Raw genomic sequence first — 71,244 nt, forward strand, 5'->3', positions numbered from 1 at the left:
GCCACTTCCATGCTACAATGGCAGAGTTCAGCAGTTGCGACAACTACGTATACAATGTCATATGGCCCGTGAAGCCTCAAATATTTACTATCTGACCCTTACAGAAAAAAATTGGCAATTTCAATACAGATTTTTAAAAAATAGCAAAGTAAACTGACATTAAAAAAATAAAAGATGCTTCAAGGGGCGCCTGGGTGGTTCAGTCGGTTATGTGTCCAACTTTGGCTCAGGTTATGGTCTTGCAGTTCATGGGTTCCAGTCCCACATCGGGCTCTCTGCTGTCAGCACAGAGCCTGCTTTGGATCCTCTGTCTCCGTCTCTCTCTGCTCCTCCCCCGCTCAAGCTCTGTCTCTCAATAAGACATTTTAAATAAGTAAATAATCAAATATGCCCCAAGAGAATTAAAAAACATATACATGAATGTTTACATCAGAACTGGCCTGGGAGTTGGCATCCCAATTGTCCCAAACATCCATGTGATGTTAGGTCAGTTTCTTTCCTTATCTGGTCCTTAATTTCCTTCTCTATAATACAGGTATATTTGGACATGAAGGGGAAGGCTGGTACAAGGTGTGAGGGGTTATCTGAAGGCCCTGACTTCCCAGAATCCTTTATTCTTTCCCCAAGCTTTATTGTCACAGAGCCTAATAATCAGTGTCCTCCTCATCATTGCTTTCCACTCTCAAAGCACTTTTGCATACATGTCATATACTTTAGGGTAGATAGGTATCATCCCCATTTTCAGATGAAGAAATTGAGCCTCAGAGTGGACTTAAGCTGGGACTCAACCCTAGATCTTCTGATTCTAGAACTGGGTTCAACCCACACTACCACACTGTTTTTGCATGTTTGGCCTCTCTCTGGAAACTCAAGAGAACAACTTCTAGCAGCCTCACCACAAGCACTGCACACCTTTGTTTAGACAAAGCAAGGAAGGAGAGGCACAGGGACCTGGGGTTTTGATCTTTCCTTATGAACCTGTCTATATTGGCACAGCAGCTGTCTATGCATAGGACTATGCCTGTACATGGATCTAGACACCATGCCCATTACATCACAAAGATATTCATACAGGTACACTTGACCTCTGCAACAGGTGATATGGGTCACTCTTTGTTACCAGGATGGTAGGGAAGCTGTACCTTTAGTTCAGGGGAGGCCTAAGAGGTCAGGACTCTGGGATTCTGTTTTTTCTCCTAAGTCCAGAAGACTTACTAGGTGAGACCTCAAGGAGGGAGGGGCAGCTCCTCAATCTTTAGTATATGGGAGGAGCGAGAAGGGAGGGTAGTGAACACATGCTTTCATTCTTCCATAGCTGGCAGAAACAAAGGGCTGAAGCTTGAGCACACTTGGGGAGGGACACACTCACTCCTCTCCAGGCAGCAGGACGATGCACAGGTTGGGCAGCAAGAGGGCATGAAGCCAGACAAAAGTCTCTTCAGGAAAGGCCGGGCTGTCCTAGGGCAGGGGAGCTGCCCTAAGGCTCGCTTACACTCTTCATTTTTCATGTGAACCACCACCATTTATCAAGCATTTACTCCAGGACAAGTGCTGTTGTGTGTGCTTGAAGAAGGCAGTGAAGAAAAGGGAAAACGGCTCTTCTGTCAGAGTTTATATTCTAGTTGTGGGAGACCAACAAGTAAACAGCATGCATGTCAAGCATTGGCAGGTTCTGTGCTGAATTAAACTGGGTAATAAGGTTAGTAGTGAAGTGCGGGGTGGGGGGGTGGAGAATGCAATTTCATATAGGATGTCAGAAGGCCCTTCTGATGGGTAACAGGATGTCTGAGTAAAGACATGAAGGAAGTGAGGGGAGAGTTAAGGGGACAGCCACCTCTTAGGCCTAGGCCTGTGGACACTAGAGTTCTAGAGACAGACACACATATCCATGGCAACAGAGACAGCTCCCTACGATGTTGGTTTGGTTTGTCCCCCTTCGATTTATTCTCCATTCTGTTCCCTGAGAGGGGGCTGACCCTTACAGATTGCTCAGCCTTGCCATCTGCCTTTCAGTTAGGTCCAGCCAAAGGCCCCAGAGATTGCACAGGATAAAAGAGGTAGAAGAAGATGGACAATCCCACTCTTTGCCTGGCCCCAGTTCTGACAGTGGCTGCTTTCCTCTACGCCACAATGTCCATCTGCCTTCCACAGTTCCCTCTGTAACCCATCCTCCCATCCTGCCCTTCCTGTGCCCCACAGGGTCATCCTCACCACAAAGCGTTGCAGGATTAGCCTTCCAGATGCACAGTGTACCTACCTGTGCAGGGATGTGTTGTCCACAGATGCCAGCTGGACTGCCTCTCCCACCAGGGCAGGAAGGGGGTGGGGTTTGGGCCCTAGAGACACCCATCACAGACAAAATGTGGACCACGGCCTCGCTCATCCCTCAGTGCTCCAGCTGTCAAATTATTCATCACACCAAAGGCCAGAACAGAATTTGGGGTTTGACAGCCCCTTAGGACCTCACTGCCCCCAGAGCCCGAGCCTTGTCCAAGATCCAGCCCACCAACTTCCTAGCTGAGGGAATTCAATCTACCTATCTCTAATAATTAATAGCTCATTACCCAGTTTATTTCCTTGATTGTACATTTATCACCATTGGAAAAAGCTTTTCAATGTGTAGACCTGCTTTGATTAGAAGGTTGTACGCCTTGGAAACACAGAACTCGTGTTGTTCTGTGTGACAGCATCCTAGGCGCACATACACAAAAACTCAGGGCATGTTTTTGAGTAAGAAGCAACGGAAAAGAGTACGAAGCACTTCTGTTCCCTGATACTTCCATGAGGATTGTTAATAATTGCTTGGCATTCGGGGTGGGCAGATCCTTTCAGAAGTATTGATTTCTTCAGGTGTGTGGGAGGAGACCCCATGTGGAACAACCAGGACAACCTAGGAGTTAGGGAATCACTCACGTTCCCCCAAAAGTGTTTCCACTTTTCTAAAGATCCCCTACTTTTCCATTTCTAAGTAGCTAAAGCAGCATTTAGCTAACAGACAGTGTCCAGGTCTCAGGGAAGCATAGAATAAGGAGTAGGAGGGCTATGAGCTTTGGCCAAGAGTTCTAAGAAGCTAAGAAGCTCCTCAGGTCTAAGACAGCAGCTGGAAACCGCCATCTGGACCTGGGGCTGGAAACTGGGAGGCAACATCTACTACACCAAAGACCCAAAAAGTGGCTCATCTGGCCATCTCCACCAAGATACCTAGAAAGCCCTGTGGGTAAGTACTACTGGTTAGTCCTCTCCCCGCCCTGCCCCATGCCATTAAGGGGCCACAGACTAGACCCTACAACTAAGACCTAATTCGGGCCAATCAGTCTCTCTGCCTGGTCTTAACTCTTCAGCCCCAATTCTATTCCACCCTAGATACCCTCTACCCCCACCCATGTGGCATCACTGCCACCAGGGCAACCCTTTTACCCACCATCCCCCCCCCCCCAAAAAAAAAACCCCAAACAGCTCAGAAGTGCATCAATCGACCTTTAATGTCCAAAAGAGGCATGGATGCAGAGCATAGAAGATGTGGTGGGGTCTCAGCCCCTGCTCCAGAAATGAGGGAGAGATGAACACAAACCAGACATTTCCAACTGGCCACACAAGTCTGGGAAGGCAGGGGGAAACACAGATCTGGACAATCATAAAAAAACAAAACCTAAAACCAAGCACTCAATCTTGTGCCCACCGAAGGGTTTGATATAGGGAACTCACTCACCATCCCCGTACCCACCCTCCCCTGTCAGCATCAAAAAGAAAACTCGGCACACACTAAAAGCTTAGGGAGGGGGCATTCTCCTGCCTCCCCACCAGCCCCAAGGATGGACTTAGAAAAACAAAGAAAAAAGAATGAGCTGGATCCCAACCACCCCCCTCCCATAGTGTCAACCCTACACATGAGAGTTTTAAATGCGATTTACAAGAATCAGCAGCTCAGTCAGCAATGACTGCCCTCCCTCCACCATCCCTGTTTGATCAACAGACAAGATTTCCCCCCACACTCTCCTTGGAATCTCCTGCCACTAGCGGCCCTGCTCCATCGCCTGATACCCAGCTTCACCACTGCAAGACTAATCCCCTCCAAAGTTCCCCCAAAGGTCCTCACAGCCCTTTATCACTTCTATCCCTACCTCCCACAAGAGGCTGCAACCACCCACAACGTCACTTTCCCTCTCCATGGAGAACCAGTTCCAGGGCAGATGGCATCATAGCCATCTCCTCATGGATAATCCTCCCAAAGCCTTCTGGGGAGCAGATAGCCATAGAGCAAGCAGTGTCTGGGCCAGATGGCCTGGGGAGTTGACAACTATCTTCAGCCCCAGAGATTTTTTAACATAAAGGCCCAATTAGAACTAACTGTGCAGCCTATCTACCCATACACCCTAGAGATTCCACACTGTCCTGCCCCTCCCTCCCCTCTACCCCAAACCAAGACACACACACACATACATACATATACACAGAGGAGAATCAAGGGAGACATTGATTTGGTTTGATTGCTAAGACTTAACTAAGGTACTACAGTCACCAGAAATTCCCTTGCCAGCCAACTAACAGGGGCTGCTCTAAGAGAACTCCAGAGGAATGAGAAAACCAAGGGCTAAGCAGGGAGCAGACAGAAGGAGAGAAGAATGAATCGGAAAAAAAATCAAGCTAATCCTACCTCCAACATCCTCCTAGCAGGAGCTCCAGCAGGAAGAATAAAAGAAGGTAATCCACAAAGACACAGCCCTTACTTAGAAACTCTTCTGACAAAGACAGCAAGACAAGTCTGCTCCCCACTCCCACACACCACAGACAAACACGTCTCAGGGCCCCTTAAAGAATCCACCCCCCACCCCACCCTTTGCCCCAAGCCGTGAAATCACAGTTCAGTGGAATATTCTCCCTGGTACTAGATCAATCCCCCTACCTCCTTCCTATCCCTCTCTCCCTGCCAATCTTAATGCCGCCCCCCCTGCAGCCCCCCTGGCCCTCCCAAAGCAGCATCCGCTGCCAGGAGGAGGCTGCTACATTTACTTCCACCTCCAGAAACCAATTTCCTTCCCCAGCCCTCCTAGGCTTACAGACTTTGTGGAGGGCTTTTTATTTTATATAGGGAGAGAAAGAGAAGAGGGAGGAGTGGGAGAGACTTTCTAGTGCAATACAACCAAAGAAAAAAATTTTAAGTCTTGAAAAATAAACATAAAGCAGCCTTCTTCCCCAGGCAACTAAACAGAAAGAAGTTTGGTTTTGTTTACTGCGACATACACATGAAATCGAGTATACAGTCCATGCAGTAGCACAGCCATTGGAGAGGACATCCTGATGCTGGCCCCAGTGCAAAACAGTCCCAGCAACGCCGCCTGCTTGCCATCGCTGCCGCCGCCACTGACACCTTCACTGTGGCCACCTAGCCTGACTTGAAGAGGAGGATTGCAACTTGACCCAAGTAAAAATAGATGAAGTGCTTTGTCTCGTGTGTAACATAGCTGCCAAAATTTCGGCCCACGATACAATGCCAGGTAGGGTTATATTTCTTGTCAAATTCCTAAAAGAAGAATAAAAGGGAGAGAAGAAAGGTGATTAGGACAGCTGGAAGATGAGAAATCAGAATAGGAATCTGATTAATTTAGTTATCATCCCCCACCTACCCCTAGCCCATGGCCTCAGCTCCCCAAACCTCAGGAGCTCAGGTTAAGGCTGGCTAGGACACTCCTTCCTTCATTAATAATGGAACACCGCAAAGGCTCTGTTATTTCTCTCTAGCACTTTACACCCCGATCATCTCCCCTCCTCCTAGCTACCCTACTCCATAGCCCACCCTGTGATTCTTTAGCAAAGGAGTCAGGGAAGCCAGAGGCATAAACGACCACTCCAGAGTCACGCAGCATGTGGAAAACAGAAGAGCCTCCCTGACTGGACACCCATTGCCTCCCACATTATTAAACCAGCATTTCCAAATGCCAAGAAGCAAGACCCTACAGCCAAAGTCAGGAGTACCAGGAAGCAGTTCTTTGTAAGTCAACATTAAACCCATTCCTATGTGCCAGACACCATGTGGGCTGTAAGATGCAGAACAAGGACATCGGCCAGGAGATCAAGGCAATTTCCTTCACTTCTCTCAAGGGCACAAGTTCAGCACCAAAGCAACCTAGGAAATCCTTATGACCTAATCAGACAGGCAATTCCCGGTCACTCCATGCATGCAGCAGGAAACAGATGGCTGAGTAGATGCACCCTGCCATGCAGCAGCCCTCCACCATGGGCCTAGCAAAGCTGCCAACCCTGGGACTGTCCCCTAGGTGCTCAACATTCAACTTGTTTGGACTCCTCACAGCCCCTATACCACAGGACTCCAAGAGGTATTAGGGAACAGTAGAAAGGGCATGGATCACCAAATCTAGACTTAATGCTGACTCTTACTCTGTGTAAGATAGGAGAGCCATAGTCACTTCCCTGGGTCTTATTTTCTCAGTCAGCAAAACAAGGAACCTGGGACAGATATAATCTAAGGATTCTCCTGACCCTCAAAGTCCATAATTCCAGATTCCCTGTACAGGACAGATAAGGCCATCACTCAGCAAGGAGCTAGCACCCCCAGCAGCCTTGCTGGGTCTGCACCCATTGGCTCCTTACACAGAAAGTCTCTCAGGACTCCAGAGTTTCCTCTTTACCTGCATAGAGAAGCAAAACTCTGGAAAACTTAAGGATACCCTACCACCTCTATGGACCAGAATACCACTGTACTTAGACATCCTTTTTGGGATATAAGAGTTGAAAATATCAAAGACTGGATTACGTCACCAATGGACATAGATTCGAAACAAAATCAGAGACCCTGGGTACCACTTCTCACCTCTAGCTCAGCTGCTTCTTCACCATGTTAACCATATCCATTCACTCATTCACTCAGGAATTTTTCAGGGACTAAACCTATTGCCCATATTGCTCATCCAATATTATATATTCAAGCCCACCCTTTTCTTAAGAAGGTGAGGAGAAAGAGATGATATAGTACCTGTGTCCTTTTTAAAAGAAAAAGAAACCACCACATGATAGGGATTATTATAGGGATAGCTCACTTTAAATGATGCAGTTCCCTGAAAATTTGTGTATGATCTTATATTATCTGTTCAAATATCCTTATCTACATTTTGAATACTTCTGAATTAATGTGGTCATATTTGATCCCAAGTTTCTCTCCCCAATGCCTTGCAATAATTATCTATAAATTATCTATTATCACATAACTATCTACACACACACACACACACACGCACACTTTGGCAGAGTTCCTGTTAAGAATTCCTAAGGTGAAGGCTTTGGTAAGAATCATTCCCTAATTTGTCTGCTTTGCAATCTCCTGGGTTTTGTTGACATGGGTTATACCTGCTTTCCTAAGTCCCAGCTCAGCTGCCCATCCCCATCCCTGGCTAAAAGGCACAGCTCTCTGGGCGCACCTTCTTGATATAGGCAGCAATGTCCTTCTCTATGTTGTACTTCTCCATAGCCTGCGTGGCGCAGTCAACGGCATCCTGTTGCATGTCCTCAGACATGTCTGCATTCTTGATCACTGCCTTCCGGTCAGACATCGTGACACTGCAGAAGAAGCAGAGAGGTGAAGCTGACAGCCCCATGCGCTAAGCAATGAGCATTAGCAGCTGAATGTGGAGCCTCAGTGGGAGAGCTGAGTACAGAGAGTGAGGGCAACAGAAAACAAAGACATGAGGTATTAATTAGGAGGAGGTCCTAAGCTTTAAGCAAAGACATGGTTCCCAAGCCTGAGAAATACAAGGTAGATAGTAAAAAAGACATAATTAGCCATCAGTTTTTAATCATTTGTAAAATGAGGTGTTTCCAACTTATTTATTTCTGATATTTTCAAAAGCATCAATTGCCAAGACATTACAACGTATCTATAACCTACTAGTTGTGTCCTTGGGCAAGTTACTTAACCTCTGTGCTTTCATACCATCATCTTAAAATGGAGACTCAGGGTTATCAAGGGTAAACTAGGTGGCATTAACACCTGAACACAATAAATCCTTAATTTAATGACCATTATTGCATCATTGGTATCATAGTGGAAACAAGATGGGACTAGGAATCAGTAGGCCTGACTTCTGGTCCTGACTATGAAGTCTTGTAGTCTAAGGGCAAGTCACTTAGCCTTACTGCATTCATTACTTCCATTTTAGCAATGAGGATAGCTCTCTATCCTCTATAAGGATTAATTAAGGTTAATATGAGAACATCTGCAAACAAGGACAGTCTACACTGGGGTCTGTCGGCCAGATTCAGCCCACCATCTGTTTCTGTAAATAAAGTTTTACAGAAACAGGCTACAATGGCAGAATGGAGTAGTTAGTTGCAAAGAGAATGCATGGCCTATAAAGCCTAAAATATTTGCTATCTGGTCTTTCACAGAAAAAGGTTGTCAATGCCCAGTGATAGTGATAGAGCTAACAAAAGGCAAGAAATTATTAACAGTCTTTTTTCATATCTCTGCTATCTAAGCCATGGCATTCATCCTACAGCAACCAGAGTTCTGGGATACACCTTGCATGGTCCATTCCTAGAATGACAGGAACCCCAATAAAACTAGTCAGGATCCACCTGGCAGTCTATAGCATGTGAGGTGAGATGCAAGAACAGAGATGAGCTGCAAAATCCAATCTTGTCCTTGACCACAGTCCCATCACACTGACCCCCCCCCCCCAAAGAGGAATTTTGTCATCCAACCCAGTGGACAAAAGATGTCGTCATTCCAGCCCTGTCTGATATTAAGGCGGGGGTGGGGGGAGCTGCCCACTCAAAGAGAGACCCCTGGGAATGATACCTTGATATGGGAATGATACCCTGATATGGTATCAGGCCACCCTGATCTCTGAGTCCACACTAGCCTGTGAGCTGGGTGAACTGAAAGGGAAAGCAGAACTCATGATTACTCCTTCAGCCTGCACCAGATGCAAAGAAAGTATACATGCCAGCTGCCAGCCACACAGCCCTTGACCGCACCCAAGGCCACCTCTGTCTGGCACTTTCAAACTAAGCAGGGCTGGTTCCACTTCAGCAGAGACTGGCAGAGCAAAGGGTTAGTGGACCAGCATCCTCTGCCCCACACCCGAAAGAAAAAGAGCCTCAAGGAGTCTGTGTGCACCACCTGGTGCTGAGGAAAGGTCCGGAGAACCCTGTTCGAGGCCTGACGAGCTACATGACCTTGGGCAAAACAACATCTTCATTTTAAAAACCAATGGTTGAAATATGATATGGGGCAACTTCAAGGAGTTTGAGCAGATATACAACAGCAGCAGAGGAAGAATGTTCTGATACTATAAGGCTCTTTATATTTGAAGAAAACTAGTATCACCTGGTACCCTATGCCAGGTTACCACTCAGAAGGGGGCACTGTTTACAAACGCTAGGGTGGGGGTGGGGCCTGGTTAGAGACTGCGAAGTTAAAGCATGAAATTGGCACCGGTTTTCCCAGCAAACTCACCTGCTCCAGTGCCTCACCACCAAAGTCCAAAGGAACAACTTTGTCACAATAATTAAAAGCCACCTTACTCTCTAGTAGGAGAGAGCCTGCAGTTACATAACGTTGGGTCTTGTGACTACAATGCTACGATTCTTCACCCCTGGCCCCCCAGGCGTCTGAGAGGGGAGGCCTAGCCCCAACCTGCCCTGTCCAAGGTGCCAATGAGAAAAGGACAGGGAGGTGCCCTGCCTAACCCCTCCCTCCTGAGAAAAAAAAAGGGGGACTTGGGCCTTCAGACAGAAGAATGACCAGAAGGCCCCAGGCCAGCTGCCTCAGTCAAGAGCCAGGGGATCCTGTGAAAAGCGAAGAGGGCACTCCAGGACAGCTCCCCATCCTCTAACCCCGGTTTTGCAACAGAAAAGGCTAAGCCTCCGAAAAACGGACCACCCTACCCTCCCCAGCCCCCAACACACACAAACGCTTGTATTTCCTCCCTTGAGATCTCCAAGGGGGCTTATCCCTCCACCGTGCCATCCTCCAGAGAGCGGCGGTCCCCAAAGGCCAGCACCTGGGGAAGGAGAAAGCATCCTCCCCCCACCTCCGCCCCGGCCGGTCAGCCGCCCTCCCCCGCCCGGCCTGGAGCAGCGCCGGAGTGACTGGGCGTCCTCGCTGCAGGAAGGACGCCCCAGAGGGTGGCGGCGGCGGCGGCAGGAGGCGCCGCGTCACGCCCGAGCCCTCTCCACCCCCTCTCCCTCGGCCCCAAACACCAGGGGCCTCCACGCAGCGCAGAGACTGTAGGGGTGGGGGGCGGGGAGGAGGCGGGGAGCCGCACCTCCGCAGCCCAGGGCCTCCAGCCGCGCCCAGGGGTCGCCAGGACACGGGGTGGCGCAGCCCCGGGAAGGAGGGGCGCCGGGGGCGTCACGCCGAGGCCAGCCCTGCTCCGGGCGTCGGGGCTGGGCCCGGCGCGTGGGCCTACACGCGACAGGTGCGGGCCGCCGCCCCGGGGACGCCCCCACCCACCGCTCACCTTCACGGAGGCTAGTCTGCGCGGGGCCCCGGGAGAGCAGCGATGGCCTGAGGCTGGGCGCGGGCAGGGGCGGTGTCCCCTCGGCTCCTCCGGCAGCAGCCGCCGCCGCCGCGGTCTCCGGTTCCCGCAGCCCCGGGCCGAGCGCTCGCCGTCGCCGTCGGCCCTTCGAGCTTCCCCGGCCGCCCGCGCTCCGCCTCTCGCCCGCCGACCCGCCCGCCTGCTCCGCGCTGGCGCCTCACAGCTCCGCTCCGCTCTGCCGCTGAGCGCGGCCGACGCGCGGCCCCCACTGAAATAGCGCCCCGCCCCCGCCCCCCCGCCGCGCGCGCCGCCGTCCGCCCTCCCCATTGGCTGCGCCCGCCCGGCCCCGCACTGCGGGCTTCTCCCCGCGCCTCTCTCGCCCCACATCTTGTTTCCTCCCACAATGCCTCGGGGCGGAGGGAGGGGGAGCTGGAAAGGGTTGGGGGAGGGAATGTGGCCTTAAGAAGAGAAAGAAGGAGAAGAATGCAGACCCTTCTACCAGGGCTAGGAGGCCAGGCCTAAAAAGGAATAAAGAGGCAAGGCTTAGACAGAGGGAGGGGTATAAAGACCCCAATCCCAAGAAGAATAAAGGAAGAGAGAGGGAAGGAGATTCAGACCCGGGGAGCAGCTGGGGAAGGGGTAGAGATCCTAACCTGAGGAAGAAGCAGGGAAGGAGGTGAAGTCATCAGCCTCAGAGGAAAAGACAGGACCCCTTTCCTCCCCCCAGATCTGTAGGAAGAAGAGGAACAGCCTGCTCCACAGAGAGGTATAGGCACAAACAGCCCCAAGGGCTCCCCCTCCCCTTACATTCAGGAAAAGTCCCTTCCCCACGCAGCTCAGCCTTTGTTCCCGAGTCTCAAGGCCACAGGACCTAAACTCCCAGCTGGAGCTCCAGCTGCTCTTTATCACCAAGAGCAATGGAGGCCGACCCTAAGCACAGTTGTGAGAAGGGAGGTTGGTCTTTGGCACGCAGGCTCCTGGGATAGAGGTGAGAATAGGCCATTTCTAGTCAGTCTAGACTGGAGGGGGAGTGAATAGAACCCCCTAGACGTGCGAACCAAAGTATGGCAGAGATGTGAGGGGCTTAAAATTCAGGCCATCCATATTTCTCACCTTACAGAGGAGAGAACCAAAGCCCTCACCAGATCACTGGCAAGTCAGGCCTGGTCTTAGCTTCTAGGCAGCAGCCCCTCTGGTGGCTGAAGGGGCTATTTGTGGGAGTGAGCCTTAATGCATGTGCCCATTGGGAGGGTGCCTGCCTTCCACTCTACCCCACCCACCTCCAGAGAACAGGAAATGTCTGCATTTTTCTTCCCTTCTGTTTCACAAAGGAAGTATCTACCTAAAGGGGTGGTGAGAATCTGTATAGGGAGCTATGCATTTGGGCCACACAGTGAGGATTAAGAAGCTCCCATTCCCATTTTCCCTTCACTGTCCCAAACCATGGTCAGGAAGTCAGACTTGCTCTGGCCCTGGTCTTCTCTGGTGAGGAGCATCATAATTTAATGTTCATTATGTGTTAGGGAAAACCTAGAAATCACGCCCTCCCATTCTGCTGGCCACAGTTCTATCATCTCCCAAACTCGGTATTTCAGAGAAATAGACGAGGCCTGCTGTATCCCCTCACACCCAGGGTATTCTGATGTCAGCCTCTGTGTGAATGAATGGGGGGCGGGGCACATGTGGGGAGAGAGGGAGGAGATGAAGAAGGATGCTTTATCACCTCAAGGTTTGTGGAGAGCTAATCTCATGGATTACTGGGAGGAGAACTCTTACCCTCCTTCTCCAATGGTCATTAGCTTCCAGCCCCTTCTATGGTCTAAAGATCAGAACAGCCATGTATGGTTGTGCAGGTTGTTCATTGTACAATGACATTCAGGCTAAAAGGCAAGTGAGAGCTAAAATATAGCCTACACTTCACTTGCTAAACTGCGTGCCCTGGTACAGGACAACGTTCACCCAAAAGATGCGTACTTTTTTTTCAAGTGGGCACAGAGGAAACTGAACTAGTGGTGGCCCTGCCAAGGCCATACTGCTGATGTATATATAAATCCTCCCTCTCCCTGGCCTCAATGCTTAGAGTAGAGTAGGCAAGCATTTGGTCATTCCCGGTCCTGGGCTGTGGTGGGGTGGAGGTAAGGGCACAGAGTTAGAACCAGTGCTTTGCTGTTAAGAAATATGAATGTCAGTGTGTGTGTGAAATACGTGTGAGAAAGACTGACTCTGTGGGATATCATGGAGACTTGCTAATAATAGTATGGTTTATAGACAATAATTAATATTTATAGAGCCCTCACTCTGCGCCAGGCTCTATTCTAAGTGTTTTAAATGTGTTGTTGCATTTAAATCTGAAACAATTACAGTGAATATGTATTACCATCTTTCTGCACAGACGCAGAAACTACCCCTTAGAGAAGTTCAGTAACTTGCCCAAGGTTACCCAGCTTTTGTCAGTGCAGGATTCAGCCCCAGGCTGTCTGTTCCCAGGGCCTATACTCTTAGCCTTCCGCTATCCTGCCTCCTAACCGAGAAAAGAAAAAACTGTAAACCAAGGGTTTGGTTTTCTATCTGAATTATACCAGCATTTCGTAAACTTGCCTTACTCCTAAGCCCTTTTTCATCCAAACGTTTATTAACGTCTCCAGGAACTACTATTCCACAGGACACAGTTTGGGAAACTTGTGCTATACTAATTACTGCTATTTATGTGAAATGCGTACTGTTTAGGGTAATTACTATGCAACACAGGAACTGCTGTAATTAATACGTCAGCTTAACTTGGTGGATCTTTTTATTTGATGCCACTACACATTCGTGATTGCCCAGTTATCTGTTGCCCGGATGACATAACCGTGTCTTCAAATGTAAAAATCACAGGGGACTTTCATTCTTGCCTTATCTGTGGGCCCCCTATCCCTTGCTCCCTTCTTTAACCTAAGGGTCCCCTAGGGCCCTGATGGTCCCCCCCCCCAAATCTCAGATCTCCCCACTGTGGGTGTCCCACGGGCTCCTCAGACTCTTCACATACACACATACAAAGCCTGGTCATTAGAAGCATTGGCCCTGGTGCCAGAATGCCTGGATTCGAAATTCTTTCCACCAGTCTACCAGCTGTGCAGATCTAGTCAAACTATTCATCATCTCAGATTTTCATTTTCCTCCTCTGTAAATCAAGAACAGTATCTACTTCATAGTTAGGAGAAAATACTGGAAAAACTCTTGGCATGATGCCTGGTCCATATAAGTGATTAATAAATGTTAGCCATCATCCACATTTCTTTTCCAGACTTGTTTCCCTTCCCTGTATTTCTTACCTCAGTTCACGGCCCTATTATCTACCCAGGCACCAAGTCAGAAACCTGCGAACCATGAATGTGGATGAAACTACTCCATGGCTGAGAAATATGGATTAGAAAGACACTCCATCCCTTCCTCCACCCAAAGAACTGTGTTCGGGATCTTCTCTTTCCCTAGAACCCACCATAGGTCTGTCATCACCCACCTCTTGGCTATTTCTCCAGTCCGTGCCCCCTCTCATCATGAATACCCTGCATGGGGCACTCATCATCTCTTCTAGTTGGTTCCCTGCCTTCAATCCTGGCTCCTCCTCCCCAAATCCACACTGAAGTGTTCTGTCTAAAATGCAAATCTCCTAGGCACATCCTGCGTCCCTGCTCAGAAAAAAAGACTGCTCTTTCCCATAACTTACCTCCCCCATCTCACACCCCTACCTTATCTCCCCACACTTTCCATCTCCCTCTTCGTGCTCTACTAACACTGTCTACTGCCTGTGGTTTTCCTCACACCCAGATTCCACACCTTTTTTCATGTGGTTCCCTTGCCTGTGAGGTTTGTGGCTTTCATTGCTGGCTAACTCGTCGGTATGAGTGTCCTCTATGAAGCCTTCCTGAATCCCAGATGCTTTGACAACATCCAGGGCTTATCACTGACCACATTCTATTAAACTTGTGAGGCTTAAATTTGTCTGTAGTTCTTTGCAGACAGGGATTACATCTTATTTATGTATGGGCTGTAGAATCTAGCACAGTTCTTGTTACGTGGGAAGTTCTCTAGAAGTATTGGTTACATTGATCATTTCTATTAGGGTAGGGCCTGCGGGACTCCCACAGTGGAGAGGTCAGGACTTAGGGGGCCATCAGGGCCCACATCATGATAAAAACCATGAATGTGGATGAAACTACTCCATGGCTGAAAAACATGGATTAGAAGGACACTCCATCCCTTCCTCCACCCAAAGAACCGTATTTGGGTTTTCTCTTTCCCTAGAACTAGCAAAGCATGCTATTTACACTGGGGCCCTTCCTGCCCAGAACAAGTTGCTGGCTAAGGTAAACCATTGTCAGCACTGGGGAACACCCAGGCCTGATGTCTGAATTGATTTCCTCCTCATACTCCCTGTTGGGTATTTGGCTGATATCCTGACCCTTATAGGTAAAATAACCAAAGGTTCTTCCACCCCAGCTGACCAGGTCACTGAGAAGAAATAGAGCATGGCAATGACAAAAGTCGTTTCACCAAGCCCTTGAGTTGTTGACTTGCTTCAAGGATTTCAGGAGGATGGAGAAGGGTGGGAACATACACCCTCAAACTCAGTACAGTGCAGACCCTGGTGCCAGTTCCCTCTGCCAAGTCCCCATTTTGGGGGGGGGGAACCTAAGGAAGAAAGCAATGTGACAAGAACGACTGGAATCTGCCCCAATTCCCCACTGATTTCTTGAGTGGCCTTGGAAAACATGTTTCCCTAGGCAACCATTTACCAAGTCCTAAATATTGCCTTTCCTCCTCCCCAAGTCCCCCAAAACCTGGAGGAGCCAGCCAAGGTCAACCATGTGCCCAAGGACTAGTGAGATGAGACTAGAATAGGAGTCAGAGGAGAAGTCCTAAGCCCAAATTGGCTCAGTCAAATCATTTTATTCCTCAGAATATGGATTTCTTCATCTAGAAAATGTAGGACTGGATAATCTATAAGGTCCCTGTCAGCCCCCAGATTTCACAGGTCTATGATTCTCTGATTTCAATACCCCATCATAAAGGATACTTGCCCTGTGGGTTAGAGAAATTTCTCTACCTGTAGCCAAGCTTAAATACCCTCTTTTCTGATCTCTCTGATCCTCTTAGAATTCAGAGAGCATTCCTCTATACTCCCACCACCCAACAGAGTTGGGATATCATTCTGTTCATCTTTGTATTCTCTCAACTAACAAAGTGCCTTGACATAGTTAAAGTTCAATTAATGTTTGAGCTTCAATTAAAATATTAAAGCAAGTGGTCATCAAGAAAGAACCAGAAAAAAGATGTTCCAATGCAAGTAGTGGTTTCTAGATCACAACTCCTCATAATTTAGGAGTCTTCCTCCGTCATTGTCTGCACAATCCTGAGGAACCCTGCCCCTGCCATGGGAGAACCAAAAGAGTAATATGGAATTTGTCAGTCCTTGTGCAAAAGATCAAGTTAGGGTTCTTGAGTGCACGAAACATCTGAAGAAAAAAGCAGGACCAGAGTAGACCCCTGACTCCAGGGAGTAGGAACCATGGAATAGTTTCCCAGGGCATCTCAGTGGGGCAAATCACTGGCATTTTCCTTGAGTCAGACCAACTGTCGATTCAATTCCCAAAGAAGGGCATCTCATTGGACAGATTGGCTCACAGGTCCACTTTTTGGCCCTGGAAGTGAAGGCAGCCTGAAAGACCTTCTGAGATCGAGGGGGGAATATCTGACAGAAGGAAAATCCACATGAAGTTGCAAGAAGCAAGAGAGTGGGTGCTGGGCAGGCAGAAACACAGATGTCTACTCTTGGAGAGCCTCCAGAGTGGGAGGCAAGATTATTTATGAGGGAGAACCTTGTTCCCACTGTCATAAAAACAAACACTAAGCTCTCACACCCTCAGTCCCATAGAGTGAGGTGGGGAATGGTGAGTGGAGTCCTAAAAAATGAGGTCTGTACAACTTTGCCTTCCTCTCTGAGAACAATTTTGAAGAAAAACTTTGCCTTGCTAGGCATATTGAAGTATATTCCAGTTGGCAAAAACTTTTTAAAAAAATCTTCTCACTAGGATATGGAGGCCCACCTTACATTTCAACGTAATAAGCTAATTCTGTTTTTACATATATAGCAGCTTTAGTGCACGATTCAATGGTTTTTAGTATTCACAGAGCTGTGCAACCATCACCACTACCTAACTTTAGAACATTTTCACCACCCAAAAAAGAAACCCTATACTCATTGGCAGTCACTCCTCCATTTGTCCCCAGTTCCCATTAATGTACTTTCTGTCTCTATAGATTTGCCTAATGTGGACATTTCCTACAAATTGAGTCATAAAATACATGGTCTTGGGTCGCCTGAGTGGCTTAGTCAATTAAGCATCTGACTTCAACTCAGGTCATGATCTCATGTCTCGTGGGTTCGAGCCCTGCATTGGGCTCTGTGCTGACAGCTCAGAGCCTGGAGCCTGCTTCAGATTCTGTATCTCCTCTCTCTGCCCCTCACCTGCTTGCATTCTATCTCTCTCTCTCAAAAATAAATATTTTAAAAAAATTTTTTAAATAATAAAATACCTGGTCTTTTAGGACTGTCTTAGTTCACTTAGTATAATGTTGTCTAGGTTCATCCATGTTATAGCATGAATCTGTACTTCATTCCTTTTTATGACTGGTTAATATTCCATCATATAAACATACCGTATTTTGTTTATCCCTTCATTAGTTGATGGACATTTGGGTTGTTTCCACTTTTTAGCTGTTATGGGCAATGCCTCTATAAGCATTCTTACACAAGTTTTGGGGTGGATATATGACTTCAATTCTCTTGACTATACACCCCGGTGTAGAATTGCTGGGTTTCATAGCAATGCTATGCTTAACCTTTTGAGGAATGGTCAGACTATTTTCCAAAGCAATTGCTTCATTTTACATTCCTACCAGCAGTGTATGAGAGTTGCAATTTCTCCACATTCTCACCCCACACCTATTATTGTCTTCTATAGTATAGCCATCCTAGAGGGTATGAAGCCAACTGTAGTTTTCATTCACATTTCCTTGGTGTTTAATGATCTTGAGCATCTTTTCATGTAATTGGCAGTGTGTATATTTCTTTGGAAAAATATGTTCAGATACTTTGCCCATTTTTATATTTTATATTAGGTTTGTATTGTCTTTATATTATTGAATTGTAAGAGTTCTTTATACATTCTAGATACTAGACCCTCACCAGAGATATGATTTACAAATATTTTCTCCCATTCTGTGGATTGTATTTTGATTTTCTTTTTTTTCCCTCGGTTGTATTTTCATTTTCTTGATGGTGACCTTTGAAGCACAAAAGTTGTGAATTTTGATGAAGACAAATTTGTCAAATTTTTTGTCCCTTGTGCTTTTGATGTCATTCCAAGAAATCATTGCCTAATCCAAGGTCACAAAGATCTACTTCTACATTTTCTTTTAAGAGTTTTAGCTCTTTCTAAATGAACCTATTTGAGTTAATTTTTGTATGGTGTGAGATGGGGTTTAACTTCATTGTTTTGCTTGTGGATATCCAATTGTGCCACATCTTTAGTTGAAAAGACTATCCTTTCACTACTAAATTGTCTTGACACCCTTATCAAAGATCAATTGACCATAAATGTGTTTCTTTTTTAGACTGCCAATTGTATTCCATTGATCTACCTATCCTTATGCCAGTATGATACTGTATTCTCACTATAGCTTAGTAAGTTATGAAATCTGGAAATGTCCTCCAAATTTGCTCTTCTTTTTCAAGATTCTTTGTCTAATTTGGATCCCCGGCATTTCCATATTACCTTAAGGACCAGCTTACCAATTTCTGTAAAAAAGCCAGCTGGACTTTCAATAGAGATTATGTTAAGTCATAGATCAAGTTGGGGAGTATTGCTATCTTAACAATATTAAGATAATTAAGATAATATTAACATGTTCTGATCCATGAACATGGGATTTCTTTCCATTTATTTAGGTCTTCTTTAATTTCTTTTAATAATGTGTTATAATTTTCAGTTGTGTTATAATTTGTTATAATTTTCACTTTTTTGGTAAATATATTCCTAAGTATTTCATTCTTTATTGTATTTTATTAAATGTTTTATTTTATTTATTTATTTTGAGAGAGAGAGAAAGTATGAGTGGAGGAGGGGCAGAGAGAGGGAGAGAGACAGAATCCTAAGCAGGCTCCCCACCATCAGTGCAGAGCCTGATGCGGGGCCTGAACTCACAAACCATGAGATCATGACCTGAGCCAAAATCAAGAACCAGATGTTTAACCAACTGAGCCACCCAGGTGCCCCTCATTCTTTTTTTTTAATGTTATTATGGGGTGCCTGGGTGGCTTAATTGGTTAAGCGCCGACTTTGGCTCAGGTACTGATCTAGCCCCATATCAGGCTCTGTGCTGACAGAGGATTTTTGTATCTATATACATAAGCAATATTGATGTATAGTTTTCTTGTGATGTCTTTGTCTTGTTTGGGCATCTGGATAATACTGGACTGCATTGGAAAGTGTTCCCTACTATTCTTTCTTTCTTTTTCTTTTTCTTTTCTTTTTTTTTTTTTTTTTGGAAGAGTGTGGAGGATGGATATTATTCTTTAAACATTTGGTAGAATTCAGTAAAGCCATTTAGGCTTGGAATTTTCTTTGTGGGAAGTTTTAAAAATACCAAAGCAATCTACTTCTTTTAGGTCTATTCATATTATCTATCTATTTCATGAAGTAGTTTCAGTAGTTTGTGTCTTTCAAGAATTTGTCCATTTTATCTAGGGTCACCTAATTTGATAGCATATAGTTGTTCATAGTGTTACTTTATAATCTTTTTTATTTCTTTAAGATCTGTAGAAATGTCCCTTCTTTCATTCCTGACTTTAGTAACTGAGTCTTCTCTTTTCTCTTGGTCTAGCTAGAGATTTGTCACCTTTGTTCACCTCTTCAAGGTACCAACTTTTATTGCATTAATTTTTCTCTTGCTTTCCTATGAATAAGGTGGTTCTCCAGCACTCAGATGATAAAAGCTCCTGGGTCAGGAGAAGCTCAGACTGGAACTATTTCTTTGAGCAGCTGGATTTAAACTCAGTTCCTTGTCTATTTTCCTCTAAATCAGAGTTCTCTCTATTTTAGTGTCTCCCTTGCCCCCCCAATCCCTGAAGTGATATGAAAAAAAAAAAAAACAAAACCAGAAACCACACTATTAATTGAGGGCTGTGAGGGACAAAATTTCATTAAATCCATAAACATTTCTTAAACATTTGTAACAAGCTCTGTGGAAACGGGACATGGATGAGTATCCAGAAGTAGCCTCAGACTTCTTCTCCACCCTCACAGCCTTTTAGCTGGGGAGACACACATGTACGCAACCAACTTGACCCCAGGCTAGACTATGATGAGAACTGTGATCAAGAGTGAACAAATGCTCATGGGGGACACAGGGTTGGGTGGTAATCAATCTTTCTGGAAGAATCAGGGAACAGAAGAGTTGACATTTGAGGTAAGTCTTGAAGCATGGTAGGTTTTGAAGGAAAAAAAAGAAAAGGGAGGAAGTACGTTTCTTTAGTTAGAGAGAAGCTCACTGGCTAAGATAGAGAATTGTAGGAAGTCAGGCCTTGCAGGAGAGCAGTGTTCTGGAGAAGGAAACAGGGTGGACAGAAAAGTTAAGGCCAGACTTTGGAGGTGGCTAAAGGATATGCTGTGGAGCTAGAACTTTATCCTTAAGAAACCCAGAGCCCACTGAAGGGCACTGAGCAGGAGGATGATGTGACCAGCCTTTGTTGGAACTCGGGCTGCAACAGAAACCGGAGTTGGTTTACTCAGACTCTCTGGTGCCATCCACACCTACAGAAGCAAGCAGTGACAGCTGCCATTACCACTGTTGGTCACACCCTCCTTGGGACTCTCTCCTCCTTAAGCTCCATGGCACAGCACTTCCCTGATGCCTTCCTACCTCTCTGGCTGCTCCTTCTCAGTCTCCTTAGCAGGCTCTTCTTCTTCTGCCCATCCTAAGTGCTGGTGTTCCTCAGAGTTCTGTTCTAGATTCTTTTCTCTTCTCACTGGACCACTTTCCCTTGGAGATCTTCTATGTTACCATGGCTTCATGACCAACTATGGACTGGAAATTCCAATCTATGTGTAGCTTTCTCAGACCTGTCTACTTATTTAGACCCATCAGATCTAACTATCCATTAGAGATCTCCATTGAGGTGCTATATTCTTTAAAATTAGGTCCAGGGGTGCCTGGGTGGCTCATTCAGTTGAGCGTCTGACTCTTAATATCAGCTCAGGTCATGATCTCGCTGTTGTGAGGCTGAGCCCTATGCTGGGGCAGAACCTGCTTGGGATTCTCTCTCTCCCTCTCTCTCTGCCCCTCCCCTGTTCTTGTGCGTGTGTGCGTGTGTGCATGTGTGCACTCTGCCTCTCTCTCTCTCTCAAAATAAATAAATAAACATTAAAATATAAATAAATAAAATAAAATTAGGTCCAGATGTGACTAGCAGGGAAGTCCCAAGTAAAATGGCCCAAATGAGATAGAAGTTTATTTCTCTTTCAGATAAAAGGAGTCTATAGGTATTAAGTTCTGGCCTGGTATGGCAGCCTGGGAGTCATCTCTCTGAGATCTGTCCCTTTGTCTCTGTCCCCAAGCCACTATCCTCCTCCAGGTCCACTGCAACAGCTCTGCCATTCTTGCTCCTCTCAAGCACACTCTCTGCATCTACACGGTAGCCACCAAACATATGTAGCTATTGAGCACTCAAAACGTGGCTAGTCCAAATTGAGATGCATTATCAGTGTCAAATACACACTGGATTTTGAAGGCTTAATATGAAAAAAAAGTAAAATATCTTATTAAGATTTCTCTATTGATTATCTGTTAAATGATAGTATTTTGATATATTGGATTAAATAGCATCTATTATTTTTAAAAATTTCACCTATTTCTTTTTACATCCTTTTACATTTTTAAGGTGACGACTAGAAAATTTTAAATTACACATGTGGCTCACATTTGTGGCTCTTGTCACATTTCCAGTGAACAGCACCTCTCCACACAAAACCAAAATAGATCTTTCTAAAACACAAATCTGAACACGTCACGATCTTCTTAAATCCTGTCCGTGGCTTAGCCATTATCTTTAGGGTAAAGTTCATTCCACTCAGTACGGTTTTCAAGGCTTCGTGACCCAGCCCCAGCCTCACCTTTCAGCCTCATCTTTTATTACTTACCTCCTCCCCCTGCCTCTTGCCTCTTGTCTCTAGGTTCCAGGCCTTCACACATGCTATTCTGTGTCCGGAACACTCTTTATACTCTTGGGTGCTTAAAGTGCCACTCATCTTTCCATCCTCCTTAGAGGTCTCTTCCCCAGGAGGCTTTCCCTGCTACCCTGTTTCTCTGAGCTCCCTTTACATCTCTACCTTGACCCCACTCTACCCCACCCCCAACTAACAGTTTTGCCAACTAGCTGTGTCCTTTTCCAGACTGATTAGAATCTTGCCTGTTGCATTCACTGTGGTATCCAGAGGAAAGACTACTGACATGTGGCCAGTAGTCAACAAGCATTTGCTGAACCAATGAACAAGTCAATGAATGACTCACCCCAAAGCCAAATAAACAAAATTTCAGGTAGGGTAACACCAGACCTCATGACTTCTAAGCCTCAAAGAAATGGCCAGGTGACCATTAGGTTCCCAGTCTGGGAAGTGAGGCAAAGGGAAATTTGCAACACATTGCCAGTCTCCAGTCCTGCTCCAGGCCCACATATGTTCATTTATAGAGACCCAAGCCACCACTGTCTCTTCCCCTTTCCCAAGAAGGGCAAACAATACTGGCTCTCCTCCCAAGGAAGCTCTCTGGCATGTGCCCCCAACATTTTCAGAAAGAGCTATATTGAGGATACTTACCAAAAATGAGCTTCCTCCTGGGTGGGGTGGAGTGGGGTGGGTCAGAATGAGGGAAGGAGGTGAGAAGGGTGCCCATTTTGAGTTGCTGTCTACCCAGCACCAGGAGAATTGATGTGCATGTTTCTTATAAAGTGTGAGCCTCTCTGTGAAGATTTCCTTTGAGGAGACAGGAGGTGGAGGAGATGGGGAGATGGGGACCCAGAACTGAAGATAGGAAAGAAATTGGAGTCAAGAAGCCAGAGAGGGAGTGCCTGGGGTTCCATTGTTAATTTACTGTGTGCCCCAAAACAAGCCCATATAGCTGCTCTGGGCTTTAATTCCTCATCTATAATCAAAAGAGGGGCACCTTGGTGGCTCAGTCATTAAAACATCCAGCTCTTGATTTCGGTTCAGGTCATGATCTCATGGTTATGAGATAAAGCCCTTTGTCCGGCTCTGAGCTGACAATGCGAGCCTGCTTGGGATTCTGTCTCTCTCCCTCTCTCTCTGCGCCCCCCCCCCCCACTTTTGCTTGCTCTCTCTTTCTCTCTCTCTCTCTCAAAATAAATAAATAAATAAATAAATAAATAAACAAACAAACATTTATAATAAAAAAAATCAGCTTTTGGGCCACCTGGGTGGCTCAGTCGGTTAAGAATCCAACTCTTAATTTTGGCTCAGGTCGTGATCTCACAGTTCATGAGTTCGAGCCCCACATTGGGCTCTATGCTTGTTAGTGCAGAGCCTGCTTGGGATTCTCTCTCTCTCTCTCTCTCTGCCCCCTTCCCACTTACACATGCATGCGCCCTCTCTCTCTCTCTCTTTCTCAACATAAATAAATAAACATTAAAACAAAGTCAAAAAAAAGAATCAGCTTTCTGCACCTCTGGAGGGGTTGTTGTAAGAATGAAAGGTGATAATGGATGTAAATGGGCTTTGAAAAGACAAGTATCAAAGTAAAACTACCATGCACAGGCAAAGTTTTTAGGCTGTGGTTCTGTTTGGGCAGGAGATTCCCACAGTTGTGGGAATGAGGCTGGGAGTGCTGGCTAGGAACCTACATTCTCTCAACAAAAGTGAGAGCAGAAGGCAAAGCCGGAAACCATTCTTTCAGCCATGATCCTCCCAGGAGTCTGATCAGCCTATCTGCCTATTTTGCCTTGGAGCAGAAAAACTGAATCTTTTATTTTTTATTCTTTTTTTTTTTTTTTAAGTAAGCTTCATGCCCAGCATGGAGCCCAATGCAGGGCTCAAACTCACAATCGTGAGATCAAGACCTGACTCCAGATCAAGAATCAGAGGCTCAACCTACTGAACCACCCAGACACGCCCCGAAAAGCTGAATCTTGAACAGAGCCTTGAAGAAAGTGTACCCAGCAGCTATCCTCAAGGCCTTGCAGAAAGCACAGTCCCACTTTAGGGCCCCCTCACTGCTTCTGACACATTCAGGTGAGCATGAGCACACACAAACACCCATATGTGCACACACACACAAATACACACCCTTTGTAGATGATACACACACTCCAGGTCCTCTGCCCAGTGCCTTGAACCTCAGAGCTTCCTGTTACTCCTTCTCAACTTGGAAGGACTCCCAGTGGATTGACCCTGCCCTTAACCCAGCTAGAGACCATGAGCTGCTCCATGCGGAGTCCCTGATCCCCCAAAGAGGCCAGCCAGCACAGAAAGGGTTGCTGGAGACCCCTCTGAGCTAATGAAGTGGGTCTTGAAGGTGGGGTGCATGCTGGAGGCCCTTGCTCTATGGGCAGACCCTATACTTGACAAAGCGATCACTCACAAGTTTTATCAGCCTCTTCTCTCTTTTCCTTTCAGAGCTGTGTGAGATCACACAAAGCCATCAAGAATACCTGCAGTTCCCAACCTGGAGAACTGAAAACATTCCCCAGCATGCTGCCAGCGTGAAGAAGCTCTGTAATTACAGACATGCAGGGGTTTGTGTTCCTGACCTCACTCATCAATGAAACACTTCCATCCCCTTCACTTCCCACGGTGTCTTTATCAAGGAAGCGGGAAGCTGGGCCCATCAGAAAAGTGAGTTCTGACTCCCTGCTCCACCATGGGCAAACACTAGACCTCACTACGATTCAAATCCATTCAATCGTGTATTCATTCCCTCATCCAACACACATTTAATGGCCCCCTGCCATGTGCTAGCACAGGGCCTGGTGCTGGGGACACACCAAATGTGACCCAATCCCTACTGTTGAGGAGATCATAGTCTAGTAAGGAAGGTAAGGTATATGATATAAATAGTTACAATAAAAAAATCAAAAAGTGATGTGTGATAAGGAAAGCACAGGTAAGGGGGCTCCTGGGTGGCTCAGTCGGTTAAGCATCCAACTTCCACTCAGGTCATGGTCTCATGGTTGGTGAGTTCAAGCCCTGTGTAGGGGGTCTCCACTGACAGTGCAGAGCCTGCTGCTTCATATCCTCTGACTCTCTCTTTCTGCTCCTCTCCAGCTTGCACTCTCTCTCTCTCAAAAATAAATAAACAGGGGCGCCTGGGTGCGCAGTCGGTTAAGCGTCCGACTTCAGCCAGGTCACGATCTCGCGGTCCGTGAGTTCGAGCCCTGCGTCAGGCTCTGGGCTGATGGCTCTGAGCCTGGAGCCTGTTTCCGATTCTGTGTCTCCCTCTCTCTCTGCCCCTCCCCCATTCATGCTCTGTCTCTCTCTGTCCCAAAAATAAATTAAAAAAATGTTGGGAAAAAATAAATAAATAAATAAATAAATAAATAAACATGGGGCGGGGGGAGGAAAGTGCAGGTAAAATCCTAGATGAGAGAAAGATAATTTTGGGAAGGGTGGCTGTTTCTTGATGGTCAATATAGTGCAATGGCTGAGAGTACAGACTCTGGAACAACAGACCTGGTTCAAATCCTTACTTTCTCACCTACTAACTATGTAACCCCATGGAAAAATGAGAATTTTCAGGGGTCCACCCGCTATGGATGTCAGCTGGAAAGTGGCATAGAATATGGTTTTTCTGCATGTGTAGAGCAGGAGGGAAAGGCAGTCTAGAATGATAGGGGCACAGGGAGAGAGTGTGGTGCTTGGAAGGATTTCCTTTTTGCTACAGCATAGCCTCTGAAAAGGGAAGAAAAAGAGTTGAAGTCGGTGAATTCAGTTGGGGGTAAACTTTGGAACACAGGATGCCAAAACGCACGTGTGAAGTATAATGACATAGGGCAGAGTGCCCACCTAGCCCCAAGCAATTGTCCTCATCTTTAGAGCCAAGTTCAACTGGGCCAAAGTGGGGAGGGTCCCCAAAGTGGGGAGCCAGCCCTTGGGGCTTGGTGCAGTGTTGGCCTGCGTCCTGGATTCTGCCCACCGAGGGAGGCCTGTTCCTGCCTCTCTGGCAAATTGAGCCCGAGAAACAGGGCTGAGGGAGAGCCCTGGTTTTCTTTCACAAGGACAAGCAGACATGGGTAGCTGTGCCAATCTGAAGGCCAGTGATGGAGCACAGAGGCTGGGAGAGGCCTCTGGAAAGGTGGCTGATGGGGAGGGAGGGAGGACTGGAGGGTGGATTCAGCCGGAAGAGGCTGAGCTGGTTCATTATCATTGTCACTGGCTTCCGTCTTCCTCTGGGGTTATACACAAACCCTTCGATCCCAGGTCGGAGTGGGGGAGACTGAGAGCGAGATTTCACCGAGCTCAAAACAAACTAAGGAGCGGCTGCAAAAGGGGCCACCTTCCCAGAGAGGGATTCCTAGCTCAGTGCCATCCCCAACCCGGGGTTGAGGGGCCAGATTGGGAGGCCACGTGGTAAGGCGCTAAGTGTCCTCACCTGGGGGGTATCAGGAGGCCTCCATTCTTGTCCACCTTGTGCGTCTCTCTTTGTGAGACTTTGGGGAAATCACTTCCCCTTGGCCTCTGTTCCTTCTCAGTAAAACAAAAGGGTTTTGCTGGAAGGATCTCAGAGGTCTTTCACAGCTCAGAAATCGAACGCCTGTACCTGAGTTAAGCAACTCCCTGCTGTTAAGATTTGGGGTGTGTATCCTAAATATTGGAAGAAACCCAGAACATTCAGATATGAGAAAAGAGGAAACTAGGGAGGCTGTCCGGAGCCCCCAACCCTCAGTGTGCTCAGGTGTGAGGGCCGCAGAAGGGGTGGGAAAAGGAGGAAGAACAAGGAGAGGGAGGAGCAGCCTATCTGAGCACCTGACATCTCAGGGCAAAGGAAGCTAAATGATAAGAGGATTCTTCCCCCAACTCCAGCCCAGGATCCTGTGGAAAAGCTGCATTATAATCGATAGCCTCGTAAATAAATAAATAGTCAACGCATCCTGTCTCCAGCTCAGAGCTTCTTCAGGAAAATCGAACCTCGACCCACTTCTGCTCGCTCATTCTGGATTTCTACGGAGGCCTCCAGAGGGAAGGAACACTTACAGGTCATCTTGGGCATCCCCCTGCCTCTGGGCCGGCCTGCCATCAGTCATGACCTGAAGGAAATGATTAGGAGGGTAAATCTGTAGCTAAGATACCCACAATGTTCCCCCCTCCCTGCGCCCCGCCGCCCCACATAACATAACAGTGTTGTTTTCAGATTATCTACACTGCAGTTCCTTTCCCCGAGCACTGATAATTGGGGTTTCATTGTCTCAGGGAGGAATTCAGGCCTCAGAAGCAGTCGGTAATCCAGACTCCTGGCTCTGATGTGGCTATCTCACACAGCTGACAGAGGTAGCTCTGGCTGCCCGGAACGTGGCAAAGGACTCATTCCCTGGTACCTTCTAAGAGGCAAAGGTAGCCAGTAGCACAGCGTAATGGGCTCGTAGAGCTGGTTACTAATTTGTAAGGCTGCATGAATGAACTGCCCCAAAATACGAGGAACACATTTATGCAATGGACTTCCTACACTAGGGAAGAGACTATGAATGCAGTACACCAGCCTTCAGTCAGTTTGTAGAGCCAAGAGGGTCTTCAAGAAATTATTTGGCCCGGCCCTCTCCCCATGAGCAGCCCCCAAGGTCCAGCCCTGAAGTGACAGGCCCAGGGTCTAATGTAGGGCACCCAGGTCTGGCCCTAGGCTTCCCGTTCTCCCCATAGCATGGGTTGGGGCTGGTGCTGAGCAAATGGGTTGTGGCTGTCACCAGAGAGGAACTGGCAGCCGACACAGCAGACTCTGTTTTCTTCGCAGGCTGAGGGTAACTAGAGGAAGCTGAGAATTCCTCTGCTCTGCTCTGCTCTGCTCTGCTCTGCCTCGGCAGGAAGAGGGGACAGGAGGAGGGGAAATGGGAAGGCCAGTGGCTCTCATTCCAAAGGAGGAAATGTTCCAGCTCCTCAAATAAGCCAGGTAGTGTGGGCCAAAGATGGCAGGGAAGACAACAGTAGGGCCCCATGGCGTCCCTGGTGGGGGGGGGGGGGAACGTCAGGAGCCTGGGTCCCCTGTTTGGGGCTGCTCTGGGCTAATGGTGAGATCTAACATTTATTAAATGCTTGCTGTATGCCAGGCACTGTACTAAGAACTCTATTGTACTATGAAGGCAGTTTGTATAAGGGCTGAGAACACGGCCTAAGTGACTCATGACTGGGTTCAATCCACCTTGGCTACTCACTAGTTCTGTGACCTTGAGTAAGTCACTTAACCTCTCTGTGCCTCAGTTACTTCATTAATAAAACGGGACTAACAGTACCTACCTGATAAAGTCACTTGAAGATTAAGTGCATTCACTCACAACTCTTAGGACAGTGTTTGCCATGTAGTGAGCTAAGTTTTGCTATTACTACCTTGTTGAACTCTCACCTAGAGTAGCTATTAATCTCGGAAGCTCAAAGAAGTCGAATGCTTGCCAAAGGTCCCAGGTCTGTTTGACAGACAGCATGGGTGCCCTCCTAAGATCCTCTCTCTCTCTCTCTCTCTCTCTCTCTGTCTCGGGAAGCAGCTCCAGAACTCGCCAGCTCCCACCCAGGTCCACTCCAGTTTGGAAACTCCATGGCTGCTTCCACAGCAGGAACAAAGATGGACCTCTATCCTGCCGGTGAGGCCTGCCTCCTGGGGCAGAAGGTATCTACTGTTGCCTCTGGCAGAACCCAGACCCAGGAGCCTCCCAGAGGCCTCCCTCTGCACCACTGCCCCGGGCGGGCCTCGCTTAGAGCCTCCCACCTTCCCGCACAGTCTCCCCTCCTCATGCAAGATGCCGGCTGCTGAGACGGGAGGGATAAACAAACTGTGGCTCTGGCCCAGCCCTCTGCCGGCTGGCTGCTCCCCGCCCCCCTCAATCCGCAGTGCACAGTCGCTCTGTTCTCCTGCCAACTTGGCAGCTCGTCTCTGCTGTTACTATCAACACCTCCCAGGGAAGAGGGAGAGGAGTGAGTTCTGATCGCCTGGCACACCGAGCAGCAAATTCGTGTCAGAGCCAGCCCCAGAATGTCTCCCAAGCTCCCAAGGCTCCTGGTGGGGAAGGAAAGGTGGGCCTGAGCAGAGAGGCCCCCACTGCAAGCCAGGCTCCAGCAGAGTGCCTGGGCCTGGCCAAAGCTACAGCCCCCAGGAGGAGGCAGCTCTGAGAGAAGGGACCGCCAGGCCGGGCAGGTGCACAGGAAGGGGTTCTGTCTCACCCCGGCACTTGCCACAGTCCAGGGTGGGTTGGTAGCTTGATTCCTGACATGGTTGGTCAGGGGTGGGGCAGCCTATGGCCAAGATAGAAGAAACAGGTCTTTCTCTCTGCAGGCCATGAAGCCCTGGAGTGCGTGGACTGTACCTCCTTTCTTCCATCTTTCTTGGACTCATGCAGAGCTCTTGCCCTCCTTGTCAGATTGGATTGGGAGGCCCAAAGGGGCCACCTTTTACCCCCAAATGGAAACTTCTCGCAGACAGAAACCATATTTCCTTTTCCCAACCCTCTTCCCCAGGCTCTTACACCCTGCCTAGTTGTCTCCATAAAGCAGCCGATGCCCTTCTCAGCTCCTGCTGGACTCCTGGGACCCAGTTAGGAAGAAGAAAGAACCCATATTTCCAGGGGCCCAGTGCTCCACCTCAAGCAAGGTCCGCTCACAGTACAGGACCGGGGGTGGTCGCCGTGTGGCCTCTCCCAGGAGGCATGGCCTTCTTAGCTTTGTCACTGCTCGTGAAGGGAAGACCTTTGTGCCCTGCTTTTGGCATCAACAAAAGTGGTAGGTTCAGGGGAAACTTCCTAACGCTCACACCACCCAGTCAACTAGTCTACCCAAGGATGAGTTGTATGCTCCCAATCTTTATGTGCTACCAGCCTGTCTCCTCCTCTGTAATACAGCAATAACCTTTCATAACTCACTGGGTTCTAGCTGGTGGTGATAAAGACACGAGGACAATGCTTATACTTCTAGGGGTGCACCTGGCACTTGGAATCAGTATGTTTTCCTTCCTTCTTTCCTATCTTTCTACCTTCCTTCCTTTCTCCCTTCCTCCCTCCCCCATTCCTTCCTTCCTTCCTTCCTTCCCTCATTTCTTTCTCTGCTCCTTCCAGGACCCCATCTCCCAAATGTGAAGCCAATCCTAAGACCATCTCTACTCCCTGCTCCAAAAAAAGTCTAGAAACTACCACCAGGAGAGATATAGCCATTTCCTGGTAGGAACTCCCTAGGTCCCAGAGGGCCAGCTGGCTTTCCATGGCCAGGAAACAGGAAAAGAGAATTCATTCAGTGGGCTGGGATGTAAATAAGCCATAAAAGCCTGCACCATTCTAGGCTGCACCTGTGAGCATCCCTCAGCTGAAGCTCTGTCAGCGTTTCCATGACAAACTCGTATTTCTGGATGCCTCTCTTCCAGCTTCAAGAGCATGCCTTGTGCTGAGACTTGACACTGAAAATGCTTTCATGTTTTTTTCCCCTTAAAAAAGATTGCACACTCTAAAAATCCACCTGCTCATTATATGTGTTTGCTTTTCATTCTGAGAGTTTTGTGGGTATTATATTTGTATGGTAGGCACACAAGCATATGATAATACATGTGGGGGTTCTGTGGTGGAAAGCTGCCTTGGCAAATACACAACCACCACACAGCACGGTAAGATGCCTCCCTCCCTAAGACATCTCTCACACCCATTTGCCTGTTCCAAAGCCTGAAATTCTATCATTAGAGATTTACTACTTTTGAACTTGGGTGATTATCCATCCCTAAGAGTCTACTATGACAATGCACCAACCCCTAAAAGGACTAAGCTGCCATCTGATGAGGGGTTAGCAAAAGAACCATGAGGCATCAGGAAAAATGGCTAAAGGATAGAAGAGCCCTAAAAAAGTGGATGAGAGGCATCCAAGAAATGTTACCTATTTTACAGTTTGTTAGGCCTGCCTATTGGATACACCGTGTGCATATATAGAAGCGCGCGTGCGCGCGCACACACACACACACACACACACACAGTGCTCTTTATATACAGCAGTTGTTCCCAAAACCTAAGTGATGTTCGTATTCACCTGGGAATACTTCCAAAAATGCAGGTGCCCAGGCCTTGCCCTGGACATACTGAATCGGCATTTCTAGGGCTGGAGCAGAGCCCAAGTTTCCGCGTTGATCAGTCAGGTTTAGAAACCACTGACAGAAAGCGTAGAGCACCAGAAGAGAAAACAGAACACCTGAATTTGAGTAACAGCATCGCCGTTTATTGAGGGACCCTGGGCCCTGCACTCTCTGAACCTGGGGGAAACACCCAGTTCCCATGGCCCATATGAGGCAGTGTTACAGAAATGCCCATTGAAAACCAGTTGACATTGCAAAATTAGTTGTTTTCCCATACACACATGGCACATGGCATGCACTGATACACATTCATGGGTATCCATGTCCCCGGATGCCCTACAGAGAAGGCAGGTCTGGTGTTCATCACTGTCCTTCACCTTAGCTTATGTCTGCCTTCACTTCCAGATGGACTTTCTCACTCCAGGACTTGTGGTCTGCTCACCTCTCCTAATAGCTTGGCACAGTCCTTGATCACTGAAACATGATTTTTCCATCTAATGGGTTTATCTACCATCTATAATCTCTCCGATGTTCATCAGTTCTGGGGAGAAAGAAGGAAGAGGAGTCACTCCTCTGCTTTATGACAAGGGGAAACCCAAACAAGGGGGTTTATAAAGAGGGCTTTGTACTACTTAAACATAGAGCAGTGATTATTTCCTTTTGAAAACCTGGTGAAAATGTGCTCACAAAAATTCCCCCTACGGTTTCAGGGTTTCATGGACTTCCTGATGTCTTTCCATGGACCCTCTAGGAGTCCAAGGAATCCCTCGTAAACAACCCCTGCCCCACGTGGCTCTGGCAGCCCAAGACCTCTGAGCTTCTAGAGGGTCACATTCAAGCACATGAGGCATCCTTTCAGCTGGGCCTTGGCTGACTGTCTGACTTCTCGCCCCTCACCACAAGCCGTGAGATGAACTTGAGTGACCTCCCCTCCCTCCCCACGAAAGAGTTAAAACCCAGTGACACAGTGACACATCACCTGCATTGAACAGAATCTTCTCAGACCCAGACAATGCCTCCTTGTTCCTGATCCTGCAGCACAGGGTCTAAGCTGCCATAAGGTATCAGGAGGATGGATGGTCTTTACTACGATGACAGAAAACACAGCTCAGACTGGCGTAACCAATAAAGGGAATCTATTGGTCCATGACAATAAAAAATTTCAAGGTGGCTGGACTTTTTGCCCATCCAGGTGAGATCCATCTGCTCTGAGCTGTTTTTGTTCATTTGCTTGCTTGCTTTTGGTCTCTCCATCCTCCTCCGTGGCATCAACCTCATCCAAAAACTTCCAGCCTTCAAGGTTGCAATGTGGTCTTGCCAGCAGCAACCAAAACTGTACGCACCCTCATTCCTACTTGGGAGAGAGAGCAAGCTGCTTTTTTGACAGTACCCATGAAAGAAAATGGAAGCTTCTTTCCAGAACCCCTCAGTCAGTGTCTCCCACATCCTATTAGCCTACATTGGGAAACATCCCATCCTGATTAGAGCCTCTGATGATGCAGGACTGCATGGCTGGGAAATTCAGAACATAGTATAAACGGCATGCCTCATTGCTCAGACCTCAGGTCCTTGGGCTTGGCCTCCCACCCTTACACAATTCAAACTGCTTTCCAGAGAGAGATTAATAACTCAAAAGAAATGATTTTATAAATGCTAAGGCTCCAGTCTTGTCCCACACTTGGCCCCTTGACAAGAGCATGGACCTTCTCAAGGAGGTAAGGGGGAATGGATTTTCATTTTCTAGAGAAAGGGAAGGAAACACAATCTACAGCCAGTCAGCTGAGCAGAATGCAGGCCACACAGGGGTTCAGAGGCCTGGGATGGGCCTCCTTTCTCCTTTAAGCTTTTGGGTGATCATGAACAACCTGTTTACCCTCTTTGGCCCCAGAAAGAGTCAAACTGTCATCCCTTCCATATGTAAGGAGCAACAGTTTGGAGGAAGCTGGGTCCTCAGAAGATTCCAGGCTTGTGTGCAACTGCTCAGAGCATAGAGATCATGGTGTGTGGAGTGGTTTCTGACCAGTCCTCACTTGCCAATACCATCCAGAAGGTATTTTAGTATAACTCCAATAAAATTACGGGCTCTGTGTGGGCCCTGGCTCTGCTCAGACACTCATATAAAGAAATATGGTTCAGCAACTGAAAGTCATTTCAAAAGGAATTCCAATTATTTATTAATGTCTTTTGAAAAGATATAAACACTTTGCAAAGTTGGTCTGAAGCCCCCTTTTGTCCTCCTTAATTCTGTCACATAGATAGCTACTCAAGGGCCTTTTACACGTCAAAATCTCCCATAGTCTCTTCAGCACCCAAATGTCTCCCTTCTTTCCGAGCTCTTTATTATGGAGGTCAGTCAAGTTAGCCTCTTGTGTCAGTTCCTTCCTCTTTTCCTCCAGTCTCTCTTCACACCCATTACCCCAATTCTACATCTGAGAAGATCTGGACATCAAAGTTATTAACACAGAACTCTCTGTAGAATACTCACACTTTAATAAATCTTGTCCTGTCACATAAGCATTACTGGGGAACAGACTTCCAGTCTCATATATGCATAGATTATTCTCATAGTGTGTATTAAGGTTCTCCAGAGAAACAGAATCAATAGGATATAGACAGATACATATAAGATTTTTATTAAAGGAATTGCTCACATGGTTATAAAGGACAAGAAATCCATGATCTGCCATCTACAAGCTGGAGAAGCAGGAAAGCTGGTGGTATAATTCAGGTCAAGCCTGAAGGCCTGAGAACCAAGAACTCCTGTGTCCAAGGGCAGGAAAATATAGATAAAATCTAGCTCAAAAAGAGAGAGGGAGAGGTGCCTGGTTGGCTCAGTTGGTAGAACATGTGACTCTTGATCTAAGGGTTGTGAGTTTGAGCTCCATGTTGGGTATAGAGATTACTAAGTAAAAAGAGAGAGAGAGAGAGAGAGAGAGAATCCACCCGTCCTCCATCATTTTGTTCTATCTGGGCCCTCAAAGAATTTGATGATGAAAGCCCACATTAGTGAAGGTGGATCTTCTTTACTCAGTCTACTGATACTCTTCCAGAAACATCCTCACAGACACTCCCAGAAATGTTTTACCAGCTATCTTGTCATCCCTCAGCCTAATCAAGTTGACACATAAAATTAACAATCACATACCCCATCCTGAAGTAGAACATCAGCTTTAGTTGTTTTTGTTAGTGGGGACAGGGGTCATAAACCATCCATCTTGAGAATATTACCTTATAATAGCTTCGACACCAGGAGTTATTTTTCAGAAAAAGTCTGCAGAATAATCTCCACTGGCCTCTCCTTCTCCACTCTCCAGCTGTGTCCACCCTGCTCTGAGATCCAGGAGGCTGAGCTGGTGATCCATACCAAGAGGCTTTCTCGTCCTCTGGTTTCTGGTTGTCTTTGACCACTGAGAGGCATTGACAAGAGATGGGAAGGAGAAGGAGGTCAGGGTATTTATTCTGCCAGATCCTACCCTGGTGAGCTGATGGTTGGCCAAGGCTCCCGTCCCAGGCCCTCTCCCAGCTGCAGCTACCCCTGAGGTCTTGTCACTACTCCCCATCTGCCCCTCAGCCTAGAGGTGGCAATGGTTCCCTATTGTTTCTGGTTCCTGGAACTCATTACCACCTTCCCTTGCTTTCTCCCCATTGCTGCTTCCCTGAGCCCTATGAACAGCTCTTTCATCCAAGCCTGCTCACTACCTAAGTGTGCCCCTGACCTCCACGGCATTGTCACCTCACTGAGTCTCATCTTATCAATGTAAAGTAGAGAGGGAAGGGAGAGAGGATTATACTTTTTTTTTTTTCATGGAGGATCTAACATGTGAAACTTACAAAAATGATTCAGTCAAGTGTCAAGGTCTAACTTGCATCTTTGGACTGGATTATCCACCATTTTGGGCCAGGTTAAGGGCTTAGTCTGTGGTTGAAGAACAATGTCTCTCTGAAAAGCTAAGTGGAAAAAGAATCCAAAGCTTGTCACTAGTGCGATCTAATGATGGACTGCCACAACCAGGCAGCAACCACTAAAATTCAGTGTGTGGCTTTGCTGCTCTCAACCTTCTCCTGATCACAGCAAGACCATAAAAGAGAGAGAAACATCGAGTACCTCCTACAGAAAGACTGAGTCAGCGATCGACAAAAATCCACACACATCCTCCTTGTCCATCCCAGGCCTGATTAGGAAGAAACCATACCCACCCATATCTGAAATTTCATCAGTAGAGAGGCGTAACTTTGCCTTTAGGCCGGATGTAAATATTGTTTCCTGAAAGGAGCAATTGAGTTACATTTGATTAATATTTCCATTATGTGCAAGGCACTGTGCTGAGCGCTAGTTAGCATTGTAATCCTATCAGTTACACTTGAGTATGAATAAACTGGATATCAGAAGAAAGAGGAAGTGCAGAGAGGTGGGGAGAAATGTGCTCTAAAGGGAGGAAGCTGAAGACACGCTTTGCCTTTTAATCATCCTGGCTCAGGAGAGAGGCTCTGGGTGAGAGATATAACGAGGGGATCTTACTGTGTGTAGATGGTGCTTAAAGCCGTGGGACTAGATCAGGCCATCCCAAAGGAAGGAAGGAAGGAGAGGAGAGGGGAAGGGCAGGGAAGAGAAGAGAGAAGAGGACATCTAAGAGCTAAGCCCCAGGGTATTCCAATCTTAGGGCTAGTGAAAGGGGACAAGGGAACCAAGAAAAGAAAATTGACAAGAAACAGCTGGTAAAGTAGGAGGAAAATTGGTAGACTAGGGTGTCTGAAAGCACCTAAAGAAAGTATTTCTAGGAGGGCAGTGATCAAATGACAGAAATTGCTGCTGATGGGTCAAATAAGAACACAGTACCAACTGTTGAATTTGTCAGCACATTGGGAACCTTGATAAATGTGGTTTCACTGTCATGGTAAGGGGAACAAGCCTGATTGGATGATGTGTGATGGAGAATAGGAGGGGAGGAGATAAAAACAGCACAAGTGTTTTTGGTTTTGTTTTCATTTTTTATTTAACTAATCTCAACACCCAATGTGGGGCTTGAACTCAGGACCCTGAGATCAAGAGTTGCATGTTCCTCCAACTAAGCCAGCTAGGTGCCCCAACACAGTACAAGCCTTAAAAACTTTTTTTTTAAGTTTCGCTATGAATGGTTAGCAGAAAAATGATGAAGTAACTAAAGGGGGAAGGTAGAGCCAAGGATTTCTTTTTTTAAAGATGAGAATTATGTCCCATTAGTTGCTGATGGGAATGATCCAGTAGAGAGAAAATTTAACAATGCAGATGAGAAAGCAGAGAATTACTGGATTGACACCTTTTAATAAGCAAGAAGGGAAGGGATCTAGTGCACAAGGGAAGGGCCTGGCCTCAGACACATGGATTCTCCATTCATCATAAGAGGAGGGAAGGTAGATTATGAGAGCCTGAATCAGGAAAGTTGGTATTTTGGGTGGTGGGAAGATAATGATTGTCCCCCAACCCCGACCCCAGTTTCTGTTTTCTCAGTGAGGAAAAGATAATATCAAGGGCTGAAAATGAGAAGCAGGGGGAGTTGTGTGAGGGCCTGAGAAGGGAGGAGTAAGACTCAGTTATCCCAAGGACAATGACTTCCTCAGGGACAGATTATAGGATTGCTGGGCAGCATGTGGTCCTCCTGAGGTTAAAGTTCATGAGTTTAAAGGGATACCTTTCACCACATTCAGCAGCTGGGGTGCAGGTGTGGAAGAGGTAAAAGATTTGACCCATGTCGGGGTTTTGCTACTTCTAGGTTGGGAGGGAAAAAGGTCAAGATGGTTGCAGTTATCAATTGCTGTTAAACAAATTATCCCAACACTTAGTAGCTTAAAACAATAGACATTTACTATCTCATAGTTTCTTTGAGACACAACTTGGAATCTGGAAGCAGCTTGGCTGAGCAGTTCTGGCTTGGCATCTGTAATAAGGCTGCAGCCAAGATGTTAACTGGGCTGCAGTCATCTGAAAGCTTGACTGGGTTGGAGAATCTGCTACCAAGATAGTACACTCATGACTAGCAGAGTCATGGGGTGGTTGTTGGCAATCAGACTCAGTTCCTCTCCAAAGGCTGCTTGAGTGTCCTCACAACCTGACATATGGCTTCCTGCAGAACGAGCAATCCAAAGAAGGACTAAGCAGAAGCTGTCCTTTTATGACCTTGACTTGGGTCACTTTGCATTACTTTTGCCACATTCCATTCCTTAGAAGCAAGTCACCAAGACCAATCCATGTTCAAGGGGAGGAGAATTTGACTCCACCTTTTGAATAGAGGAGTATTGTTATGGACTGAATGTTTGTGTCTCCCCAAAATTCATACATAGACTCTCTAACCCCCAGTGTGGCTGTATTTGGAGATGAAGTCTCTAAGGAAGTTATTAAGGTTATATGGGGTCATGAAAGTGGGGCCCTGATCTGATAGGATTAGTGTCCGTATAAGAAGAGACACAGAGGGGCGCCTGGGTGGCGCAGTCGGTTAAGTGTCCGACTTCAGCCAGGTCATGATCTCGCGGTCCGTGAGTTCGAGCCCCGCGTCAGGCTCTGGGCTGATGGCTCGGAGCCTGGAGCCTGTTTCCGATTCTGTGTCTCCCTCTCTCTCTGCCCCTCCCCCGTTCATGCTCTGTCTCTCTCTGTCCCAAAAATAAATAAAAAACGTTGAAAAAAAATTAAAAAAAAAAAAAAAAGAAGAGACACAGAGAGCTTGCTTGCTTGCTTCCTCCATGTGCACACAAGAAGGAAAAGCTATGTGAGGACATAGCAAGAAGGTGACCATCTGCAAGTCAAGAAGAGAGCCTTTACCAGAAACTGAACTGGCTAGAACTTTGACCTTAGACTTCTAGCCTCCAGAATGGCAAGAAAATACATTTCTGTTGTAGAAGCCATCCAGACTATGATATTTCATTATGGCAGCACGAGGAAGTCTAAACAATTGTCAAAGAACTTGAAGACATATCTTAATATTACAAAGGACAAGGGTATGTGCAAATGTCTTTATTGTGAATCACTGATTGGAAGAAGTCCCTGAGTGGGTAGGGAAATGTAGGAATGGGAAGCAACTGAACAGATATGAGGTAGTGGCCAGAAAATAGTGACTCGAAATGGAGATTTTGGACATGGCACAGCGGATGCTGGTGACAAGATCTAGGATGAGATGATGGAAGGAGGTGACTCAGGTGAGAGGGAAAAGAAAGATCTTTGGTGGCAAGAAGATTAATTAGCAGAGAGGCAAAATGTTGGAAAGATCATTCAAGAGATGCTGAAGGGACCAGGATGATACCGAGTAGAGGCATGGAGAGAAACACAGTGAACCAGGCGTAAGGTCTTCAATGAATGGGGAGTAATGAGGAAGAGGGTAGTAGCAGGGGGCAGAACTTGACAGCAGGTGGGACTCAAAGGGACATTTCAGGCTGTAGTCTGAGAGTCTGGGGGAAGGGTTGTGGTGTTAGTACTGAAGTGGCTACTAAGGAGCCAAGTGCACAGCCAAGGTTGCGAAAAAGCTTGATAGAAGAGGAGGAGAAACAGAGGATTTGAGCACAGACACACACACTCACAAACAACCAGATAATAGTACATATCTCAGAGGGTTGTTAAAAGGACTGAGTGGGGTGCCTGGGTGGCTCAGTTGATTAAGCATCCAACTCTTGATTTCGGCTCAGGTCATGATCTCATGGTTCACGGGATTGAGCTCTGTGTCAGGCTCTGCACTGACATTGAGGAGCTTGCTTGGGATTCTCTCTCTCCCTCCTGCTGTCTGCCCCTCCCCAGCTCATGGGCACTCTCTCTCAAAATAAATAAACAAACATTAAAAAAAAAAAAGGACTAACTGAGCTAACACTTCATGTTTAGACAGTGCTTGTGTGGGGTTTTTTTTCTGACACAAACCAATTCTCCAACAGCACCTGGGTGTACAACAATTCAATTCTTACACTATCAACATGCAGTTAACATCAGATCCCACAGGTTAAAGGGCTCAGTCCCACAAGACTGCCCCCACTTCAAATGCCAACGGTGAATGGGGTGCCCAGACTTTCCACAGTTTGTACAGTTTGTAGCCCAGATGACTACAAACTTGGGAGTTCCCACAATGCCCGCTGAAGTTCAGTAATTTCCTAAAATGACTCACAGAACTTAGGAGAATGCTTTGTTGGTTCATTATAAAGAATACAAATGAACGGTCAGATGAAGAGATTCATAGAGTGGATCCAGAAGGATCCCAATGCAAGTGCCTCTGTCCCTGTGGAGTTGGGGTGCACCATGCTTCCCGTACATGGTGCATTCACCAACCAAGAAGTTCTTCAAAGTTTACTGTTCAAGAGTTTTGATCCTGAACAATCTCTAGTCCTCCTCCCTCTCTGAAAATTGGGAGGTGGAGCTGAAAGTTCCTTACTCTAATCATACCTGTTAGTCTTACTGGTGGTGGCCAGCCTCCATCCTGAAGCTATCTAGGGGCCCCACCCTGAGCCATCTCAGCATAAACTCAGAAGTGGTCAGAAAGGGCTCATTAGGAATAACATAACACACTCCTATCACTCGGGAAATTCCATGGTTTTTAGGAGCTCTGTGCCACAACCAGGTACTTATTTATTATACCACAGCCCGCCATGTAGTAAATGCTGTATAAGGTATCAGTAATCCCTTGTTACAGATGAAGCCACTAAGGTACAGAGAGGTTAAGTAACTTTATGGGCAGATAGCCAATAAGGGCCAGAGTTAGGGACTCAAACTCAGAATTATGTTAAATGAGAGAAAGAGACAACCTATTGGAAATGCAGCCTATGCAGAGGATTTTAGGCAAACCCTCCCTGCTACCGTTCTTTCTCCTCCCCCTCCCCTGCCTCTCTCCCCCTTCTCCCCTTCCTCCTCCTTTTTCTTCTTGAGATAGTCTGAGTTTGTTTCTGTTATTTACAACAAAAAATGCTCTGATCAGAGTAACTACACCAAGGGGCAGAAGAGTCTATGTGAGTGGTACAAGCTCTGAGTGGCTAAAAAAAAATATTGTACTGGCCGATGACAAAATTCCTCTTTAAGAAACAATTGTCTGAGTCTAAAATACGGGCTTTTGGACATAAGCTGGAAGTTGAGGGCAAGGCAAAAGGGGAGTTGAATTGCTTTCCTTAAAAATCAAGAGGAATTTTTTTTTAAATAATTTGGTTTCCTACGAGGAAATTTTAGGTTGCCTCCAACTTGACTTTATTATGAAGCCATCATGAATAAATAAGCATCCTCGTACCCAAGACTTTGATTATATCTCTATTTCCTTCAGACCAGATTTTAAGACATAGAATTATGTGGTCAAAGGGCATGGCTATCTTAAAGACATTTTTTTTTTCACCTGGCACCAAATTGCCCTCCAGAAAGATCAAAACAGTTTAGGGGTGCCTGGCTGGCTCAGTCCATGGAACATGTGACTCTTGATCTCAGGGCAGTGAGTTTGAGCCCCACGTTGGGTGTAGAGATTACTTAAAATATTTTTAAAAAATCAAAACAGTTTATATTTCTATCAGCAATGAGTGAGACTTCCAGTTTCCCAAGGTGTTCATATATTTTAAAATCTTTAACACATAGATGAAAATTGCTTTAGTTTGTATTTTGATATTACCAGTAAGACTTTTTTGTGTGTTTATTGGCGGCATCTATTTCTTCTTTTAAGAATTGTCTTCCCAGGGCACCTGAGCAGCTCAAACATTTGACTTTGGCTTAGGTCATGATCTTGTGGTTCATGAGTTCCAGCTTCATGTTGGCTCTGTGTTAACAGCTCAGGAGCCTGCTTCTGTGTCTCCCTCTCTCTCTGCCCCTTCCCTGCTCAAGTTCTGTCTCTCTCTCTCTCTCTCAAAAATAAATAAACATTAAAAAAAAAAAAAAAAGAATTGCCTTCCCACAGGCTTCTCTCTGGTGCTTCCCATCTTTCTAATGAACAAAATCCAGCCAATTCCTGTTGGCTTCCTACTCTGCCCACATTGGTTTACTTATCACCGCTGCTGACAAGGTGACCAACTAGTTTGGTTTTAAAAGTGGAAATCCCATGTCCTGAAATCCCTTCAGTCCCGGGTAAATGGAGACAGCTGGTCGCCCAGCTCTGGGCCTTAGATCTTCACCTGCAAAATGAGGACCAGAGGCCCTCACATGTCCCTCTCAGATGTTCCTTCATTCACCCCGTAAATATGTACCATGCTACACAGCTCTGGGCAGGTGTTCTGCTAGGGAGGCATTACAGATTCCTCGGGGAATGGGACCCGAGTATCCCGAACATCCATGATGGTTCCCCAGAGGGAGAATATCTTGATGAATTTTCAGCTGAGACCTGCGTGATTGGTTGATAGCGGACAAGGAAGCCCTAATATGGAGGCAGGGAGAATGGTCCCCAGTGCACACCTGAGGGAAGTTAGATACCAGGAAAGGTAAGAGGGGGACGAAGGGGCAAAAGATAAACCTGGTCTACTTTGAAGTTTGGCCAAAGATCCACCTGTCCACAATTCAGCCCAGGACCGGATAACAGCGTAAATTTCCCCCCAACCAGAAGCAGATGCTCCACTATCTGGGGCTGTCTGTTCCCTCACACCCTTCCCAAAGTCCTGAGCCCTCAAATTAGGCATCTGAGCAATTCTTCTGGGTTCCAAGGCCTATAATGACTTCATGTGTGTCTTTTTTTTTTTAATGTTTATTTATTTTGAGAAAGAGTGCAAGCGGGGGAGGGGCAGAGAGAGAGAGGGCGAAAGAGAATCCCAAGCAGGCTCCCCGCACTCAGTGCAGAGCCCAATGCAGGGCTCAGTCCCACGTGTACCACGAGATCATGACCTGACCTGACCTGAGCCAAAACCAAGAGTAGGACACTCAACCGACTGAGCCACCCGGGCGCCTCCGTGTGTCTCTTTTATTGACCCCACTTTACACTTCCCAAAATTCTGAGAGTCCCTCTCCCTGGGACGTCCTGTAGAAATGAGCACCACTAGACATCCTTTACCCAGAGCAAGCACTTTTGTGCTCCACATTATTGAACAGCAGAAAATAAATTTTCGCAGCATCCAAGAAAGGCCCTCAAGATAGAAGTGGCCAAGGACACAAAACTTTCCAAAACCTTTCTCTTCTCTGCCAGGCTCAAGTGGGCCTGGCTTTTTTTGATTCCTATCACAAGACTGCTGGGGGGACGGTGAACTCACTGAAGCCAAGAGCAAAGTTCTGCCTCCGGTACGCCCTGCAGCACTGAACACAGCACCCACACGGGGCAGGAGCTAGCTTAAGCCCCACTGCAACCGGGGGCCCAGGCTGGGAGGAAGGGAGGAGGGGACGAGGGAGCTGGAGCCCAGAGTTCCTGCCGCCGCCTTCAGGCCGCCGGGAGGTTCTATTGAAAAGCCTGCCAGACCTCTAACGAGAGCTTAACCGCCAGCAGGCTGTGATTGCTCATTGTTTGGTTATAATTAGCAGCGATTTCTGCGGCGGCAAAGCTGCAGCCTACTGCCAGCAGGAGCGGGGCTGGGGGAGGGCTCCGCCACCCTCGCAGCCACCAGCCCCTGGCCCCGGGGCTCCCAAGCCTGAGCTCCTTCACGCCCTGGCCCCGCCTGCCCTGCGCCCACAGGCAAGGCCCCTGGCTGGCAGAACTTGATCATTGATACCGGGCCAATGCCAGACCCCTTCCTCAGGCCAGAGAGAACCGCCCGCTCTGATTGCAAGAGAGCGTGGGCTGAAAAATTGGGCACACCCGGGTGTGAGACCAAGTTTTGTCTGCTAGGCACAAGCTTTGTGTCTTCAGGCAAGTTATTGAGCCTCCTGAGCCTCAGTTTCCTCATCTCTAAAATGGGGGTGGTAGGGTCACCTGGCTGGCTCAATCAGTAGAGCATTTGATCTGAATTGTGAGTTCGAGCCCTGTGTTTGGGCATCGACATAACTTTAAAAAATCTAAAAATAGAAAAAAAAATGGGGATGGTAAGGACAGTACTCATCTCCCTTAGGGGATGTGGTAAGACTTGAAAAGGATAATTCACTTAAGCTACTTGGCGGAGCGCCTGGGGCGCTGTTGGCACTCAGTGCATCCTGGCTGCTCTGGCAGAGGTGAGGAGGAGTGGGCTTTGGCTCAGGCCCTTTCCTCTCTCCTCCTGCACCCTCTGTCCCCCTGCCCTTGGCCAGGCTCCTCCCACACAGGTGCTGGGCAGCTTGCTACTCTTTCTGCCTTCCCGGTGGAACCAGCTCTCGGGGACGGTCTGCCTTAGCGGTTTCAGTGTCAAGGTGACCTCTCCTAGGAGAGTGGTCTCCAACTTTCTTACTGTGACTCACAGGGAAAAACTACATTTTACATAGTGACCCACATGTAAGACACACATACATATGCATACAGGTAGATAAAACAGAAACAAACGCTTCATGAAGCCGTACGTACCCGAATCAGGTGTGTGTACTAATGTGTTCCTTTCCCTTCTCCCTTCCATTCTGCACCCACATCTATATGTAGAGCTATATCTATATCCATTTTTATTTATTTTTTTAACGTTTTATTTATCCTTGAGACAGGGAGAGACAGAGCATGAACAGGGGAGGGTCAGAGAGAGGGAGACACAGAATCTGAAACAGGCTCCAGGCTCTGAGCGGTCAGCACGGAGCCCGACGCGGGGCCCGAACTCACAGACTGTGAGATCATGACCTGAGCCGAAGTCGGCCGCTTACCCGACTGAGCCACCCAGGCGCCCCTCTATATCCATTTTTAGATAGAGTTTTGAAGTGTTGCCAAAGGTCAGGACCCACTAAATTGATTTCATGACCCAACCTTGGGTTGAAACCTTTGGTGTGAAGAACGGTGCCCCAGAAGGAAGAGGCCAGTTAACTCTCGTCTCTCGTTAGAAAGTAAAAGGCTCTGTTCTCTATTAAAGGGACTTGTATCAGGGAGCCAGGGGGAGAGAGAATTCTGAAAAGCTGAAAGCCACATGATCACATCTGAGGTTTACAGGTGAAAACAAGTCTTAATCGTCATCCATAATGAGGGTGGGCTTTTGCATCCATTTTGGGGGGCTTCGGAATCAAGCTTCAAAAAACGGGAGGTTTGTTCCTACACCAACCTGCAAGCTAATGTTTCCTTAGCTGGGATTCCAGTGAGTCTGCTAAACAAACGCCACTACGCCTAGGTGCCAGGGAAGGGCAAGATTTATGTAGACTCAGCTGGACAGGAAATGCTCTGAGCTAGGACTGTGCTTACAGTTTTTTTCCATAACAAAATCAGGGCATGTGGCCTCACAAGTACTTGTGAGGACAATAGGATACAATATTTAAAACTAGAACTGTCCTGGAAAGCCTCCAACTTGGGATCGCAAGTTTACCATGAGAACTGGAGAATTTGATACCAAGAGAGTCAGAAGGAAGAAGTCCTCTTTCCCATGCACCCAGGTCTTGCCTCCTGATTTGGGGAAAGGAGCCTTGGACTTCCAGAACGTTCTGGAGTACCAGAAACTTCTCTTAATACCCTTGAGGATATTCAGTTATTAAACACATTAGTGGATTTGTAGGAAGACTGGATCCTAACTGTAAGAGGAGAGGTAGGGTAAAGGGAACTGGGAGGCCTCCGAGGCATTTTATAATTTTGCTCACACATGTTTGGGCTCCCAGCTTCTTGCTCACCCTGCCTTGCTCCAGTCACCCTTCCCCCTGCCCGCTGCCATATCTTCATCGTGCCCTCAGTCGACTGTGCAACTTGACTTTGGCCAAAGGCGGCTGCTATTATTTAAGAATGAGGGGACAGGGCTGCGCTGAACTTGCACACTTGGCTCTTTTCTTCCTGGATCAATCCACGTCAGAGTGTGATATAATAGTTTCCTTGTCATCTGGGGGCTCAAATACTGGGCTTCCTCCATTCTACACTGCACTCCAGGTTTCTGAGGCTTAAGTAGGACAGCAGTACTGTGGAAAGGTCTAAGGACACCCTCCTCAAATCTCCTCTACCTCACGATGCCTCCTACTTCTAGCCCTGGTTGTGTCCACTGCCTACATCCAGACTTCCCGGTAGGACACATAGCCAGTGGGAATGGTATCTCCACATCTCTGTGAGCCCCTCAGAAAGAAGGTTGGTTTCAACATATATTCAAGAGCTTGCTTTGGGCCCCAAGAGAGGAAGCCAGATGAGACAAAGAAACACCTCCTCTGGGGGTCCTCTCTGAGACCTTCCTCCCACAGATTCCAAGGAGAGAAGGTGAAGGGGACGTGGGGTCACTTCTTAAGACCTCTTTCAATCCCCATTGCTGTCAAACAAGCCCAGCTCAGCCTAGTCCATCAGATCAATGCCCCCGTAGACCCCAACCCCAATACCAAGGAGTAAAACGTGAAGTCCCTTTAATCATTTGCCCAGTTACCTCATTCTGAGCCCTAACCTCCCTCTTCTCTGGCCCTGCACCCTCTGAAAACAGTGCCTTCGACTGGAACCCCTGTCTGCTGTTGCTTTCTGCCATCTCCCTCCTTTGCCCACTTGTTTTCTATGTCTGTGTTTCTAGGAGTCTAATTGTGATTAAATTACAGGGTAATACTAATAGGGGGGTGAGAACCAGCTAATGGCTCACTGTTCCACGAGGCAACAATTGTAGTAATCACCAAACTAAAGACTCTGTGCATTAGCTGGAGGTTGCTGGGATTTCCTGGCCTACGCTTTCTCCACACCCCTGTCTGAGCAAATGAATACAGGTCACAGGGCACACTAAAAACCCAGAGGCAGGTGAAGGTAAAAAGAACATTATTAAGAGAATAGGGGGAAAAGCAAAGAAACTCGGGAAATACACCTTGAGTTGCAGCAAAAGCAGAAGTAAAGAGAATTGGGCTCAACATTTCAAAAAATATCTTGGAAAAGGAAACAAAGTAATCACATCAATCATTAAAGGGGCTTTGGAGTGGGTTTTCTGGGATGTGATGAAGCTGGGGTAATTACTGGTCCTTCATTCACTTTCTGCAGGTTCGGCCTGATGGAGAGCACACGGGAAAGAAACATGTGGCTCTGTAGAGCAAATCCATGCCGCAAACATCCAGGCCAACAGCACCACAATTCCATCCAGTAAATTGTGCTCCCATTGAGACAGAAGGAAAACAGTTTGACATGGGCCCTGACTTTCAAGGTCCACACGGTCTGAGATGGGAGACTAAATCGAGTCTAACTGTCGATACCAATTCTGGACACTCGTGACCCACTTCTCAACTTCAGATGCACTTCATAGGCTCTTGGCTCTCAGCAACACAGAGAGTCTTATTCTCATCCCACAGAGGTGGAAACCAAGGCTTAGAGAATTAACTTGCTCAAGGTCATATATGCCCTACGTTTCTGAATGCTTTTTGCTCATGCCTGTTCCTGCAGGGAATCCCCAGCAGTGTCTCAGTCTTCGGTTGAAGACGTTTCCCTTTGCCACTTCTCTATCACCTCTCGCCACATCCCAGAGATGCTAGAAATCCGAGAGGCAGAGCAACTCTCCTCCAGAGTTAGAGGACCATACAGGTGTTCCCTCCAAGGGCCTTACAGTTTGGTTGAAGTGCTGCCTCTCTCTCTCTCTTTTAAATTAAAGCCCCCTTCTCTCACTAGAACACTATAATCCAGATTTGGATCTATAAGGGTGGAGCCGGGGAAATAAATCCAAATGGTAGGCAGTATCCTTTGCTTGAAAAATAGAGGTAAATGCATGAGCCAAGGGGGAGAGAGAGAGAGAGAGAGAGAGAAACCAAGAAACAGACTCTTCACTGTAGAGAACAAAACTGATGGTTACCAGAGGGGAGGTGGGTGGAGGGGCGGGGGAAGTAGATGATAGGGGTTGAAGAGTACACTTATCAAGATGAAAAAAAAAATTTTAAGTAGAAGTAAATATCATATTAATGCTCAGGATTCAGATAAGAGAAGCATTTTGGTTCAAGACGTGTCTTAGATGAAACAAAATCAGATGTTAAAATAGGAGCTTTAACTGGGTGTTGTATGGAAACCAATTTGACAAATTATATTATGAATAAATAAATAAATAAATAAATAAATAAATTGATGAATTAAAATAGAAGCTTTAGTCGAAGCACAAGAAATACCAATTTCCAAAGTGAAGTGTTAGACCAGGATTTACAAAGTAAGTGGCAAAGAGTATTTAAGGTATAAACAAGCTGAGAGTAAGATTTTAGATGAGAGTTTCTTTGGAGAAAGCTGTGCTGTGAGTTCCTTTCCACCCCCATCTCACAGGTGTCAAGTCTGAGAAACCAAAATGGCAAGAGGCACAGTAGGGGTTATACTTGGGAAGTAGCTATCCTCACAGTTGTTGGGGCAGAAGAAGAGCTGTGAGTGAGAGAGATGGTTGGCCTGGGAGAGTCAAAGGTGCTAAGAGGGCAGCCGAGAAGGGCAAAGAGATTTCAGCAGGAACCTGGAGGTATGGCTGGATTTCTAAGGATGGATAAAGCAGTAAGCAATGAACCAGAGGTAAATGCATCACCCAAAGGAAGAGAACCAGAGGTGAGAGGTCCCCAGCAATGGGGGTGTTACAAACGAAATGTGTCCCCTACAAATTCTTTTTTTTTTTTAATTTTAAGTTCACCTATTTATTTAGAGAGAAAGAGAGAGTAAGCATGATTGGGGTAGGGATAGAGAGAGACACAGAGAGAGAGAGAATTCCAAGCAGGCTCCTCGGTGTCAGCACAGAGCCTGACGAGGGACTCAAAGACAGGGTGGGGGAGAGGGGGGACTCAAACTACGAACCGTGAGATCATGACCTGAGCCCAGATCAAGAGTCGGACGCTTAACCCACTGAGCCACCCAGGAGCCCCCCACCCAAATTCTTATGTTGAAATTCTACCTAGGATGTGATGGTATTTTGGAGGTGGGGCCTCTGAGATGTAGTTAGGTCATGAGGGTGGAGCCCTCATGAATGGGATTAGTGTCCTCATAAGAAGAGGCCAAGGAGCTAGCTCTCTGTCTTTCTGCCACTTGAGGATACAGTGAGACTGGTCAACAGTCTGAAACCCAGAAGAGTGCTCTCACCAGAACCTGCCCCTGCTGGCGCCCTGATCTCAGACTTCTAGCCTCTAGAGCTGTGCGAAATTTCTGTTGTTTATAACTCACCCATTGGTACTCTGTTATAGTGGCCCTAACTAAGACAGAGAGGGATATAAAGCACATAAAAGTATCTGCTTAAAACACCTGCCAAGTGCAGAGAACACCAACGCCAGATCCCCATGCCAGGACCAATCAAGTGGAAACTTTACTGCTTCTGTCCATTCCAACACTGTAAGCATCAGAAACCACAGCCAGAAAGCTGGGAGAGGAGGGACAAAAGGGTTGCTGACCACGTATGTCCAACCTGACCTAAAGGACAGGGGAAAAGCCTTAATTTTACATCATATTTGGAATGTTAATGATTATATAAATATTTTCGTCACCGAATTGCATCTATATTCAGATTTAGGGTGAACACAGACTACAATTTTTTGTGCCCCAGGAGGGGGACCTGGCTGTCTCCATCAGTAGAGTGTGCAACTCTTGATCTCAGAGTTGTAAGTTCGAGCCCCAAATTAGGGGTAGAGATTACTTAAACGTAATTTTAAAAATCTTTAAAAAAAAAAAAAAAAGAAAGAAAGAAAAAAGAAAAAAAGAGGGGTGCCGGGGTGGCTCAGTCGGTTAAGCGTCCGACTTCGGCTCAGGTCATGATCTCGCAATTTGGTTTGAGCCCCCCTTCGGGCTCTATGCTGAGAGCTCAGAGCCTGGAGCCTGCTTCAGATTCTGTGTCTCCCTCTCTTTCTGCCCCTCCCCTGCTTGCACTCCGTCTCTCTCTCGCTCAAAAGTAAACATTAAAAAATAAAGGAAAAAAAAAAACAAGAAAATTATGGGGACTGTCTCAATTTTTATCCAGGTGCAGCAATCCTACAGCCCCACTGAATTTAAACGGTTAACAAGAGAGAGAACCCAAGTTTATAATTACATCTCATCAGTTGTGCTTATTTAACCTAACAATTGCTCAAAAAATGTACTGATTTGTTAAATTGCTTCCCTAAGAAAGCTAGAAACACTTATGCCATTCATAAATAGACCCTGCTCTTCAGACTGGTGGCCGGCGGTTGGTGGGGAGATTGGCCAATGAGAGACAGGCCTCCGTTCTCGGGAACCATCCAGTCAGGGGTAGGCGTGCATCTACAGAGTGGAGCTGGGGGAACTGGTACCCACGGTCGGGCCCTGGTCACAGTCTGCAGCTGATGGAACACTGCCAGCCCATTCTGAGGATGCCCTGAGTCCCAAGACTCCACCAGCTCTCCTGGGACAGGAGACATGGAGGGTCATGCAGCTGAGGCTCGGTGCGGGAGGGCCCAAGAGCACAGAATCCGCTCCAAGTGTCCAGGTGGGAGGAATCCCACCCTGGTCTGGGCGAGAGGGGGCACTGGGCAGTTGCCACTTGTTCCCTCGTTCACAATGTACCATCAATAGACCTCTTCGTACATTTGAGTGCCTGGGGTAAAGTGGACTCATTCCACCGGAGGCAGGCAGGTGGGCAGGGGAGGATGGAAACGGACCATCTGGAAATTCCTCAAGGGGTTTAGAAGTCATTCTTCTGGAAGGCAGCCCAAACCACTCATCAGACATGTCCCAACAAGTCTGAATTCTAGCTGAGCGTGAGGCTGAGACCTCTCCGTCTCTCTCTCTCTGTCTCTCTCGTATATTTAAGAAGTAAAAGGACTTCTAGCACACGCCTTCTTTTTTTTTTTAGTTTATTTTTATTTATTCTGAGAGAGAGATAGGAGTAAGTGGGGGAGGGGCAGAGAGACAGAGGGAGAGAGAGAGAATCCCAAGCAGGCTCCACACTGTCAGCGAGGGGCCGGACTCAGGGCTCAAACTCACGAACTGTGAGATCATGATCTGAGCCTAAATCAAGGACTTGACTGACTGAGCCACCCAGGCGTCCCATGTACACATCTTCCTCCGCAGTATCCTCACTGGCCTCCCTGCCTTAAAATATCCCTCCTCAAAGGCAGCCTGCACAGTTTCACCAGAGTAAGATTTTTCCTCCCCCTTTTGACCTCACTCCTTCGTCAAGCATGAATCTCCCAGATTCCTCCCAATAACTTCCGGCTCCAGTCCAAGGCCTAGAAGGGCTTTAAATCACCTACCTTTTCAACCTCCTATGGCACTTTGCTTCCACACAACCCTTCTCCTTCTGTGGCTACTCTTCTGTGTTTACTGGTCCCCGAGGATGCTTTGTCCTTTCCTCCTTACTTATTCCCAGGCTTCCCCTGGTCAGCCTGGTGGGTAGCTGCTAGCAATAGAGCCCGAAGGAGGCCTGGCCACCACTTCTGGCTCTGCCACTGCCTCTCTTCAGATCCATGACCTTCAGGAAATCACCTCACTCTCTGAGCGAGTCTCCTTTCTTCTGTCACAAAATTACTAAATTGAATGATTTTGAACCATTGTTTTGTTTTTTCTCCCCCTAGCTCAAGGTTCAGTGATTCTCCCATTTACCAGGCTTTTACGCAAACCTATGCCTCTCAGGTAATTCCCAGGCTCGAGTGACCTAAATCTAATGACATGTCATCACCTTTCCTCTGTTACCCTTCATGTACATTTTTATCTTCTTGGGCCCTGGCCAGAGATGGGCTGGCTTTGCTTTTACGAGCCTCTCTACAGCAAATGAAATTTCGTCTTTTTTTTTTTTTCCCCTTAGTATCCTCTGGGTCCCAATATTTATGCTTTTATGGCAACAACTTGACTTGACGCCCTGCTTCAAATGGTTCAAGTATTTTAAAGTTTCTGCTTTCCAAGCTTTACCTGGACACAAAAGACTCTGGGTTCATTTGGGGCCACCAGAACAGGATTCTAAAGAAGAGTATGTTAGTTACTTAGTTGCAATGATATTTTCAAAACTCAAACCAGACTGAAATTTCATCACTCAAGAAAGGCTGGAGGGGGCGCCTGAGTGGCTTAGTCAGTTGAGTGTCCAACTCTTATTTCGGCTCAGGTTATGATCTCAAGGTTTGTGGGTTTGAGACCCATGTCCGGCTCTGTGCTGACAGCATGGAGACTGCTTGGGATTGATTCTCTCTCTCCTCTCTCTCTGCTCCTCCCTCTCTCTCTCTCTCTCTCTGGTCCTCCCCCGCTCACTCGCTTTTGGTCTCAAAATAAATTAATAAGCATTAAAAAATATACAGAAAGGCTGGAGACCCCCACATTCCAGGCATCTTGCCAACAGATGTTAGGATTGCCTGCTTGCCTGCTACTGAGTGACTATTTGGGTCCCACTCTGAGTATCAAGAGTCATAACACCTATTCTCCTTCCCAAACATAAACCCATTTGAGAAGCCCTTTTCAGATGGACATAGGATCATCAGAATGGACATTAATCCTCAGACATGCAAACATTCGCCTTAAGGATTTAGCATCTCCGGGTACCAATCCTAGACAGCTTTATTTTACCAGCTGGTTGCCCTTGGGCTAGGGTCTTAACCCATCTGTGCCTCAGTTTGTTGTCTATAACATGAGAAGTAACATTAGGATTATATTGAGGATTAAATAAAATAATGCTTGTGAAGTTCTTAGCACTATGCTTGGCCCTGGTGGTTCATATTACAATAACATGAATAACCACACCAAGGGCTCGTGGTCACCTGGCTTTGTGCTCGCTCCAGAGTGGGGTTGGGTGACAACAGATGCACCGAGAGAACAGAGCCCAGGTTCTTATTCCTGCCCTCATCTCCTTGCTTTCAACATGAGTTCCAAGGCTCTCCCATCCGGCACCAATGCTATAAAAATCGGAAGTAACATACAGGCAGCAGTATGATCAGCTGTTATGAGTCGCTGTTAGAAAAGTTTGCAAGTAGGTGAAGATGAAACCTAAGAACTGGAGGATCCTCAGAGAATCTGGACTCCATTTACCCTCCACTCACCTCTCTTTACAGATGAGCAAAGCCCAAAGTCTAACACCAAGTCAACAGCAGAACTGATTCAGGGAGATCTTGGTAAATTTCAGACTCAGGGAAACATTGTCCGATCAAGTTTTAGGCAGTTGTGAAGAAATTAATATTTACTGGTGGTTGTTGTTGTATTCAACTTTAAGTAAGTTTTTACCAGTGGGCCTACCTGATGTCCAGACAGAAAGAGCATTTAGTCAGGAAGGGAGCTGGGGGGAGAAATGGAAAGAGAGGTGAAGGTGAGGCAGGCATGAGTCATGGAAGTCTCCAGCTCAAACTGTGAAGTGACCCCAGGGAGAAGGGTCCACAGAAGCAGTCCCTGTAGAGCCTGGGAGATAAAGCTGTTTTAAGCTAGTCTGTGTGGCTGCTTCCTTAGCAATCAAATGAGTGCTAGCAAAGCCTGTCCTATCCTGGGAAATTCCTTTGCTGATTGGTGGCCAGCGGGTATCGAAAAAAGGAAGGGCAAAGTCTAAAGGGTATGACATGTGTCTGGAGAGAGAAAACCCTGATCACCTAGACGGTGGTGGGTAAAAGTCCTGTCAGAGGTGAAATAACCTAACAATTCTTTCAGGGATAACCTGGGTAGGGAAGTTTGGGGAAGAGGAAAGAGAAAAAAAAACAAAACAACAAACTTTTATTTCAGCCTCTACCGTAGGCCAGGCACAGTTGTTTTGTTTGTTTTTTTTTTTTTAAAGTAAACTCTATCCCTAAAGTGGGGCTCGAACTCACAACCTTGAGATACAAAAAGTCACATGCTGTATCTACTGAGCTAGCCAGGCACCCCATAGATGGCATTTTTTAAAATAGCAGTTTTAATAAGATATAATTCACATGCCATATAATTCACCCACGTAAAATACACAATTCAGGGGGTGTCTGGGTGGCTCTGTTGAGCATCTGACTCTTGATTTCTGCTCAGGTCATAACCTCTCAGTTTGTGAGATGGAGCCCTGAGTAGGGCTTGTGCTGACAGCACGGAGCCTGCTTGGGATCTCTCTCCCTCTCTCTCTGCCCCTCCTCATACTCTTTCTCTCTCTCTCTCTCTCTCTCTCTCTCTCAAAATAAATAAATAAACTTTTTAAAAAGTTTATTAAAAAAAAGAAACAGATAAAATAGACAATTCAGAGGTGCCTGGCTGGCTCAGTTGGAAGAGCCTCCAACTCTTGATCTCAGGTCATGAGTTCAAGCCCCATGTTTGGTGTAGACATTACTAAAAAAATAAATAAACTTAAAAAATAAATTAAAATAATAAAATATACAATTCAATGGTTTTTCGTTTATTCAGAGTTGTGCAACCATCACCACTATCTAATTCCAGAACATTTTCATCACTCTAAAAAAGAAATCCCATACCCATAGGCAGTCATGCCCCCAACACCATTTTGGCCCAATCCCCACCCTAGGCAACCACAAATCTACTTTGTCTTGTTTGTCTGGTCTAGACAGTTCATGTCAGTGAAATCATAAGATATGTGGTCTTTTGTGACTGGCTTTTTTCACTTAGCAATAATGTTTTCAAGTTTCATTGCTTCATCTCTTTTGTTTTTATAGTTTTTTTTTAAGTTTTAAGGGTTTTTGGTTGTTTTTTTTTTTTTTTAAGCTCCACACCCAATAGGGGGCTCAAATTCACAACCCTGAGATCAAGAGTCATGTGCTCCACTGACTAAGCCAGCCAGGCTCCCCACTACCTCATTTCTTTTTATTGCCAGGTAATATTCCATTGTCTGGATATGCATTTTGTTGATCTGTTCCCCGGTTGATGGACCTTTGGGTTAGCCCACATTTTGGTTACCGTGAGTAACGCTGCTATAAACATTCATGTACCAGTTTTTACGTGGACATATGTTTTCCTGTGTCCCAGAATACATACACAGGAGTGGAAGAGCTGGGTTGTATGGATAACCGATGTTTAACCATGTGGTGCAGGGCCAGACTGTTTTCTAAAGCAGCTGCACCGTTTTCCACTCCTACCAGCGGTGTAGGAGGCTCCTAATTTCTCCACATCCTTGCCAACACTTGTTATCTGACCTTTTTATTATATCCATCCTAGTAGGTGTGGAGTGGTATCTCATTGCTTTCCCCGATGCTAATAAAGTTGAGCATCTTTTCACGTGCTTATTGGCGATTTATATATCTTCTTTGAAGAAATGTTTATTCACATCCTTTGACAATTTAAAATTTTGGTTATTCGTCATTTTCTTACTGAGTTGTAAGAGTTCTTTATGTATTCTAGATACAGGCTCCTTTATCAGAGATACGATTCGCAAACATATTCTCCCATTCTGTAGGGTTTTTCACCTTCCTGATGTTGTCCTTTGGAAGCAAATATTTTGGCTTTTGATGAAGTCCAATTTCGTTATTTTTTGTCCCTTTTATCACTTGTGCTTTTGATGTCATAGCTAAGAAATCATTGCCCAACCAACCCAGAGTCACGAAGATAATCATTTGCTTCTCTGGGCATTCTGTTGATGTGTGGCAATTTTGGGTCAATTATAAAATAGAGACAGAGTTAATTAATGCATTATTATATCTTTGTTCTATAAAACTAATTTTTCTTGCCTTTATGTCAGCAAAATCATGAGTTATATCATTATAATCCATATTTTTCACACAATTCACATTGTATTGACAGTAATGATCTAAAGCAAGGGTCAGCAAATTAGGCCCACTGGGAAAATTCAGCCCACCGTATGTTTTTGTAAGTTAATATTTGCTGTCACACAATCTCAGTCATCCATTTATTTATTGTCTATGGCAGCTTTCCCCACAAAAGCACAGCTGAATAGTTGCAGCAGATATCACAGGCCCCGTTAGGCCTGAAATATTTACTATCTGGCTTTAAACAGAAAAGCCTTGCCAACCTTCAATTCAAAAGATTAAAAAACAAAATGTAATTGTATTCAAAATATATACATTTCATCAAAAATGTTAAAGTAAGTGTCAAATATTTAAAATGTAAAGTTATAGTCATGTTTCGGAGTTCCCTCTAAAAATTAAAAATTATCTATTGAAATTCAAATCCAAATTATAATTGGGGACCTGGGTGGCTCAGTCGGTTGAGTGTCCGACTTCAGCTCAGGTCATGATCTCACAGCTCGTGAGTTCGAGCCCCGTGTTGGGCTCTGTGCTGACAGCTAAGAGCCTGGAGCCCGCTTCTGATTCTGTGTCTCCTTCTTTCTCTGCCTCTCTCTCTCTCAAAAATAAACATTAAATTTTTTTTAATTAAAATTATGATAAATAAACACCAACCTTTAAATTAAAATACTCTAGGGGTGCCTGGGTGGCTCAGTTGATTGAGCATACAACTTCTGCTCAGATCATGATCTCACGGTTCATGGGTTCAAGCCCTACATCAGGCTCTGTGCTGGCAGCTCAGAGCCTGGAGCCTGCTTCGGATTTTTAGTCTTCCTCTCTCTCTGCCCCTCCCCTGCTCACACTCTCTCTCTCTCAAAAACATTAAAAAAATGTTTTTTAAATAAATTAAAATACTCAAACTGATGTTTTAATTTAATTTTTTTGGAAATTTTAATTAAACCTCTTTTTTTTTAGAAAGAGAGCACGAGTGGGGGAAGGGGTGAAGAGAGAGAGAGAGAGAGAGAGAGAGAGAGAGAGAGAGAGAGAGAATCCCAAGCAGGCTCCATGCCCAGCGAGGAGCCTGATGCGGGGCTCCATCTCACGACCCTGAGATCATGACCTGAGCCAAAATCAGGAGTCGGAGGCTTACCTGCCTGAGCCAGCCAGGAGTGTCAAACTGTAATATTTTTACAAAAATAAAACTGTTCTCAATTCTAGCATTCAATTGTCCATCTAGTGATAATGTAAGTTATCTTTATCATGCTTCACGTCATATTACCTACATACATGCCCATTTAAGAGTAATAGGAGTTGTTTAATATTTCAACATATTTCTCAGTCCCTCTGTGTAACTTTGGCAAATGCCACACTAACCAGTGTGAACCATAAACGGAACATGAAGCAAGAGAAATGGATCTTTAGCACGACTGGGAAATGCTACATTATGTAAAAATCTATTGCATTTATGCCGTCTGAGAGAAAGGACTTAACAAGTTAGTTTGTCTTTTCTCTTACCTAAACCCTCTGCCACTCAAATCCACAGCATTCTGTCCCCAACACAGAGAGCAGCACAACCCATTCTGTTTCACAGACACTGGGCACAAGCTGTGGAGAAGTGCCAATCTGGGGCCTGAAGAGCATCTGACACGAGGGTTGATATTTAGAAGTCATGCTGGTTCCACACTGAGCATAGAATCGAGAGTAACAGAGGCACTCATGGAGTTTTTTGGTTTTTTCTTCTTCTATATGTAGCAGGTACTACCACTTATGTGGAAAAAAAAAGAAAGAAAGAAAGTTACCACATTCAGAGGCCTGTTTATGCCTAAAATAGGCATATCCCCTTTCCTAAGGGGAAAAGGGATTTTTTAATACTTGGTAAAATCTACATAACAAAATCGAGGCACCTGTGGTTTTGTTTGTTTAAGATTTTTTCGAAGTTTTAAAAAAATATTTATTTCTGAGAGACAGAGAGACAGAGCACGTGTGGGGAAGGGGCAGAGAGAGAGGGAGACACAAAATCCAAAGAAGGCTCCAGGCTCTGAGTCGTCAGCGCAGAGCTGGACCTGGGGCTCAAACCCCCAAGCCGTGAGATCATGACCTGAGCCGAAGTTGAAGGCTTAACTGACTGAGCCCTCCAGATGCCCCTAAGATTTTTTTTAATTATTTTTTTTAATGTTTATTTATTTTTGAGAGAGACAGAGACAGAATGCGAGTGGGTTAGGGGCAGAGAGAGAGGGAGACAAAGAATCAGAAGCAGGCTCCAGGCTCTGGGCTGTCAGCATAGAGCCCGACGTAGGGCTCGAACTCACAAGCTGTGAGATCATGACCTGAGCCAAAGTCAGACACTCAACTGATTGAGTCACCCAGGCACCTCCCTAAGATTTTTTAAAAGTAATCTCTACACCCAGCATGGGGCTCGAACCCACAAACCCAAGAACAAGAGTCACATGCTCTAATGACTGAGCCAGCCAGGTGCCCCAAGGTGCCTGTGTTTTTAAAATAAATGTGTATTTGTGCTATGTGCTGAGACTAGAGCAGGAGCCTCTCCTGCCTGTGTCTGAAGGCCGCATTCCTGGGACAGGAAGAGATTAGCATGAAAACCTGAAGTTTAGGTAGAATCATTGTGGAATTAGTAACTAGGAACCAATGTCTCAGTACAGAATATCTTATTGTAATTCCAATCTATAACCATATTGTGGTCCTCAGTCTTTAAATAAGTCTGGTCGGTTGGCTTCTCTTAGATAAGAGATCTTACCATCCTATAAAGGTATAGAGGATGTAGATGTTTGAAATGTTTTAGAAAAGCTAACATATTAGAGAATTTAACCTATCAAATTTGTGATTTTAATTTGAAATGTTTAATGTCATTGGATTTTTTTAAGTTATATTTCTTAAGCTTATTTATTTATCTTGAGAGAGAGAGAGAGAGAGAGAGAGAGAGAGAGAGCACGGGGGAAAGCAGCAGAGGGAGAGAGAGACAATCCCAAGCAGGCACCTTGCTGTCAGCGTGGGGCTCCATCTCACAAACCTGTCATTAGATATTTTAAATTTTTTATTAAAGTACTCCATGCCTATGGGGTGCCTGGGTGGCTCAGTCGGTTGAGCATCCAACTTCAGCTCAGGTCATGATCTCTCAGTTCGTGAGTTTGAGCCCCGCGTTGGGCTCTGTGCTGACAGCCTGGAGCCTGGACCCTGCTTCGGATTCTGTGTCTCCCTCTCTCTGCCCCTTACCCGCTCATGCCCTGTCTCTCTCTGTCTCTCAAAAATTAATAACCGTTAAAAAAAATTTTTTTTTTCTTTTTAAGTACTCCATGCCAGGGCACCTGGGTGGCTTCCAACTCTTGATTTTGGTTCAGATCATAGTCTCACGGGTCATGGGGTTGGAGCCCGGCATCAGGCTCCGAGGTGACAGCATGGAGCCTGTTTGGGATCCTCTCTCTCTTTCTCTGCCCCTCCTCTGCTGGTGCATGCACCAGCACACCCCCTGCCCGCCCCCTCCCCCCGCCCCAATCCTCTCTCTCTAAAGAAAATAAATTTTTAAAAAAGTATTCCATGCTTTGCAGTGTAAACTATGTTCTTTTTAAAATTTTATTTGTTTGTTTGTCTGTTTTTATTTGAGAGAGAGAAAGAGACAGACAGACAGACAGACACATGGGGCTCGATGTGTGGCTCGATCCCACAGCCCTGTGATCATTACCCGAGTCAAAATCAAGAGTCTGGCCGCTTAACCAATTGAGCCATCCAGGCGCCCCAATGTAAACTATGTTTTTAAACGTAGTTTAAAAAGTGAAACAGCGACTTGAGACAACAAAAAACAATTGCTCCCGGTCGATTCCAGCAGTAAACATTTTCCATTCTTTTAGCTCTTCTTGTAGTTGCCTCCATGTTTCTGTGATATACTGTTCTTTTGACTCATCAGTTGCAGATGATATTCAGTGACTTCTTATGATGTATGAGAGTGTTTACTTTCTTACATCCCCTATCCAACTTCCAAATATAGTAAAATCACAGTTTTTGCTCGGATCCACATTTCACATTTTAGTTACCATGACTATGTAAATATTGTTCAAGGCTGATCCAATAGTATACAATGATTTTACTTCATCTCTTGTAAGTCTGTTTCGTTTTCCTGGAATTAATAATTAACTCAGTTTTAAAATAAACATTTCTATGTTAGAACGGTTTTAGATTTACAGAACTATTGCAAAAATATAACAGAGAGATCCCATAAAGCCCTCACCTCGTTTCCTTTATTATTAACAACTTACATTACTTACACTAGGGTGTAGTTGTCACAATTAATGAATCGGTAATGATGCATTATTAAACTTAATATTCTATTCAGTGTTCCTCAGTTTTTCCCTAATTTTCTTTTTCTGTTCCAGAATCCTGTATCCTTGGACTTCTCCTGGTCCTAAGAGCTTCACAGACCCTCCTTTTTATGAGTTCGACAGTTTTGAGGAACGCTAGCCAGGTATTTTGTAGAAAACCATCAGTTAAGATTTGTCTTATGTTTTTATGATTAGGCCGGGGTAATTTATTTTGGGGAAGAAGACCATTCTCATCACATCATGCCAAGAGTATGTTATCATCAAGCATATCATGTTATTGATATGTTGGCATTAACCTTGATCCCCTGGCTTAAGGGAATATTTACCAGCTTTACCGCTATAACATTAACTCTTCCCCCCGCCCCATTTCTATACTGTACTCTTTGGAAGGAAGTCACTATGTTCAGCCCACACTTAATGAATGAGGAGTTAGCTTTACATAAATTATTTGGAATTCTTCTATATGGGAGATGTATCTATTCTCCCCATTTATTCAATCATTTATTTGTACAGTATGGACTCACAGATATATATTTTAAGTTTATTTATTTGTTTTGAAAGAGCCAAGCAGGCTCCCTGCTGTCAGCACAGGGCCACAAACTGTGGGATCATGACCCGAGCCAATATCAAGTGTCAGATGTGTAACTGACTAAACCACCCAGGGCCCCGTGGATATATATTTTTTATACTTTGGGTTATAATCCATTACAAGTTTTTTTTTTTTTCATTATTGTTTAAATTGTCCCAGCTTGGCCATTGGGAGTTCTGTTGGGTACCACCTGCATTCCTTTGACATATCTCCATCGTAGCAGGATTTTTTTTTTTTTTTTAAAGCATTCTCTTACTTTCTGGCACTAGAAAATGCTACAGGCTCATATTGTGTTTTTCCTGCTCCAGTTCTGGAATCAGTCGTTTCCCTAATGAGTCCCGGCTCCTTCTACTGGAGAATAGTATTAGAAGCCGAGATCTGGATGCTTGGTGTGCTCACTGCCACTGGGGTGTCTTGCTTCTAGGCCCTCTCAGCTGACAGAGATAGGAGATACACATGGTGTACTAAACCATGTATACATACATATCTATAAATATTTTTATATGTAGCTATATAAACATGAGTTCATACCATCTCCAACTCTACCCTGTTACCACAGGGATCATTCTAGTTCTTCCCTTTGCTTATCTGTAAGCTCCTATTCTGACAGGGACAACATAGCTCTCACTATCAGCCATCCACTTACCTGCTGGTTCAATTCCAACACACACACAGTTTTTTTCAGAATGATTAACCTGGGAAGCAATTAGTTTATGTACAGTTCCTCTTGTCTTTAGTTTTACAGACTGCACTCATTTCTAAAGGTACTTAGGTCAGATCTTCATTCTCCCACCACCTTCAGAGAAGTTGCTTCATATATTTGCAATATATTTAGAATCGTTTGTTAGATTCTGCATTTTGTACTGGGTTCCCTCAATCTCCTAAGTGATATTTAAAATTTGCATGCATTAAACTTTATACTCTTTATGCTATAAAGTTCTATGGGCTTTTGAGAAAGTTCTACAGGTTTTAATGTCTTATATTCACCATTAGAGTATCATACAGAACAGTTTCATCACCCTAATAGCTTCATTCCCCTCCTCCTGAGCCCCTGACAGCCACCAATCTGGTTATCATTTCTGTAGTTCTGTCTTTTCCAGAATGTCATATAAATGGAATCATACAGTATTTAGTGTTTCCAGACTGGTTTCTTTCCCTTCTCAGTATGCATTAAGACTCACCCATGTCTTTTCATAGCTCATTTCTTTTAATTGTAATTAAATTATCCCACTGTATAGGTACACCCATTGTATAGGTACACAAATCTCATTTTTCATGCACTTAAATTTCTCTGAACTTACCATTAAATCTTGTAATACTCCTCAGTATTGAAATGTTTCTTTTTCTTTTTTTTAAGTTTGTTTATTTATTTTTGAGAGAGAGAGACAGAGAGAGTGAGTGGGGGAGGGGCAGAGAGAGGGAGAGAGAGAATCCCAAGCAGGCTCTGCACTGTCAGCACGGAGCTCGATGTGGGGCTCGAACTCATAACCCTCGAGATCATGACCTGAGCTGAAACCAAGAGTCGGATGCTTAACTGACTGAGCCACCAAGGCACACCTGAAATGTTTCAGTAGAAGTTTAACATGGTCAAGTTTTTTAGATGATCTGTCTGTTACTTTTTTCCTGTTAGAGACGCCACACCAGCAGTTTTCCAGTCCTGCTCCAATCTAAACTAGCTGTCCTCAAAAGAGCTGCAGAATTGTCCTCCTGGGTTTGTCCTCTGACATCATGCTGGAAATTCCTTTGTCTCTTTCTACATAAACTTCTTGTTTTCTGCAACCAATGTCTTCTTTTTTCTTGGTTTACTCCTTTTAGTGAAACACATCCTCCGGCACCTTGCTGAGAAATAATGAATGGAAGGTATATCACTGAAAATTCTGGCTTCACTCATGATCAAGAGTCTGGATGTGTAAAGAATTGAACGTTGAAAACAAATGTTTACTCAGAAACGTCAAGGAATTGTTCCATTGTTGTTGTTTTAGCTTCCAGTGTTGTTAATGAGAAATCTAATAATGTTCCGATTCAGGGCTTGGAGTGGGGGTAGGTGACCTGTTTTTTTGTTAAAAGCTTTTAGAATGTTTTATCTATAGGATTCTAAAATTTCACAATGATATAATTTGGTAAGAGTTTCCTTTTTGTTCATGGTGCTAGGCATTTGGTGGTCTCTATCCATTTGAAGACTCATACCTTTTAGTCTGGAAAATATTTTTGTACTATCTCAATAACATTCTCCCTACCATTTTGCCTTTTTGGGTGGGGGGAGGACACTCAGTAGTACTTTTTAACCTGCTTGAATTCTCTGATTTTCTTACCTTTTCTCTCCTTATTGTCATCTATTTGTTTTTCTAGTTTCTGAGAGGTCTCCTTGATTTTATCTCTCAATTCTTCTGTTTTGTTTCTTTTTCTTCTTCTTTTTTTTAATGTTTGAGAGAGGGAGGGAGAAATTCAGAGTGTAAGTAGGGGAGGGGAAGAGAGAGGGAGACACAGAATCTGAAGCAGGCTCCAGGCTCCGAGCTGTCAGCACAGAGCCTGACGCAGGGCTTGAACTTGTGAACCATGAGATCATGACCTGAGCAGAAGTCAGATACTTAACCGACTGAGCCACCCAGGTGCCCCATGTTTTGTTTCTTTAATTCTTACTATCATACTTTGAAGTTTCAAGAGTGTTCCTTTCTTAGGCGCCTGGGTAGCTCAGTCAGTTAGCTGCCACACTCTTGATCTCAGCTCATGTCTTGATCTCAGGGTCATGAGTTCAAGCCCCATGTTGGGCTCTGTGCTGGGCATGAAGCCTACTTAAAAAAAAAAAAAAAAGTGTTCCTTTCCATGATTGTTTCATATATACACCATATATACATGCATGATCTCCTTCTTTCCTATTTATTTTCTTTAGTCTCCCTCTTTCTTGTTGGACATTTTCTTTAAACATCTGGCAGTTCTTGAAAGAATATCCAATGGAAAAAAGACAGTCTCTTTAACAAATGGTGCTAGGAGAACTGGACAGCAACATGCAGAAAAATGAAATTAGACTACTTTATTACACCACTCACAAAAATAAATTCAAAATGGATGAAGGACCTGAATGTGAGACAGGAAACCATCAAAACCCTAGAGGAGAAAGCAGGAATAAACCTCTCTGACCTCAGCCGCAGCAATTTCTTACTTGACACATTCCCAAAGGCAAGGGAATTAAAAGCAAAAATGAACTGTTGGGACCTCATCAAGATAAAAAGCTTCTGCACTGCAAAGGAAACAATCAACAAAACTAAAAGGCAACCGACGGAATGGGAAAAGATATTTGCAAATGACACATTGGACAAAGGGCTAGTAACCAAAATCTATAAAGAACTCACCAGCTCCACACCTGAAAAACAAATAATCCAGTGAAGAAATGGGCAGAAGACATGGACAGACACTTTTCTAAAGAAGACATCCAGATGGCCAACAGGCACATGAAAACATGCTCAATGTCGCTCCTCATCAGGGAAATACAAATCAAAACCACACTCAGATACCACCTCACACCAGTCAGAGTGGCTAAAATGAACAAATCAGGAGACTATAGATGCTGGAGAGGATGTGGAGAAAGGGAACCCTCTTGCACTGCTGGTGGGAATGCAAACGGGTGCAGCCGCTCTGGAAAACAGTGTGGAGGTTCCTCAAAAAATTAAAAATAGATCTACCCTATGACCCAGCAATAGCACTGGTAGGAATTTACCCAAGGGACACAGGAATGCTGATGCATAGGGGCACTTGTACCCCAATGTTTATAGCAGCACTTTCAACAATAGCCAAATTAGGGTAAGAGCCTAAATGTCCATCAACTGACGAATGGATAAAGAAGATGTGGTTTACATATACAATGGAATACTACTCAGCAATGAGAAAGAATGAAATCTGGCCATTTGTAGCAACATGGATGGAACTGGAGAGTGTTATGCTAAGTGAAATAAGTCAAGCAGAGAAAGACAGATACCATATGTTTTCACTCTTATGTGGATCCTGAGAAACTCAACAGAAGACCAGGGGGGAGGAGAAGGGGGGAAAAAAAGTTACAGAGAGGGAAGGAGGCAAACCATAAGAGACTCTTAAATACTGAGAATAAACTGAGGGTTGATGGGGGGGGGGGTGGAGAGGAGGGGAAAGTGAGTGATGGGCATTGAGGAAGGCACCTGTTGGGATGAGCACTGGGTGTTGTATGGAAACCAATTTGACAATAAATTTCATATTAAAAGATAAATAAAAATAAATAAATAAACAAATAAACAAACAAACATCTGGGAGTTCTTGACTGGCCATTCATATTTATAAGTAGGCACCACATAGTTGACTGAAAGCAGCATATATATGGGTAGGACTTGACCGTAGGAAGAACTGGCTACAATTCTTCTGCTTTTGGTCAAATTGAAATTTTCCAGAGATTCTATCATGGTGTCAGCCTCTACCACCTACAAACATGGTACCCTGTTTCTCTTTCATGGGTTGTGTGAGGGAGTTTGGCTTGTGGTTCAGGTGCTTAGGTTTGCCCTTCTGGGACTCTACCAGTCTGCTGAGTCATCTACTGCCCCCTTCCATTTTCTATTTTCTACTTTTCCCACTTTCTACTTCCCTGGATGGCTTAAGGCCTCAGATGTCTTATACGTTTTATCCAAGATTGATCTTGTATTTGGTCTTTATCCTCATGTTTTTTGACATGAGAATGGGACCGAAATGTCCATACTGTACCGTCTGAAAATCTGGAGTCTTCTGGAATCCTGCTTGTTTAGAAAGGTTTAATATTTATGATTTTAATCTGAAAAGTTGAAGAGAATTTGGTTAATTTTCTACATGGAATTGTATAATTATTAGGTTGGTAAGGAGTGTTACGTTAGGAAATTTTGTTTTGTATTAGATTTTCATGATGGCCATAAGTGGCATATATGGGTACCATTCCCATCACACTTCTGCACCCAGGGTTCTGGGTTCAATGAATTATATCAATTAGATGTCCTGAAGCCCTAATACAACAAACCGTAAAACTCTCTGCTACAGACAACCATCTATTATCTAAACATCTATTATCAGCAGCAAAATAGCTACATAGTAATGTCCACACTGAAGGTCTCTGACCAGTTGCCAATGGAAATGATCCAGCTCTTCTCTCCCACTTCAATAATACTTACTGCACATGCTCAGTTGCTTATGGTTGGCATACCAGAAATTAAGCTGAAGGAGATGGAAGATTGGGATAATCAGTCAAAGCCAAGACATCAAAATGACAGTATCAAATGTCAATATACTGAATACCCAAGCATCGGTGTGTATTTACTGGGCAACCTCTTTGTGCCTGTGCTGCAGGCTGAAAAGAAGAAGGCATGACACCTTTCCTCTTGAGGGTTTCAATTTACTAGAAGAATCACGACCGACCCCTGAGTGACAACGACCAAGTAAGACAGAAGATAGAAGTGTGGCAAGGTCCATCTTCCTAATAGACACTTTGCAGTGTGTAGTGCTGGTAAAATCTGAGGTTGCCAGTGTCCAGTCTCTAGCTTCTCGAGTGTTGAGAAGCAGTTGCATCAGTGTCAGTCAGACAGCACAATTCAGTGACAAGGCAATGTGGTGGTGGCTACTATGACTTCCGAATGGCATCCTAGGCAGCATGCTGGATTTTTTGTGTCTCAGTAGTTCAGGTTCTGGCCTCCTCGTCTCCGCTTTCCTGATTGTGGCGGGGGAAGCAACATTCTTGATGGGTTCTGCAATGCTCGGGGAATCACACCAAGAGGTATGCCTTGAACCCACTCCTCCATTGCTCCCAACAATTTTGCAAGTACCTAATTTCCTGTATTTAACCCCTTTCTGCTTAAAACACCCAGAGTGTTTCAGTTTTCTGCACTGAATCCTAACTGATGTAGGAGTAACATTAGGAGTTAGGGTTACTCCTAATGAAGGGTTGGAGAGAATCAGTTAGATTAAATATGTAATTACTTTAATTTCTTTAATGTTTTCTTTATTCTTGAGAGAGAATGTGTGAGCAGGGGAGGGGAAGAGAGAGAGGAAACAGAGAATCCCAAGCAGGGTCCACGCTGTCAGCACAGAGCCCGACGTGGGGCTTGAACTCACAAACCATGAGATCATGACCTGAGCCAAAGCTGGACGCTCAACTGACTGAGCCACCCAGGCACCTCGATATATAATTACTTTAAAAGTTGATGAACTACTTATTTAGCATGCAAAATGTTAAGGATTTTATCTTTTAAATATAAATATTAATTGAACGTTAGTCATAGAATAAGTAAAAATAATGGATGTTATCAACCTAAGGTTGATCTTAAAGACTTAAGAAAAGCTAAACTTTGAAACTTAAGAATTTTGGGGGGCGCCTGCATGGCTCAGTCGGGTAAGCGTCCGACTTCGGCTCAGGTCATGATCTTACACTTCATGGGTTTGAGTCCTGCATTGGGCTGTGTGCTGACAGCTCGGAGCCTGGAGCCTGCTTGGGATTCCGTCTCCCTCTGTCTCTACCCCTCCCCTGCTCACGCTCTGTCTCTCTCTCCCTCAAATAAACATTAAAAACATTTAAAAATAAAAAAATAAGGGGCGCCTGGGTGGCTCAGTCGGTCAAGCGTCCGACTTCAGCTCAGGTCATGATCTCATGGTCCGTGAGTTGGAGCCCCACGTCGGGCTCTGTGCTCTCAGTTCAGAGCCTGGAGCTTGCTTCAGAGTCTGTCTCCCTCTCTCTCTGCCCCTCCCCCAGTCACTCTCAGTCTCTATCAAAAAATGAATAAACGGTAAAAAATATATATATATTAAAAATTAAAAAAACTTAAGAATTTTAATATGTTGAATATCAACTGAAACATAAGTGAGTAACCCCTTCCAACAGAAATCTCCCCTCAGATGTTAAAAACAACATTTAGCACTACCTCTCCGGTCCCTCAGAATCTAATATTGGAGAGTGTTCAATGAAATCTGTTGAGAGAATAAACGAGCAACAATAACATGAGACAGATTTCATCGCCACGATTTTCATGATGAAGAAAGTGAAGTTCAACTATGTCTCTTCCTCTGTGGGCTCAAACCTAGTTTGTGGGGACAGGGCTAAGCGCACCAAGAAGGTCGGAATCACTGGTAAATACGGGCCCTGTTACGGTGTCTCCCTCGCAAGGGAAAATGGTGAAGAAGAATGAAATAGCATAGCTATTGCTATAGCAATAGCTATAGCACAGCATAGCAGAGCATAGCTCCTTCTGCGCCAAAACCAAGGTGAAAAGTTGAGCTGCAGGGACCTGGCATTGTGGTTCCTGTATTAAAATGGTAGCCAGTGGGGCCTGGACCTACCCCGCTACTACTGCCGTCACAGTCAAGTCCCCCATCAGAGGACTGAAGGCATTGACAGGCCAGTAGAAGCTGCACCACTTGAAGCACTTCTAGCCTACAGTAAATGGGTTCGTTTATGTAACAACAACAACAAAAAGTGAGGTTCAGAAAAGTTTATCACTAGACCAGTAGCCTTTATATTTGGGTGTATGCACCCAGACAGTATGTGATAAAATACTGTATTTAAAAAAAATTTTTTTAATGTTTATTCATTTTCGAGAGAGAGAGACAGAGCACGAGTGGGGGAAGGTCAGAGAGAGGGAGGGAGACATGGAATCCGAAGCAGGCTCCAGGCTCCGAGCTGTCAGCACAGAGCCCCACGCGGGGCTCGAACTCACAAACTGTGATATCATGACCTGAGCCGAAATCGGACACTTGACCAACTGAGCCACCCAGGCGGCCCAGTACTGTATGTTTTTTAATCAAATGTCTTATTATGTACACAATAGTGTAAAAGTCGTGCATATAATATATAAAAACATACATACGTGAGAGATTTGTGCTCAAAAATGTTTTAATGATGGTGTGAGTGGTCAGGAAACTTTGTAGCCGTGGTAGACCAAAGGCACACTGTCAGGATAAGTGTCATGTACCCCTGAAGTCCAGCCTCGGGCCTGACAGAGTAAGGGTGTTCCATAAGTGTTCAGAATGAGAATGAATCCACGAACAGATGAATAAGTGAACAAAAGGACATTTATTTATTAGTCCAGATAATACAACTAGTAAGTGAAGGCGTCAGGATTCAAATTCAAATCTGCTCACCTCCAAAGTCTGTACTGTTATAAGAACATGTCACTGCTCAGAAACAGATCAGCAAGGACAAACCGAAGATGTTTTTCCAACTAGTTAATTTTAAAACACACAGGCATAAACACACACACACACACAGCCCCGAGCAACAGAGAAAAGCATTACGTTAATCAGGAGGTTTTTATCATCCTGTCAGCTTTTCCACAAGGGAGACATTCTTCAGAAACATAGAAAGGCAAAAGAGCTACATCACATTCCCTCCAGTTATATATTTGGTTAGCACTAGAGGCTACATCCTGCATCTGACTAGAGGCCAGGGACACTTTTGTTTCTCTATGTGATATGTGGAGGGAATTTCAGAACTTTTTTTTTTTTTTTCCCCACAGCATAGGCCATATCTCCCCCCTGAAAACAAACAGAGAAATTTAATTAAGACAAGAACTTCAACCTACTTTCCACTAAGCTATATACCCACAATATCAAGTTAGTCGCAAAACAGAGTTGAGTTTCACTTATTCCTTCCCCAAAGAATAGTACAGGGGACCACCAACTGAACCACAAATGGTGATAATCCAAGGGCATAGGTCTTCAGAGCCTGAATAAGAACCCCTGTAAAATTAGTGGGAACTTCTGTGTGAAGGGCATTCTACTGCTAGTTGACTTCTACATGCTATCACATTTAATCTTTACATCGATGCTGGGAAGTACTATTATTATCCCCATTTTATAGATGAAGAAACAGAGGCTTATGTTAAGGGACTTGTGCAAAATCACACAGCTAGTAAATAGTACAGGGGATTTCAACAGAAGCCCATCTTTCCACCACACCAGAGTCCTGGATTCCAGAATAGGACACAGAGAGTAATGCCACTGCCTGCCCATGGTTGCCATTACGTAACAAGTGAGACCTTGGTTATTTTGTTAAGCCACTGAAATTTCTGGGACCATTGTATTACTGCAGCCTTACCAAACAGAAGTTGGTTGAAGCATGTTTATTCACTGTTTGTTTATAGTGGTGTAAACTTTGGAAACTGATTTAATAACTTGGTACTGTGCAAATCATGCTTAGTGAGAGCCTCTGTTACTTTATACTATCCCCAAGTACCTCCTTTGATTTAGGAGAAAGGCTCAAAAATGATCGGCACTCCACAGGGAAGACTGAATCTGTGGCAGTATAGCTTTGGCATTCAAATAGTTGAATATAAATTGCTGCATCAACATCTAGATAAATAAATTGTTTGAAGGGCAATTAGAGTATTTGAAGAATACATTGTCACATGGAATTGTAACTGGAGCCCCAAATATTCCTATGTGTAGTTGCAAACTAAGAGTTTATAAGAAACTTTCTGGAACTGTGACTTGAGAAAACAGTATTAGAAGAAATGCCTAGGGGCACCTGGGTGGCTCAGTCAGTAGAGCATAAGACTCTTGATCTCAGGGTTAAAGTTCAAGCTCCATGCTGGGTGTAGAAATTCCTTAGAAATAAACTTTTTTAAAGAAATTTCTACAATTTTTTTAAAACCTGGATTTAGTTGAGGCTTAAAAAACCACGTTAGAGTGATAAGCAGTTATTGTATCCAAAAAGGTGAAAGATCTGAGTAATCTTTTAGACTGTTTCTTTTGTGTTAAGAAGCCTACCTAATGGGGCTTTCTAGTTGCACCAATTTAAAGCAACACCCACTTGCTCATTTTGAGAAAAACTATAAAGAAAGCTTTTTTCTAAATGCAGATATTTTAGACTGAGAAGCTGAAAATACTGCTTGGGCATATAAATTGTTTTCGGTGAATTCGTGCCATGCCTCTATAAAATTATTATACAGGCTTAGGAACGTATGGATAGAAATACTTCTTACCTCATTACTAATATAGATATGTTTTTGTGGGGATGGCTTGTTTAAGCTGTTGCTTGCACTGTCCAAACTGAGATCCAAAAGGTTACATAAAGGCTATTGAGACCTGTTTTTCAGCTCTTATTAGAGGAACCGGAAAAGGAAAAATGTACTGGACTATGTTGGGCTGGCAAGGTTCGTCCTTGCCTATGTACTGAGAGTGTCCTACATGTGGTTTAAATTGTGAACAATCCAGACTTCAGAAAATACATCAATGTCAGCCCATTATGACCTGATGAAATTTTCTGGTGGAGTTGGAGGGAGAGGTTGTATTTCTGCAGAAAAGAGAGGAAGTTCCTCTAAAGGCAAACATTCTCATTCTCAATCATCTTATATAAAGACAGATTCCAAGACAGGAAATGCAGACTCTGAGCCAAGGGAAAGAATTTTTCTCCCCTGGAGTCTGGATTCTATGGAGAGTAGACAGTAACTTGGAAGAAATCGCAGCTGGTGAGGCAGAGTGGCTCCTGGACACATGCAAGCAGGTGTGAGCCAGACAAGGAAGAACCTCATGGGCATGGGTCTAGATTATAGACTACCCAGAAGTCCAGCATGATGGTACCAACACCAGCCTAAAAGCCGGTGGGATCCTAGAACTGTAGAAGACGATCTGCAACTTTTAGAAATTTCATCTGCAAACCCCACAGTGAGTGGACATTAACAGATACTTCCTTAGACCAAAGCCTGTTATGAACTCTTTGCAGGTCACATTACTTCCATGCAAGAATGGTTCCAAAGACCTGCACTCTTGCACTGGCAATCCTGAGTCCACTAGGCTACAAAAGAATGTAGCCCAAAGAAGCAGAGCAACAGCTCCTCTTCAAAGCTGGTCCAAATGGCAGGGCAGTTGGTTGCCAGCAGGTCTTGGTACCCTATCCCTAAACTGCAGTAATGGCTGATGAAGCGTGAGTAAACAATGAGTCACTTGAAAAGCGTACTACTTATGTTTACAAATATTAGCAATGTAAGTAAGATATTACCCATGACAAAAACACTATAGAGAGAGGGAGAGAGAGAGAGAGAGACCATGACAAAACTGAATTTTTGAATTAGGTTTAAGTATTAAAAAAAATAACAAAAGCAGGTTATTTTTCCTCTCAGTCAGAGGTTGGCAAACTTTTTCTGTAAAGAGCCACATGGTAAATATTTTAGGCTTGTGGGCCACGGAGTCTGTTGCAACTACTCCACTCTGCAAGTAAGTCTAGAAAAGTAATTCTTAGAGTTTTCAGCTAACCTGGAATATCTTTTAAAACAATAAAGAAAAAATAGTCATACTCTCAAGACTTCAAATAAAAAATTTTATTGAAATTATTTCGGGGCGCCTCGGTGGCTCCATCTGGTAAGCGTCCAACTTCAGCCCAGGTCATGATCTCATGGTTCGTGGGTTTGAGCCCCACGTCAGGTTCTATGCTGACATCTCAGAGCCTGGAGCCCACCTTCAGATTCTATGTCTCCCTCTCTCTCTCTCTCTCTCTCTCTCTCTCTGCCTCTCTCCCACTGGTGCTCTCTCAAAAATAAATAAATACACATTTTTTAAAAAGATACATTTTGGGGCACCTGGGTGGCTCAGTTAAACGTCCAACTTTGGCTCAGGTCATGATCTCAGGGTTTGTGAGTTTGAGCCCCACACTGGGTCTTGTTGACAGCTCGGACCCTGGAGCCTGCTTTGGATTCTGTGTCTCCCTCTCTCTCTGCCCCTCCCCAGCTCCCATTCTGTCTGTCTCTCAAAAATAAATATTAAAAAGAAATTTTAAAAAGAAATTATTTCCAATATAATACTTGGCAGCATTAACATATAATACTACTATTACTACTAATAATCATAGCTAATATTTACATAGGACTCACACTATTTGTCAAAAAAGGGTAGCATTTCTAGCAAATAAAGCATATCTGCTATTTTTTAAAAGATTTTTTTACGTTTATTTATTTTGAGAGTGAGTGAGCAGGGGGAGGGGTAGAGAGAGAGTGAGAGAGAATCCTAAGCAGGCTCAACCCCATCCGCACAGATGTGGGGCTTGAACCCATGAACCATGAG

At 45.3% G+C, this 71,244-nt stretch overlaps 1 protein-coding gene and 2 long non-coding RNA genes across 18 annotated transcripts; 2 read left to right on the forward strand and 1 right to left on the reverse strand.

Annotated features, from left to right (window-relative positions):
• The first annotated feature begins 642 nt into the window (after positions 1–642).
• Positions 643–1,662, forward strand: LOC122233566. The gene is made up of 2 exons (XR_006211185.1): positions 643–1,218; positions 1,316–1,662. It is a non-coding gene; the product is annotated as an uncharacterized LOC122233566 (long non-coding RNA).
• A 1,797-nt stretch (positions 1,663–3,459) lies between these two features.
• DYNLL2 (dynein light chain LC8-type 2) lies at positions 3,460–20,545 on the reverse strand. 5 transcript variants are annotated; one of them, XM_042967436.1, is made up of 4 exons: positions 9,925–10,023; positions 9,473–9,543; positions 7,434–7,572; positions 3,460–5,521 (listed from the first exon to the last, which is right to left on the reverse strand). In XM_042967436.1, exons 3-4 carry the CDS (start codon positions 7,563–7,565, stop codon positions 5,384–5,386), a joined length of 270 nt encoding a protein of 89 aa, XP_042823370.1. In that variant the 5' UTR covers positions 7,566–7,572; positions 9,473–9,543; positions 9,925–10,023; the 3' UTR covers positions 3,460–5,383. The 5 variants fall into 5 exon arrangements, with proteins under 5 accessions (XP_042823370.1, XP_042823372.1, XP_042823374.1 ...); XM_042967438.1 differs by lacking the exons at positions 9,473–9,543; positions 9,925–10,023 and adding an exon at positions 20,463–20,545; XM_042967440.1 differs by lacking the exons at positions 9,473–9,543; positions 9,925–10,023 and adding an exon at positions 11,610–11,692.
• Positions 20,546–23,643: 3,098 nt separating this feature from the next.
• On the forward strand, positions 23,644–32,049 carry LOC102951100. 12 transcript variants are annotated; one of them, XR_006211416.1, is made up of 8 exons: positions 23,644–23,842; positions 24,227–24,445; positions 26,630–26,874; positions 27,017–27,157; positions 27,552–27,707; positions 28,297–28,392; positions 29,082–29,524; positions 31,562–32,049. It is a non-coding gene; the product is annotated as an uncharacterized LOC102951100 (long non-coding RNA). The 12 variants fall into 12 exon arrangements; XR_006211415.1 differs by lacking the exon at positions 31,562–32,049 and adding an exon at positions 31,257–31,487; XR_006211414.1 differs by lacking the exon at positions 31,562–32,049 and adding an exon at positions 29,857–30,277.
• Positions 32,050–71,244: the final 39,195 nt, after the last annotated feature.

This window comes from Panthera tigris, chromosome E1 (assembly GCF_018350195.1).
Source record: "Panthera tigris isolate Pti1 chromosome E1, P.tigris_Pti1_mat1.1, whole genome shotgun sequence".
In the NCBI taxonomy this organism is placed as follows: Eukaryota; Metazoa; Chordata; class Mammalia; order Carnivora; family Felidae; genus Panthera; species Panthera tigris.

What these genes read in the sequence shown, in the direction of transcription:
- DYNLL2 (XM_042967438.1), bottom strand. Translation starts at nt 7,565, where the DNA reads ATGTCTGACCGGAAGGCAGTGATCAAGAATGCAGACATGTCTGAGGAC. An exon ending in TTGCTGCCTATATCAAGAAG is followed by an intron (nt 5,522 to 7,433) that starts GTGCGCCCAGAG and finishes TTCTTCTTTTAG; the next exon opens with GAATTTGACAAGAAATATAA.